Source organism: Aotus nancymaae, unplaced genomic scaffold, assembly GCF_030222135.1.
Source record: "Aotus nancymaae isolate 86718 unplaced genomic scaffold, 86718_ANA_hifiasm-v0.15.2.pri h1tg000040l, whole genome shotgun sequence".
In the NCBI taxonomy this organism is placed as follows: Eukaryota; Metazoa; Chordata; class Mammalia; order Primates; family Aotidae; genus Aotus; species Aotus nancymaae.
The window spans coordinates 45,007,657-45,079,745 of record NW_026988454.1 but is presented as its reverse complement, the minus strand read 5'-3'; the positions used below and the strand labels follow the sequence as shown (position 1 = coordinate 45,079,745).

Here is a 72,089-nt window from a genome sequence, read left to right as displayed (position 1 = left end):
TTATGGTTGGGAAGTAGCCATAAGGAATGAATGGGGAAGATAAAAATGAAAAAGACTTAATTCCTTTCCTCTGTTGCTCATAAGAAATAAACACAAGGTCAGGCACGGTAGTTCACACCTGTAATCCCAGCACTTTAGGAGGCCGAGGTGGGTGGATCACGAGGTCAGGACTTTGAGACAAGCCTGGTCAACATGGTGAAACTCCGTCTCTACTAAAAATACAAAAATTAGCCAGGCATGATGGCACAAACTTGTAGTACCAGCTACTGGGGAGGCTGAGGCAGGAGAATCACTTGAACCTAGGAGGCAGAGGTTGCAATGAGCCGAGATCATGCCACTGCACCGCAGTTTGGGTGACAGCGTGACACTTCGTCTCAAAAAATAAATAAATAAATAAACCCAAAATAACTATGGGCAGTTTAATATCAGTATCATAAGAAAAATGCAATATTTTTCTCCTGGACAGAGCATTAACACAGAAACTGTGAGGACTCATAAGATATCCATACGTTTAAGTGAGGAGAGCAAGATGCCCAACAACACTGAGGCAGAAAGAAGGAATAGCTTAACTGTATTGAAGTAAGGGGTAGATGTGGAAGAATAGCTGGGAAGTCTGTACGTTATTTGTTCTACAATAAGGATAATTTCTCTGCAGTATTCATAATAGATTCTGCCTTTTGGTAAACCTTTTGAATTCTTCTGTACACTTGGTGGGAAAGATCGAAAACTACAATTACTAATCTGTATCTTTTCTTGGTTTATTTCGTCCTTTTAAATGGAATTAAAAGTACCTCATTTCTGAGGTGTTGTTGAGAACTAAATGAATTAATAAATGTAAAGTAATTGTAACTGTTCTTGCAATATATTAAGGAGTGTAAAGCCATTTTTTTATGTTGTTGTTATGCTGAGGGTTAATTGGGGGACAAATCAAATACTCCATATTCTTCCCATGAAGATTTTCTCATCTCTTCAACCCACTCTGATTTTTTTTTTTTTTTTTTTTTTTTTTTTGAGACAGAGTTTCGCTCTGTTGCCAGACACCAGGCTGGAGTGCAGTGGCGCGATCTCAGCTCACTGCAACCTCCACCTCCTGGGTTCAAGCAATTCTCCTGCCTCAGCCTCCCGAGTAGCTGGGACTCCCAGCTAATTTTTGTATTTTTTTAGTAGAGACAGGGTTTCATCATGTTGGCCGGAATGGTCTCGATCTCTTGACGTCGTGATCCGCCCACCTCAGCCTCCCAAAGTGCTGTGATTACAGGCGTGAGCCACCACGCTCGGCCTCTGATTTTTTTTATTGTACTTTAGATTCTGGGGTACATGTGCAGATCATGCAAGATTGTTGCATAGGTACATTCATGGCAAGGTGCTTTGTTGCCACCATCCTCCCATCACCTACACCTGACATTTCTCCCCAAGTTATCCTTCCCCCACCCTCCCTCCCACTATCCCTTCTGTAGCCCCCCCATGGACCCCATGTGTGATGCTCCCCTCTTTGTGTTCAAGTGTTCTCATTGTTCAACACCCCGCTATGAGTGAGAACATACAGTGTTTGATTTTCTGTTCTTGTGTCAGTTTGCTGAGAATGATGGTTTCCATATGCGTCCATATCTCTACAAAGGACAAAATCTCATCATTTTTTATGGCTGCATAGTATTCAATGGTGTATGTGTGCCACATTTTCCTTGTCCAGTCTATCATTGATGGGCATTTGGGTTGGTTCCAGGTCTTTGCTATTGGAAACAATGCCATAATGAACATGCATGTGAATGTGTCTTTATAATAGCACGATTTATAGTCCTTTGGGTATATACCCAGTAATGGAATTGCTGGGTCAAATGGAATTTCTATTTCTAGATCCTTGAGGAATTGCCACACTGTCTTCCACAATGGTTGAACTAATTTACACTCCCACCAACAGTATAAAAGTGATCCTAATTCTCCACATCCTCTCCAGCATCTGTTGTCTCCAGACTTTTTAATGATCGCCATTCTAACTGGCGTGAGATGGTATCTCAATGTAGTTTTGATTTGCATTTCTCTAATGACAAGTGATGATGAGCATTTTTCATGTTTGTTGGCTTCATGTATGTCTTCTTTTGAGAAGTGTCTGTTCATATCCTTTGTCCAATTTTAGATGAGTTTGTTTGTTTTTTTTTCTTGTAAATCTGTTTCAGTTCTTTGTAGATTCTAGATATTAGCCCTTTGTCAGATGAGTAGATTACAAAAACTTTTTCCCATTCTGTTGGTTTCTGGTTCACTCTAATGATTGTTTCTTTTGCTGTACAGAAGCTCTGAAGTTTAATTAGATCCCGTTTGTCTATTTGGGCTTTTGTTCCCATTGCTTTTGGTGTTTTAGTCATGAATTCCTTGCCTATGTCCTGGATGGTTTTGCCTAGGTTTTCTTCTGGGGTTTTTATGGTGTTACGTCTTATGTTTAAGTCTTTAATCCATCTGGAGTTAATTTTAGTGTAAGGTGTCAGGAAGGGGTCCAATTTCTGCTTTCTGGACATTGCTAGCCAATTTTCCCAACACGATTTATTAAACAGGGGATCCTTTCCCCATTGCTTGTTTTTGTCAGGTTTGTCAAAAATCAGATGGTTGTAGATGCATGGTGTTGCTCCAGAGAACTCTGTTCTGTTTCAATGGTCTATGTCTCTGTTTTGATACCAGTACCATGCTGTTTTGATTACTGTTGCCTAGTATAGCTTGAAGTCTGGCAACATGATGCTTCCAGATTTGTTCTTTTTGCTTAGGATTGTATTGGCTATGTGGGCTCTTTTTTGGTTCCCTATGAAGTTTAAAGCGTTTTTTACCAGTTCTGTGAAGAAGGTCATTGGTAGTTTGAATGGCATATCATTAAATCTATCAATTACTTTGGGCAGTATGGCCATTTCCACAATATTGATTCTTCCTAACCATGAGCATGGAATGTTTTTACATCTGTTTGTGTCCTCTCTTATTTTCTTGAACAGTGATTTGTAATTCTCCTTGAAGAGGTCCATTACCTCTTTTGTTAGTTGTATTCCTATATATTTTATTCTTCTTGTAGCAATTGTGAATGGGAATTCATTCTTGACTTGGCTCTCTTTAAGTCTGTTATTGGCGTACAGAAATGCTTGTGATTTCTGCACATTGATTTTGTATCCTGAGACTTTGCTGAAGTTGCTTATCAGCTTAAGGAGAGTTTGGGCTGAGATGATGGGGTCTTCTAAATATACAATCATGTCGTCTGCAAATAGAGACAATTTGACTTCCTTCTTTCCTAATTGAATACCTTTTATTTCTTTTTCTTGCCTGATTGCTCTGGCTAAAACTTCCAATACTATATTGAATAAGAGTGGTGGAAAGAGAGGGCATCCTTTTCTAGTGCCAGATTTCAAAGGTAATGCTTCCAGTTTTTGCCTATTCACTATGTTATTGTCAGTGGGTTTGTCGTAAATAGCTTTCATTATTTTGTGATAGATTCCATCGATACCTAGTTTATTGAGAGTTTTTAGCATAAAGGGCTGTTGAATTTTGTCAAAGGCCTTCTCTGCGTCTATTGAGATAATCATGTTGTTTTTGTCTTTGGTTCTATTTATATGGTGGATTACATTTATGGACTTGCATATATTGAAACAGTCTTGCATCCATGGGATGAAGCCAACTTGATCATGATGGATAAGCTTTTTGATGTGCTGTTGCAATTGGTTTGCCACTATTTTATTGAAGATTTTTTGCATCTATGTTCATCTTGGAGATTGGCCTGACATTTTCTTTTTTTGTTGAGTCTCTGCCAGGTTTTGGTATCAGGATGATGTTGGTCTCATAAAATGATTTGGAAAGGATTCCCTCTTTTTGGTTTGTTTAGAATAGTTTCAGAATGATTGGTACCAGCTCCTCTTTGTACAACCGGTAGAATTCAGCTGTGAACCTGTCTGAACCTGGACTTTTTTCGGTTGGTAGGCTGTTAATTGCTGCCTCAACTTCAACACTTGTTATTGGTCTATTCAGGGTTTCAATTTCTTCCTGGTTTAGTTTTGGTAGGGTGCAAGTGTCCAGGAATTTATTCGTTTCTTCCAGGTTTACTGGTTTATGTGCATAGAGTTGTTTATAGTAGTCTCTGATGGTAGTTTGTATTTCTGTGGGATCGGTGGTGATATCCCCTTTATTGTTTTTTATTGCATCTATTTGATTCTTTTTCTTTTTTTTTTTATTTATCTGGCTAGCAGTCTGTCTATTTTGTTGATCTTTTCGAAAAACCAGTTCCTGGAATTATTGATTTTTTGAAGGGTTTTTTGTGTCTCTATCTCCTTAATTTCTGCTCTGATCTTAGTTATTTCTCGTCTTCTGCTAGCTCTTGGATTTTTTTGATCTTGCTCCTCCAGCTCTTTCAATTTTGATGATAGGGTATTGATTTTAGATCTTTCCATGTTTCTCTCATCCAAGTACTAACCAGGTCCGACCCTGCTTAGCTTCTGAGATCAGATGAGATTGGGCGCATTCAGGGTGGTATGGTCATAGATTCCTCGTTTCTTTATTGCTAGAAATTTTCCTCTAGACACTGCTTTAAATGTGTCCCAGAGATTCTGGTACATCGTGTCCTTGTTCTCATTGGTTTCAAAGAACATCTTTATTTCTGCCTTCATTTCATTGTTTATCCAGTCAACATTTAAGAGCCAGTTGTTCAGTTTCCATGAAGTTTTGCAGTTTTGAGTTAGTTCTTAATCCTGAGATCTAATTTGATTGCACTGTGGTCTGAGAGACTGTTTGTTATGATTTCCATTTTTTTGCATTTGCTGAGGAGTGATTTACTCCCAATTTTGTGGTCGATTTTAGAGTAAGTGCAATGTGGTGCTGAGAAGAACGTATATTCTGTGGCTGTGGGTTGGAGTGTTCTGTAGATATCTATTAGGTCTGCTTGTTCCAGTTTTGTATTCAAGTCCTTTACATCCTTGCTGATTTTCTGTCTCATTGATCTGTCTAATATTGACAGTGGAGTGTTAAAGTCTCCCACTATTATTGTGCTTGAGTCTAAGTCTCTTTGTAGGTCATTAAGAACTTGCTTTATGTATCGGGGCACTCCTGTATTGAGTGCATATATATTTAGGATAGTTAGTGCTTCTTGTTGTATTGATCCTTTCACCATTATGTAGTGTCCTTCTTTGTCTCTTCTGATCTTTGTCTCTTCTGATCTTTGTTGGTTTAAGGTCGATTTTATCAGAGACTAAAATTGCAAGTTCTGCTTTTATTTGCTCTCTATTTTCTTGGTAAATCTTCCTCCATCCCTTTATTTTGAGTCTATGTATGTCTTTGCATGTGAGATGGGTCTCCTGAATATAGCACACCAATGGGTTTTGACTTTTTACCCAATTTGCCAGTCTGTGTCTTTTGATTGGGGCATTTAGCCCATTTACATTTAAGGTTAATATTGTCATGTGTGAATTTGATCCTGTCATTTTGTTACTGGTTGTTTGTTTTGCCCGCTGGTCGACACAGTTTCCTCATTGCATCTTTGGTCTTTACTATTTGGTTCGTTTTTGCAGTGGCTGCTACTAGATGTTTATTTCTGTATTTAGTGCTTCCTTCAGGAGCTCTTGTAGGGCAGGTCTGGTGGTGACGAAATCTCTCAGTAATTGCTTGTCCGTAAAGGATTTTATTTCTCCTTCACTTACGAAGCTTAGTTTGGCTGGATATGAGATTCTGGGTTGAAAGTTCTTTTCTTTAATGATGTTGAATATTGGTCCCCACTTTCTTCTGGCTTGTAGGGTTTCTGCTGAGAGATCCACTGTGAGTCTGATGGGCTTTCCTTTGTGGGTGATCCAAACCTTCTCTCTGGCTGCCCTTAACATTTTTTCCTTCATTTCAACCCTGGTGAATCTGAAGATTATGTGCCTTGGGGTTGCTCTTCTTGAGGAGTATCTCTGTGGTGTTCTTTGTATTTCCTGTATTCGAATGCTGGCCTATGTTGAGGAAGTTCTCCTGGATAATATTTTGAAGAGTGTTTTTCAGCTTGGATTCATTTTCCCCATCCTTTTCAGGTACACCGATCAAGCATAGATTAGGTCTTTTCACATAATCCTATATTTCTTGGAGGCTTTGTTCATTTCTTTTCACTCTTCTTTCTCTTTTCTTACCTTCTCATTTTATTTCATTGAGTTGATCTTCAATCTCTGATATCCTTTCTTCTGCTTGGTTGATTCTGCTATTGAAACTTGTATATGCTTCACAAAGTTCTTGTGCAGTGTTTTTCAGCGCCATCGAGTCGTTTATGTTCTTCTCTAGGCTAGTTATTCTAGTTAGCATTTCATCTAATCTTTTTTCAACGTTCTTAGTTTCTTTGCATTGAGTTAAAAAGTGTTGTTTTAGCCCAGAGAAGTTTGTTATTACCCATCTTCTGAAGCCTGCCTCTGTCAGCTCGTCAAAATCGTTTTCTGACCAGTTTTGTTGCCATGCTAGTGAGTCGTTGTGATCTCTCTGGGGAGGAGAGGCATTCTGGACTTTAATGTTTTCATCCTTTTTGTGCTGGTTTCTTCCCATCTTCTCTGAGTGGACATCCTTTCTGTTAAAGTTGGGGTTATTTCTCCTGTATGAGTACTTCTTTTTTTTAAACACAGGTGTCAGTGTGCCATTTGAGACAGTCTGTTCATTGTCTGCCTGTGGAGGCACTGCTGGGCTGCCTCAATCACAGCAGAGGTTGCTGTTTATTCTTTGCCTGGTTTCCGTACTGGCGAGGTTGGCCCCGCCTTCCCAATGGTGGGCTCTTTCACTCTGCTGAGCCTGCTGTTCCTGGGTGAAGGATGTGTTAACTGTGAAACTCTCCCAGGAGAAGGACTCCAGTTGCTGGATCTTGTTGGGGAGGGACCTGTCTGATTTTCAACCATGAAAGCAGGAAACCATCCCTGCTTTCAACTCTCCCTTCTGTGGTACAGGTAATTCGTTTTCACAAGCTTTCTCAGTATTAGTCTAAATCTCTGCCCTGGTCTGTGCTAACAAGGCACCTGTCTGGCCAGGGCTGCCAGCCTGCGCTGTCACCCGAGTCTGCGACTCTGGGTGGCTCTCAGGAAGGTGGCACTTTCCTGGTTTGTGTGCTGCCGAAGTCTTGGAGTGAATTACTCTATCTGATTCAGAGAACCAAGGAGGTGATGCCCCACCAATCCTCCATACCTGATACACTTTCCAGGTGAGGCAGTGCCCTGCCTTGCCTTGGCTGGACGCCTTTGGGCTGCTTTTGCTGTCTTTTTTGGGGGTTAATCCCGCTGTTCAACCAGTCCCTTTAAAACAAAACTGGTACCTCGCTCAGAGATGCAGATATTGCTCTGGTTCTGTCTTACTCGGGAAGAAGCTTCCTTTAGGCCATCTTCCCCTGAATCCAACCCACTCTGATCTTTAACTTTGCAGTACACCTAGTCAATGTTACCTGGTTAATACTTAATTATTTGCTAATTATTTTGTGTATTTTCATTTTGTGTCTTTGTTAGATCATAAATTCCTCTTGATAGGGACCACAAGTGTTATACAATTGTCAGTGTAAGTAATATGACTAAGGACACCTAATAGACATTCAAAAAGAAATTAGTTACACTAATCAATATTTCCATATCTTAGAAGTATAGGAGTAAATAGTATGAAATGTAAGGCTGCACATTCATAAATGGAAAATAAAAATTATAAATAACCTCAGGAGACATCTAAGAAGAACTGCTCAAATAAAGAGTATTTTAGTATTTCAGAGTTATTCAACAGTATCAAGGAACATCTATTGGATACCTACAATTATGTGTCTATTTGTCCATAATAAATTTGTTATTTAATTATGAGGTTTTGTAAATGAGTGAGGCTCAGAGTCCACAGTCACATTGTTATTAATAAGGACAAAGCTTGCCAGGCACAGTGATTTATCCCTGTAAACCCAGTGCTTTGGGAGGTTAAGACCAGAAGATTGCTTAATCCTAGGAGTTCATCACCAGCCTGGGCAATATAGCAAGACCCATCTCTACATAAACACAAAAATTAGCTAGGCATGGTGGTGCACACATATAGTCCTAGATATTCAGGAGGCTGAAGCTGGAGGATCACTTAAATCCAGGAGTTGAGGCTACTGTGAGGTATGATCAAGTCACTGCACTCCAGCTGGGATGAAAAAGGGAGATCTTGTCTCAATAGCAATAATAATAAAGGCAAAGTTATGTCTACCAAACTTCTAATATGTGCTCTTTCTTCTGTAATACCTTCCACTGATATAAGTAAATTGGAGAAATAATTTTCATTTGGGGACTAAACAGACATTTTATATAATTAGCACTAATATAGAGACATACGATGAGAATAAGAAAAATCAAAATGTGTATTTCCAGAATTAACTTAGGAAATAGAGAAGTTATCCAATGTCAAAAACTCACTGATTTAAAAGTTTGAAATTCTGCAAATGTATTGTGAATTCCCAAAATACATTAATATTTAAATTTGCCAATTGTGAAACAAATACTTTTTTACAGTTAGTATGGAAAATCTTGGAAAAGTATTTATTATTGAGAGAATCAACTTTCATAATAGCAATAAAGTACTTTTATTTTTATTGCACATTTTTAAGAATCAGCCTATACCCTTTCTAGAACCCCCAGGAGTGGGCCATTTCTTTGCTAACTTGGAGTAGAGCTAATGCATCATTAAATAGAGCTTGTCTCTAACTCAGCTCTGGTTATTAACTTAGTTGATAGTGTTGCATAAGGATCCTCTCCTCTTATTTATTCATTTATTTAATAAATATTTAATGAACACTCATAATGTGCCAGGAACACTTCTTGATGTGCCAGGATCTTGGAATACATCTGTGGGAAAAAAATGAAGATCCCAGACCTTGTGGAAAAAATAAAAAAGAATTGGGGATGTATAGGGGAGAGTAATCAAGAAGGTTACAACTTTAAATCAGCTGTCAGGACAGGCCTCATAGAAAATGAGACATTTGAGCAAAATCTTAGAAGCCAGGAGGAGAGTATCTTGGGGAAAGAGAATTCCAGGCAGAGGAAGCTGTTAGTGCAAAGACCCTAAGACAAAGTGCTCCCAACATGTTTGAAGAATAAGGACTCCAATACATCTGTAAAGAAATAAGAGTATTAAAAGAAGAAATATGTTATCAGTCTTCCCCCAATCCCCACAACCGAGGTGCAGAGGTTTTACCATGGGCAGGGATTGGAAGAAGACAAATTAGGTTGGTGCTTATAGCCACTGAAAGGACTTTGCCTTTAACTGGAGTGGAGAGATAGAGATGGAGAGCCTTTGCAAAGTTTTGAGCATAGGAGTGACATGTGCTGATGTATATTTGCAATTGAAAATAAGTAGCACATATTGGTGATGTGGATAACTCTTTGTAAGGTTCTGAACAAAACAAAACTGAATCTTCCCTTTTCTAGAAGTTGCATCCCTAGAAAATTAGTACTGTATAGAATAAAAAAAGAATAAGTACACAAATAGTAAAAAGCCATCCAATTACTTGTTCAAGGACAATTTAAAAGAATTAGTCTACCCAAGGGAAAATATCATTTGACAACACTTAAAATATAAATGATCACTTTTTGTATTCTTAGATATCGAGTGTTGCATATTCATTAAACCTTTTATACTTAATGACAAATTTCACAATGATTATCTTAATTTTAATATAGAGAAATAAATCTCATTTCACCTAGGCTTAAAATAATGACTTAATGTCTCATAATTAACTTTTTTGGTTATAAAATAAAAAATATCAATAGTCATTAAAATGTGTTCATGAGTTTATTCAGTCATTATAAATCAGCAAGGTTAGTAAAATGCTTTAATTAAAGTTGCTTTAATATCCAGAGTAGTTGGACTTTTTGGTTGTCCCAAGGTTTTGGTATAGTCGAAAGTCCTCCTATAGAGAGTACATTAGCAGTCTCAGTTGCTAAAACAATGGAAATTTATTTTCTCATTGTTCTGGAGGCCAGAAGTCCAAGATCAAAGTGTTGGCAGATCTAGTTTCTTCTAAGACCTTTCTTCTTGGCTTGCCAATGGATTCCTTCTCCCTGCATCCTCACATACTTACCCCTCAGTCTGTAGGTCTGTGTATTGTCTGCATTCAAATCTCCCCTTCTTATAAGGACACCAGTAATATTAGATCACACCTACCTGCATGACCTCATTTTACATCAATTATATCTTTAAAGGCCCTATCTCCAAAAGCTGTCACATTCTGAGGTACTGAGGGATTTGTTTCAACAAATAAAGCTTGAGGGGACACAATTCAGTCCATAACATATAGCATCAAGATCCAAGTGATCTAACTATCTGATAGAAACAAAACTCAGGGACAGAGCACACAATGACCTTGACCTCACTAAACACCAGGCAAAAAGGAGAATCAAAACATATTTCTGTTCAGTTATGTTCGTTTGTTTGTTTATTGCAGATTTTTATATTTTAAAAACATTAAAATAGTCATCATGAAAAAAGCAGAACTTTATTACATTCTAATTCTTATTAGAATAGAGTCTTGTTAACTGGTGACTATAGGTCTTAGCCAGCCTTTAGAAGATCCTGAGTAAGAGCTAAGGGAGCAGCCCAGCGAAGTGGGTGGATATTGGTGGCAGGGCTATGCCTCTCGTATGGGAATTAGAGTGAAAATCACAAATCTATATGACTGCAGCCCAGTTATAGGCTAAAGAGAATCAAGCTGGAAGCCTGCCACTTTGAACTGGGGATGCCAAGCACTCACTCTGGGAACATCAAATACAAGAGACTTGGAATACCAGGTTTGGTTTGGATTCTTTTACGGTCATCATAGGGTAAATCATAAAGTGGTAGAAAGACATAGGTTTCAAAGTGGAAATGTTCTGAATCAAATTTTATATATATAAAATCAAAATTATATATATATAGTATATATATAAAATCAAAATTATATATATATAGTATATATATAAAATCAAAATTATATATATAGTATATATATAAAATCAAAATTATATATATAGTATATATATAAAATCAAAATTTTTATATGTTTTATATATAAAATCAAAATTTTATATATGTTTTATATATATAAAATATGAATGTGTGTGTAATGTTTTGATTGTGAACCTGTTAGAATGTAATCAAACCTCTCTGGGTCTCAATTTCAATAAATATCTCTAAACACCAGAATACTAGCTCTTTTACTTTACTCTTCATTTTTCACAGCTGATTGGGACTAGAAGAGATAGTTACAGGCAATTATAAATTATTCCCGTGAAAAGTAAACCAGAACTAAATTGGTCCAGAGGCAATTCAGAATATATCTTCAGCTACGAATGCCCAGAAAAATCTATGTAATAAAATGTACAGTTTCCTGGCTTTGCATTAATCTTATGAAAATACCAAAGAATAAAGGTATCTCCTTTTATTTCTATCCAAAGGTGAAATCACCCCTGAGCTCTAAATATTAGATTATTCTCTGTCTTACTTAGACATTTGCTATTACCATAGAAGCATGATGTTGACATTTCTTGTTGCTAGGAGCGTCATAGTGTTAGATACATATACAATAGCATTCTATTAGCTCAAACGTGGGGCTTTTTAAACAGCAGCATGCTTTTTTTTATAGCCAGGTACAGTAATAGAAAGTTTAGATTTACCATGCAAATTATACTTGAAAATCTGAATTTACTACTCCAGAGAAATAAAAGCACCAATATGTAATAATTTATGTTTAAGGAATATTTTTGCAGCATCTCAGAGTGGAAAAAATTAAAACCTTGAAACAAAGCGAATGCTCACCAGTAGCAGAATGACTAAATCTACTGTGCTGCATACAAACCACAGAATACCATGGAATTATTAAAAGGAATAAATTTTAGTGATGCCAGCTGACATGAAAGAATTTCTACCATGTGTTGTCAAGTGAGAAAAGCAAACTGCATAAAATTATTTATATACACCAATGTTCATAGCAGCAGTATTTACAATAGTCAAAAGGTAGAAATAACTTGTGTCCACTGATGAACAAATAAACAAAATGTGGTATATGCATACAAATGTGGTATATGCATACAAATTTTAGTTAGCTTTAAAAAATACAGGAATTATGATACATGTTTACAATATGAATGAACCTTGAAGACATTATGCTAAGTGAAATAAGCCAGTCACAAAAAGACAAATAGTGTTTGATCCCAAGTATAGAAGTAATAGAGTCGTCAAATTTATAACCACAGAAAATAAAATGGTGGTTGCCAGGGGCTGAGGGGAGGAGAAAGAGCACAGATGTTATTTAATGGGTATAGAGTTTCGGATTTGCAAGATGAAAGGCATTCTAGAGATTGATTGTACAATAATGTGAATGTACTTAACACTATTAAACTGTACACTTAAAAATTGTTAAAATGGTAAATTTATGTTATGTAAATTTTACTGCAATTAAAAATAAATTTTAAAATTGGAGAAATGTTACATGGAAAAATAATGCCAATAAACTCTCTATATGTATATAAATATATATATAAAACCTACTGTGAATGGAGAAAATTTGGAAGGATGACACCAGGTTGTCAAATGAGTTACCCTGTATGAATGCAAACTAGAGGGAATAGTAGGTTGTTCAAATAAATCAAGAAAATAAATGACATAACCCCTACATAAAGGCAATGGGAGTTCTTCACAGGGTGATACTAGGAGATCTTTATTAGCCATAGTGCTTTGTAGTATGTCTTGAAATGTATCTTTAGCTATCAATGCCTACAAAGTCATATGCAATAAAACCTATGACCCCAAGCACTGAAAATTAACTTCCCAGATAACTAAACTCATAGTTCGATGTAGGGATCTTTTTTGTTGCATCAATTTAGAAAGTTTTGCCAAATTTACACGTCTGAGAACTAATCTAAGCCAATTTGATTATCCACAATGACTATTTTGGTAGCTTCAAAGAGTTAGAGCTAGGTGAAGTTGAGTTAACCACAACCCTACCACCAGAAAGAAGTTTATATTTTAAAAACATTAAAATAATCATCATGATAAAGGAGAAATTCTGCCATACATACAAAGATGTATTAGTAAGAAGGCACAAAAAAGTTATTTACCCTGCTGTATAAACCTGATGAAGTACATTGCGTAGATGTTATAGTATTCTAACAGTGGGATTTAGCTAAGTTTCAAGAAAGTCAGGTGACAAAAATCTACTGTAAGTAGCAGTATTGCCTTTACAATCTAGAGGAAGAATCTCTTCCTGGAGCCCAGCACCTTAGAGGGCCCTGAATATTGTAACACATACAAAAAAATTAATTTATTAAGGAACAAATGGTCACCTCTATCATTTGGAATCCAGCTCTCCGTGTGGGCATAGTAAAACTCTAAACATCATTCCGACAACTAAGGGTTCCAGGAAAATGCTTCTCCTAAGCCCTTGAAACACAGGGTTTACAGGTTGTACTACTTTGTGCCCATGCCAGCTGCTTCAGAGTGAGAAAAGAGTTTATTTTTTGAAACATTTAATATGATCTGATTATAGTTTCAAAATATTAAGCTTAAAATGTTAAATTTATATGAATAATTTTGTTTGCAAATTTGAAATGTATTATAATTTTGTGACATTTCTAAATATTTCAAAACAAAATGTACAAAAACCTTAACTTTCCTATTTTTAACATGTATTTGAAATACATTTTATAAAATATATTTAAATTTGGTTGTTAAATACAGTTGTACTTTGAATACAATTACATTTTCAAATACCTTGATGACAACAATCTAACTGAAATATAAGCAAGAAAAAATAATTTTATGGAATAAAGATATAATGATCTACAAATTATATATCTCTATTTTATTAATCATCTAAAACATTCCTCCATTAACAGAACACCAAACAATAATTAATTATGATCAAAATTAATTTAAAAATATTTTGCCAACCTAGTGTCTTATGAAAACTATATATATATGTCACCCAGTCTGGAGGGCAGTGGTGCAATCACGGCTCACTGCAGCCTCAAACTCCTGGGCTCAAGCGATCCTGCCTTAGCCTTTTGCGTAGCTGGAACTACAGGCATGCACCACCATGCCCAGCTGAAAACTATGACTTGGCATATATCTTTTTATTTTATTATTATTAAGACACATTTGTCAAGCTAGGAGACTAGAGCTTTTTTTCTTTTTTTGAGACACAGTCTCGCTCTATCACCCAGGCTAGAGTGCAGTGGTGTGATCTTGGCTCATTGCAACCTCCGCCCCACCAGGTTCAAGCGATTCTTCTGCCTCAGCCTCCCAAGTAGCTGGTACTACTGGCACGCACCAACACGTCTAGCTAATTTTTGTATTTTTAGTAGAGATAGGGTTTCACCATATTGGTCAGGCTGGTCTTGAACTCCTGACCTCATGATCCCCTTGCCTCAGCCTCCCAAAGTGCTGGGATTACAGGCATGAGTCACTGCGCCTGGCTGAACATATTTTATTTAACAGCTTGTTAACTTGATTTGTGATCTTTAAAACTTCTGAAATATGGCACGTAATCCTCTATTTTTACTTTTGCTTCAGGCCACCTAAATCCCCTGAATACTGGACCTATGAGGATCCTAACATTAGGGCAACTTGAGAAAAGAATAGGCTACCAGTTCAAGATAACACTCCCCAGCTTAGTCAAAAATGGGGAAAGACAATGCACTATTTTTAGTCAATACACATATCCTGAGCTTCACTAATTTCACCAAGAAAGAAATCATTTTCACATCCATTATCCTATTTAACAGAACTTTTAGTATTGTTAAAAAAAATAAACATTAAGATAAAAGCTTCATAGGAAAAGCAGTAGATTAGTCTTTCATATGCTAACTAACCACACTTGGAGAATGCATTCCTAATTAGGGTATTTCAACTGTTAACTTGACTGCCCCTAGGGTGCAGATTACAATTAACTATCACACTATATTGCTGTTTAAATTGTAGTATTTTAAAGTAAATTATAGCGAATATAACAATTACCATATATAAGGGCTTTATAAATCAAGAGTTCTGCCATTAATTAGCAAATCTTTAATATGTCCTAGCAACTCCTAGATTCAGACAATGCCAGACTTTTCTCTGAAAGATCAGAATTCATTCAATTCTATCCTAGGATGCCTTTTCAAGAAAGCGGCAGCTTGAGCCTTTGTTTCATCTCTACTGTACTAAACCACACTGTGAGCACAGACTAGAAAAGACATTTCTCTTTATGGCTGGTACCTGGATGTTGCTCATAGTAGATGACTAAACTCTAAAGAGGTTAGAAGTGTTCCAGTCATTGCCAGCTCTTCATACACACCTCTTAGATCATGACGCACAGCTGTGACAGTGACAACCTCCTCAGTGAAGCCAATTTCTCCAGTTTAATATTCAAGGTATGAGTATATTTCTGTATTCAAGCCATATAATTCAGTTCATTTCATCTTTGAGGAGCTCAAAGAGCTCAATTATCAAATGATTTGAATAAAATGATCACTTAAATCATATTTTCCAGAAAGATGAACTCCTAACACCTTCTATCTATCTTGGACACCACCTCCTCTTGGAACAAGACCAGTCCCAGTGGAGTAGAAACTTAAAACCTAATGTGGTTTTATTCTAGTAGAAATAATGGAAGACTTACATTGCAGGCCATTTCTCTAATTCAGTACATTTTTCTAATGCTTCCAGTTCTTGATGTTTTTTTAACCTTGAATTTTCTTTCTTATCAACATCTCTCTGCAGCATGTGACTGAGCCTTCATGAGGACCTTGAGTTGTGGGGTACAACAATTCCTTCTAATTATCAGCTATCTGTTGGGGTGTCTGTGAAAGAGAGCCTCCAAACTGCTTCCAGACAGGCCAAAATCTGCATTAGGGTTTTCAGATCCCTTATCTACATAGTTGCTATACAATATTTGCTCCTTTTAAAGAGCCTCTGCTTCTTGTCCAACATCAATAACTGGAAGAGGCTGGAGTTAGGGTGACAAAACATCCTGGTTTGCTTGGGACTGAGAGATTTTCTAGGCCATAGAACTTTTAGTATTAAAACTGGAAATGTATTGTGCAAACCTGAACTAGTTTGTCACCCTAGTTGTAGGACTGATTGGATTCTAGCAAATCTGGAATAGACTGGAGTTTTAATGTAAAGCAGTTCCAGCCTAAGTCTGGTACAAGCAGTACCAACATATTTCCCATGTATAAATCTCCTCTGGCCAATGTCTTTTGCTGTAGACGAACGAAGCTTCATAAAATTTTTTAAAAATTAACTTTCACAGTCTTCTAGCTCTTCACTTACTCAAAAGCCCATTCAAGGGTCCTTAAGCATTTTGCCAACGTCATTTGTTTTGAAGATATAAATGACCTCAAACCTGGGCCTCTATAGCATTCTGTTAACATCTGGCATTTCCAGGATTCTAATATTTGCTCAGTTACTAACAGCTCCTCATTCACATGCTTCTCAGTTGAGCTATCCTTAAGCTCTTCTCCTCATTTTCTTCTCTTGTAAACAAAAAGGTTTCTACTGACTGAGAATAAATAGTAAGGGGTTTCCTTATTATTAGGTAGGGTACATTTTATCCAAAGGATTTCAAAAGCTAAAATTATTCATTCAAAAAATACTTATTGAGCAGGTCCTATGTTATTATTAGCACTGCGTCAAGTGCTCAGGTTACAAGCGTGAACAATTCAAGCACAATCTGCTAGTCTAGTGAGGGTTGCTGAGAAGTAAATGAGCAGCAACAGTGTGGTAAAAACTATGAAGGTCAGGTTCCAAAAGCTATACTGGGAGGAACAACTAATCCAGATTTGGGGGTCATGCAAGACTAAACGGATGGCTAATAGGAACACTTACCTGTTCATGTATTCATTTATTAATTCAACAAATATTTATTGATATTTTAACATATATCACTGTGAATGTCATTGTAAATAAGTGAATGTACATATGGCATAGTATTATGTTGAAGCAGTTTCATAGCCTAGAATAAAAAATACCTGTGAATAAGTAATTATAATATGATGCAGTAAGTGCTATAATAAATGTTACCAAAGAAGATTTCACAAAAGAACTTATGTTTGTACGGGATTGCACTTTACCAGGAAGGTTGAGGAAGCATTTAGAGGAAGAAGAAGGGGTCTACAAGTAGAGACAACAGCCTATGGAAATACATAGAGGTATAAAAGAATATGACCAGTGAGGTAACTACAAGCAATTAGGTGTGGCAAAGGGAAAGGTGCTGTAAACAATGTTAGACAATAACTGAAATGGTAGATGGCATCAGATAACAGAAGGCCTTTTATGCCCCTTAAGGGGTTTGAATTTATTCTGGAAATTATGGGAAGTCACTGCATGGTTTTAAGTCAGGAAGTGACCTTTTCAAATTTGTGTTTTAGAAAGAGATCCATAAAGATTGTGAAAGTGGACTGGAGGAAGAGGCAATTACTTTGATCTTCAAAACCACCCTGTGAAGTTAGTATAGCAGGTATTTTCATTCACATCTTATATATAAGGAACAAGGACTGGGATATGTTAGGTGATTTGCCTAAGGCCTCCTAAGTCATTCCAGAATTGAAGAAAATCAACACTTTGTCCAGATAGCAATATAGGTAGAAACTTCTATGCAGTTCACCTTTGGATTTAATCATCCTATTCTTGAAAAAAATCTTTAAAAGCTAATTCTGGTTGCACCGTTGATTCTAATTAGTTTTGCAAAATTGATCAGCTAGAATTTATGGTATCGTCTGATGATTTGAAGCATCAAATTGCTCCATAATATGCTTTTTTATTTACTAGGTAAAGGTCTGGGTCATTCATATTTTCTAATGTTATTCTAAATCTAAGTCTTACATTCTAGGCTGCAAATAAACCATGAAAATAATCCAGCTTTTTAAATTGGAGTTAATAGAAGGCAACTCCTTTAAGAAAGTGAATTTTTATCCTCTTGTGTTATAAACATGTCAAAATTGTTGACACTGGCTCAAATCTCTTTCTTCTGATACTTGAGGGATACTATAGGTGGCAGATAATTGTGAGATAAAACTTGATTCGGTTTTCTTCCCCTCTCAGTTTTATAAATAAGTGTAAACAAGCCAACAAGTTATAATTTTCTTTTCTCCAAAGAAAACTTTATTCAATACTTAGTTTTTCAGAAAAGTATTAATTATAATAAACATTAACAATTAAGAAAAACAAAACGTAGTAATTTAAGTTATTCCTGGAACAACTGGCTTTTATTAAGAGAGGAAGTGTGGCCAGGTGCGGTGGCTTACACCTGTAATCTCATCACTTTGGGAGGCCAAGGTGGCAGATTACTTGAGCTCAGGAGTTCAAGACTAGCCTGGCCAACATGGTGAAACCCCATCTCTACTAGGAATACAAAAATTAGCTGGGTGTCATGGTGCAGACCTGTAATCCCAGCTACTTGGGGGGCTAAGACAGGAGAATCCCTTGAATCCGACAGGCAAAGTTTGCAGTGAGCCAAGATCACACCACTGCGCTCCAGCCTGGATGACAGAGTAAGACTTTGTCTAAGAAAAAAAAAAAAAAAGAAAAGAAGTGAAGTATAACAATAAATCTGTACATGTTAGTAGCAAGGGAAGGTCAGTTTACTAATTTTTCCTCTACAATAGCAGTTTTCAAAATGCGGTCCCAGGGCCAGTAGCATCTGCATCATCTGGGACTTGTTAAAAATAAACTAAACATTCTTAGCCTGTACCTCAGACTCGCTGAGTGTCATGGAAGCAGAAGCAGCAATTTGTTTTTTAAGAAGCCATCCAAGTGATTCTGGGCTAAAGTTTGAGGCACATTGGTGTAAATTTAAAAAGCATGTTTCAGACTATGAAAGACCTGGTTTAAATTCCAACCTTAGCTAGATGATTTTGGATACATCATCTAATTTTCTGGTGCCACGGTTTCCTTATCTGGTTAATAATATCCCTATCACTGGTCTTATAAGTATTACAAATACTACCTGATAGGTGATATTGCTCATTTGCTTACTGGAAGGCTGTCCTCCCCAAGTGATTCAGATGCATGCTTAAGTTTAAGAACGACTTGTTTTCAAACTCTGGTCTATAAGATGCCATACATTGGAAACAGAATCAGCTATAGAATTTGCAAGGTCCATTGCAAAATGAAAACGCAGAGTTCACTGCTCGAAAATTAAGAATTTCAAGAGAGTGAGAGCAGAGCATTAAATCAAGTGTGGCACCCGACTAAGCTCAGCCCTATGAGTGCTCAGCTTTTGAATGTCCAAAGACAAGTTTCTGCTTCTATCTAAACACACTATATATTTTTTAGATTAAAATAATATAATGCCATGAAACTAGGCCACATTTCCCCCTTAGACATTACCAATCTTACCTCCTGAGCTGTTTCCCTCCATAGATAGACATGATCATTAGCTTCCTGGTTTTTGCTCACTTTGTTGTCATCCTTTTAGCTATTCAAATCTGTTTTTACTTCAAGACCCAACTTAAGGTCCCTATCCTCCATGAAATCTTTCCTTACCACCTTAACCTACTAATCTGTCTTTTTAAACTTATCTAGTACTTATTTTATACCAAACATTTAGCTTTTTAATATATCAGTGAGTGCTGATCACTGTGTTCATATTGTTTCTTGAGTTTGAATATAGGCATCTTGAGCTTTGAGATAGTGTCATCATTTTACAATGGAAAGGGCACATGCTTTTGAGCTCAATAAAGCTTGGGTGTAAATACTGTCTCCCACTTACTAGCTGTGACTGGGGAAATTAATCAACTTTTGAGTCTCAGAATCTTCATTAGGAAAATGGGGTAATAAGACCTAGTTCATTGGGCTGTTGTGAATGATTCAATAATATATGTAAAGCTCTTGGCATATATAAGGGTTTATAAAATTTTAGTTCCTCTATCACACGTATGCTTCCTTATATCTGATTTTGCTTCAGCCAACATCCCAGTGCTGAGCACAAAGGCAGCTTTCAATAAATATTTGCTCTTTGGAAGATATATATATTTAATGTACTATTTTATATTTACCCAAGAAGTAAACCAATTCTATGTTGAATTTTTGTATAATGTTTTATCTCTTACTTGTTTGTAAGTTTTTGTCTTCATATGCCGACTTTTGTAAAAATAAAGTTTAATTTTGTAGACTTCATATTTTCAAAGCATATTCACAGCCATATTATTAAAGACACTCTTAATGGGTAAAAAGATAGATCTTACTCCCAATCAAGAAATGGGAAAAACTGGCACTGGTGGCTAAGGAATTGCTCTAAATGACAGTACCGGCTTATTTTAATACACAGTAAAATGTCCAAGAGGCTTTGTTTCATTATTTTTTTCCACTATACCAATCTCTCAGGCCAAAAAGAATAGATCTGTAAAGTATATACAGGAACAACTATTTTAATTAAAATAGTATAAACGAGCCTGTTTCTTTTTATTCTGGGTACAGAGTAGGCACTTGATGACTGGATTAAAAACAGCACATGATGTATTATCAATTGCAGTTCCTGGTTTACAGTTCTAAGTAGTAGAGAGTGAGTTATTTAAACTGCTCTTTTTGATAAATGCATTTTAAAGAGGGCTTTTTCTTCCAATGAAAACGTAAGAACAAGGTTCATTATTTTTAAGACAGTTTCAATTTGAGGCCTAGCACATCATGCTTAAGAGCTGGCTTTTTCCTTACGCGAATGATCCTTTCTCTAAACTGGTGCAAACCACACTTCGGCTGCCAAACTTATGACTCAAAGGCCCTGGAGGGCTTTTTGTAGCCTCCCAGCCACAGTCCAGAAACCATAAGCTGTTCCACGTGAAACAACCAAACACGGTCGCCCAAGCCGAAGGCCCGCTACCCTCAAGCCTTCTGTATAAAAGGCAAATGAGAAGGCAGCACCCCTTTCTGCTACCACCCACTTCTGCTCCCACCCCCTTTGCTCCCGCCCCCTTCGTGTCTGTAGCAGCCAATCACTTTTCTCTGTTGTGTGGTCGGCCTCTGGGATTGGCCAGAGACTGGACCGGCGCGGAACCACTGCGAGCACAGGCGGAGCGAGGAGACTTGTCCGTCACGTGCGGCCGCCCGGCCTCTCGGCCTCACCGCGCGCCTGGCGGGGTTGGGGGGCGGGGACCGAGATCTGCTGCGCCTGCGTTGTGGGCGTTCTCGGGGAGCTGCTGCCTTCGCCGCCGCCGCCGTTACCACAGTGTTCGGGTGTAGAATTTGGAATCCCTGCGCCGCGTTAACAATGAAGCAGAGTTCGAACGTGCCGGCTTTCCTCAGCAAGCTGTGGACGCTTGTGGAGGAAACCCACACTAACGAGTTCATCACCTGGAGTCAGGTACAGTCAGGCCACGGCGGCCTCTGAACCCCCTGAATAACCGCCGTCTCACTCGCTCTCCTGCGACGTGGTCTTTCGCGGCCTTGCGGCTCGCCGCTGTCTGCGAGGCCCGCGGCGCGGGGCCTTAGTGTTCAGCCTCGCAGGGGACCCCCTGTATTGTTCTCTCGGGGAGCCGTGGGGGCCCGGCCGACAGCGCCTCTCGCCTCAGGCCGCGGTGGGGGAGGGGCGGCCCGCGCGAGGCGTAGCGGCCCAGGCAGCCCCTTAACGGTCCAGTCCGCGTTCGGAACCGGCCCGGTGTCGCGAGGGTAATTGGCGAGCCGAGGGCGCGAGAGCCACTTTACTGCACACTCATCCTCCGTCCTCCCTCCTGGCTCTGGGTTTACAAATCGCGGAGGGGACAGGGAGCCCAGGGCCAGGATCATCGACGTGGGGCTTTATAGGAGGCGATCCTTACCTCAGCGACTGACCACCTCTCGTTCCTCCACCACCGCTTTGCATCTGGGATCTCAATAAGGAGAGCAGTCAGGGAAATAGACAAATTCAAACGCAGGTTACTGGTTATCAGTTGGTTTAAAAAATATATAGAAATTAACAAATTCTTTGGAGATTCTGTGCTGTTTGTATAATCGGATAATTAGGATCGTTTTAATAAAGTACTAATAGGTGGTCAGTAACTTAGTAATGACTAAACTTCACTGAATAGTTACCAGCAGAGGGGCATACCCATGTATTGATTATTGGTTTGATCCCAACTCTGCTTTTAAACAAGGATGACCTTAGTCCAGCCCCTTATCTTGTCTGGCCTAAGTTAATCGTTCATAAGATGAATGGGTTGCCTAGGTGGCCCAAGACCTCTTCCAGTTACAAATACAAGATTCTAGGCAGAGTGATTGTTTACGTCCACAGTGCCTGTGCGGTAGAATACACACTTAGGCTGTTGGAATCTTTTTTATGAAGGAAATGGTTAACTCTTACTGCAGATATCACCTATTAAGGCATATTTTCATATGTAGAGTTCCTCAGAAGAATAAGTGAAAACTACCTGCATAGTGCCTGGCACCTGTTACGTGCTGAGTAAATGTTATCTCCCCTCCTCCTCCTGCCTTTCTTTCCTGTTCTCTTCCTATTATAGGAACCCTCAATTTTATTTACTTTTGTCTTAACAGGGAGTTAACACATTATTAAGACCCTGAAGGTTTGACTATTTAATACCATAGTTTGTCTTGTGTTATTATTTGTTCTTTTTTCCAGCTTCCTTCTAGGATTTAATTTTTGTGTGTTCCTTATGAGCAACTGAGTTATCCTTTTACCCCCACTCCCTGCTTGGAGTTGAGTGGGGGGCATTGTGTGTGTTTGTATTAAGCATTTAATGCATTCTGTACAATTGTACAAAGCTAGGTGAAGATGAAAAAGCCAGCCACTAGCATGTACTTAAAATAAACAGGTGTCTCATGCTTTTCATCAGTTAGAAGCATTAAAAGTTGACAAGAAGGATCAGCACAGATTGTTATTCAGAAATGTATTCGTGTTAGAGATTGGACTGAGATTCTGTCCCCGTGAAAGCTGACTTTATCATAACTTTTTGTCTTTTACGGGCCAGAAATAGGGTCTATACATATTGGCTGTTGGTTTTATCATATCAGTGGTAGGCTTGTTACATTTTGATTAATCACAGTATTTTAATAACGTTCTTATTTTCTGAGCAGTGTCAAATGTGGAGAGTTTTGTACTGATCCATAAATCCATCATTCTGTGAGTTCTAAACCAAATAAACCACTTAACTATTTTTTCTTAATCCCATTATTAACTTTAAGCTTATGTGTTAACTAATTTTCTAATATGCCAGTGGTACAATCAAAATGTACACTCAGATTACTGTTTGTGCTAGAGACACAGTAGGTGTTTAATAATTGTTTGATGAATAAATGAAATCCCTTGAAAATGTAATGGGAGTGGTAGGAATGATGAAGATGAAATTATGTTTGAAATGAATCTTAGAGATCATCTAGGTTAGCCTCAGCATTGTATAGATGAGGATTTGAGGCTTGGACTGGTGACATTATTTATCTATAATTGTATAGCTAGCCAAGATTGGAGATGAGACCCTAACACAAGCTTGTCCAACCTGAGGCCCACATTCCACCCAGGATAGCTTTGTATGTGACCCAATACAAATGAATAAACTTTCTTAAAGAAACATGAGATATTTTTGCAATTTTGTTTTTAAGCTCATCAGCTATCATTAGTGTTAGTGTATTTTATTTGTGGCCCAAGACAATTCTTCTTCCAATGTGACCCAGGAAAACCAAAAGATTGGACACCCCTAACCCTAATAGATTTCTGAGCCCCCAGATCAGTCTTCCACCGATAGGACTAGACAGAATACAAGTTGACACCATATTTAGTTTTATACTAAAAATGTTGCTTGCCATAAGTCAGTGAACAATTCTGAATAAATGTTGTCTAGGGCTAAGCCTCATAGCTTAGGCAGCTGTCTCACTCGTGCTTTCCATAGATTTTTCTAAAAGCATTGCTAACCTGAAAAGTAAAACTTTAACAATAATGTTAGGTGGAAAAACCAAAATAAGTTACTTTCATCTTTTTTTTTTTTTGATGAATAAAATGATATTCCTAGAAAATGTAATGGGAGTGGTAGGAATGATGATATAATAGTCCTCAACAGGTTTTGAATTTCTTGGAGACTATATCACATTTTCTTTTTTTGAGTTGTTCTATCACTCTGTCACCCAGGCTGGAGTACAGTGGCATGATCTCAGCTCATTGCAACCTCTGACTCCTGGGCTTAAATGGTTCTTATGCCTCAGCATCCCCAGTAGTTGGGATTACAGACACATGCCACCATGCCTGGCTAATATTTGTATTTTTAGTAGAAACGGGGTTTCACCATGTTGACCAGGCTGGTCTCAAACTCCTGACCTCCAGTGATCTGCTCATCTTGGCCTCCCAAAGTGCTGACATTACAGGCGTGAGCCATTGGTGCCCAGGTACTCTCATCTTTAAGTTACTATTTATGGTGGTTTCTGGTTTCCTTCAAACTTACTGTGTTACACTTGTGTTGAGGTAATTTAGCATTTATACTATGAAAATCATTGAGAACTTTTAAAAGAAGCAGTTGTTTTGGGAACCACACAGCCTTTTGTGCAATTTTTTTTTCAATGGTGGAAAATAATTTGTCTACCTTGAGTGTAAGGCAAGGGAAAAAAACTCTTAACCAACTGCATTTTGGAAAACTTTGTATAATGTCTCTGGAGACTTAACATAACTTTAATTTTCCTTGAAATTTGCAATGTGACAAAATTGAAAGGTGAAATAATACCTCTCACCATTAAATACAAGAATATAATATTCTGAACAATTGAAATTATACTTAAATGTGTTATTGACTCTAAAATAATACAAATGTCTTAGGTCCAGACTGTCTTTAGGAAAGCATGCTGTGGCTGGGCGTGGTGGTTCATGCCTATAATCCCAGCACTTTGGGAGGTCTAGATGGTCAGATTGCTTGAGCTCAGGAATTCAACACCAGCCTGGGCAACATGGCAAAACTCTGTCTCTACAAAAAAAAAAAAAAAAAAAAATACAGAAATTAGCCAGGTATGGTGGCGTGCATCTTCAGTCCCAGCTAATTGGAGGCTGAGGTGGGAGGATGGCTTGAGCCACGGAGGCAGAGGTTGCAGTGAGCTGAGATCATACCATTGCACACTAGCCTGAGCAACAGAGTGAGACCCTGTCTCAAAAAGAAAAAGATATGGTTTACATATTTCTATTTTTTCCTTACTCTTCTGAAAAACAAAAATGAAAAGTTTTATTTTTTTTTAACATTTCCTTTAAATATAAAATTTTATAGAACTATTATTGGCTTTGGTAGTCTGTTGCCAGAATCAAGAACAGAGATTGTACTGTCAGACAACCTAAAACTGTTTTAAATGTGACAGTGTTCTAAAGAGAGGGCATGTATTATCTTGGAAGCAACTGGTGAAACTTGATATTCAGAGATGAGGCCATAGAGGTTAAATAAAGTTGTATAGTAAAAAACAGCCTTTACAGTTAATGAAATGTGATAATCAGTGTACGCTGAAGTGAGGCAGTATAAAAAAAGGAAAGAACTGGAAGGTCATTCTTTTGTTAGTGTTGATACCTTTGTTTCTGTTCTTTAGTGAGAAAACGAAGTGATTTCCACCAAAGACTTTATACTCAGCTTTTCCCCATTTTTGTGCCCTTTGGCATTCTCTACTTCTCTATCCCCCTCATGTCAGCAGAGATGAATTAGGAAATAGGTAGGAGGGAGAGAGGGCAAAAACAGAATTTTTCCAGTGTTTTCTAGCTGCTTTGGATGAATTTGAGCAGTAGGCCCTTGGACTTCACAAAGTACTAGTATTGTTTTGAACATCCCAGCAACCATTGCATTATTTCAGTATTTCGAAGTGAAAATAAGAAAGACTGCAAGTATGAGAGGCTAGGGGTAAAATCCAACTTAGATGGGCCTGCAGAAAAGTTGAAAGATTGATTTTCAGATATTTTTATTTGTATACATAAGAGAAAGAATGAGCTAAAGACTCCAAAGGAGTGGCTGGTGCATATTTAAAAATTATAGATTGGTTTTTAAAGTAAGTCACAAATTTTTGTTCTAAAAAGTGTTTTAAAGTAATGGGGGTGAAGTCTTAGATTATTAGGAATACTTTGAGTGTTCTAAACCAAGAGTGCCAAAAGGTTAATTTGGAGAGTTATGACTGTTTCTACTCTTTGGAATCTTGCTAACATTTGTGGGTAAGGTTTAAGGAGAAGTTGCCAGTCTTTTCCACCTTACTCAGAGGTAGTTTTCTATTCCTTGTCAGATACTTAGAGGGAGATTCTGTATTATATTGCTTGGACCTCAGAGGTTTAAAAGTCAGGAAGGTGAATTTTTGCAGTCAAATAAGTTATTTACTAATTTTAGAGTAGCAACTGAGGGAATACAATAAGCAGAGATAGAGTTAGGTGAGTGAATGAGGAGTGTATGTGAGAGAGAGTGAGCACAGGTATAAGCAAGAGATTATTGTCATCTCCCTATTTTATATAATCAAATTGTTGAAATTCTAAAATTAAAATCCGGTTTATTTGGCCAGAGGCTCATTTAGTCAGTCACAGATACTTGTTGTGAATCTGCTATGACCTGATAGTATGCTAGGTACTAGGAATTCATTTAGTAGTGAAACAAATGCCTACCTTTATGGAGCTTACATTTGAGTGGTGAATATCAATAAATAAAAACTTAGCAAATACACGCCGGCTGTGGCGGTGCGTGCCTGTAGTCCTAGGTACTGGGGAGGCTGAGTTGGAAGGATCACTTGAGCCCAGAAGTTTGAGGCCAGTCTGGGCAACATAGTGAGACCCCTGTCTCTAAAAAAAAAAAAAAAAAAAAAAAAAAAAAAAACATTAAAAGCAAAGCAAAACACAAATAATATAATTTCAGTTAGTGATAAATGCCTTTAAATAAACTGTGTTGGTTAAGGTCCAATCATAAGTCAGAAGCCACAGGTACTTTCAAGAGGGTAAGTTTAATAGAGTTACCGACTGTATCAGGGAAATTAAAGAAAATCCAAAGAATACAGGAAAAGTTTTAAGAAGTAGCTATTACTAAACAACAACAACAAAGTAGCCATTACTGATAAGGCTGAGATAGAGTGCCCAAGCAAGAACGCTTTTTGCCAAGACTAAGATCCTTACCTTGCTGGAGAGAATATGGCCATGTCTCAGTGACTAGCAGAGAAGTTCACTGATGTTGCACTGGTGGAACTTACTGGAAATGTATCCTTCAAAACTTGCTGGGAAATATGCCCTCTAGGTCAGGGATTGGCAAACTACAGTCCATTTGCCAGCTGTTTTGTAAATAAAGTTTAATGAGAATACAGCTATGCCCAGTCTATTTGCATATCGTCTATATCTGCTTTCTCACTATAAAAATAGAGTTATGATATTATAATCTGCAAGCCTAATTTACTATTTGTCCCATTAAGAAAAAGTTTATAAACCCCTGTTCTGGAGTACCCTAAAAAATTGTTTATGGAGAGATGTCTTGTTAGAGATACTCTGCTTTGAAACCTCCCAAGGGAGAGGGAGCACCAGGGAAAGCTTATGGCCTTTGAGTGTTGCTGACCACCATTAATATCAAGAGCTAGACACTGGAGAACCTGCCTCCACTGAAGAAGCCTGCCAAGGACACATGAGCCAGGAACAAGAACGCCTTTTTCTTGTGATATCTCTCTAATATTCCTTGCTGACAAAACTTAACATCATGTCACCTAGAAAAAGAAAGATGTTTATTTAAGGGACCCAGCTCTATGCTTGTAGAGCAGACAATGAAGAATGAATTTGGAGCAAGAAATTGGTAACTGGCCCATAAACAGACTAGGATTTATGGATATTTTAGCTAAGGTGATGAGGAAAGCCACTCCAAGGAGATGATGTTTGAGGAGAGATCTTAATGATTAGAAAAGATGGGCCAGACAAAGGTAATGACAAAAGGAAAGGCCTTGAATGTGGCTGTTCAAGGAAACAAGAAGGCCCATGTGGTTAGAGTATCTTTAGGGAATAGGAGAGTGAGGGTGAGGAGGTAGGCAGGAGCAGATGGTAGGGCCCTAAATCTGTAGTGAGGAGAGTGGATATGAGTGGACCAGTTAGAAGACTATCACAGTTTTCCCATATGGTATTGAAAATATTGGTGGCTAAGACTAAGGTAGCAGCAATAGAAGTATTGAGAAGTAGTCAGCTTTGATACGTATTCTGAAGGCAAAGCTGCAGGATTTGCTGATAAATTGGCTATGGTTGGAGGAGCAACAGAATTAAGAATGATTCATAAATTTGGTGTGAACTACAGGATAAATTCATTTGCTGAGATATGGGGGAAGATATGTTGGAGATTCTTTTGCCATATTAACTTTGAGATTAAAAATCGATCAATAGTTGTATTTGAAATGATTTAAAAATTGTTTAGTTTTTCTTAAGTTTGGTTGACTATGCTTAGTCATATGGCCACACCTAATTTGAAAAGGGCTAGGGAAGTGCAGGGCTAGAAAACAACAGGAATATTTCTGAATAGCTTGACTGACTTCCACACTCCAAAATGTCCAAGTGGAAATGTTCAATAGGTGGTTGAGTATAAGACTTGCCAGGCGCAGTGGCTCATGCCTGTAATCCCAGCACTTTGGGAGGCCGAGGCAGGTGGATCACGAGGTCAAGAGATCGAGACCATCCTGGTCAACATGGTGAAACCCCGTCTTAATAAAAATACAATAAAAAAATTAGCTGGGCGTGGTGGCACATGCCTGTAATCCCAGCTACTCAGGATGCTGAGGCAGGAGAATTGCCTGAACCCAGGAGGCGGAGGTTGCGGTGAGCCGAGATCACGCCATTGCACTCCAGCCTGGGTAACAAGAGTGAAACTCAGTCTCAAAAAAAAAAAAAAGACTTTGTCATTCAGGATAGAGTTTGGACCTTGTAACTGGTAAAGCCATGAGACTAAATGAAATCGTCTTCTGTGAAGATAGAAGGAACCAAAAGATGTAGTATTCCAACATTTAGAGAGTATGAAGACAAAACCCAGCAAAGGAGCCCAAGAAGGAACAATGAAAAAGGAGTTAATGGCTCAGGAAAGAGATCAGCTGTGTCACATGCTGTTAGGAATATTCTTATATACATCTCTGGGTATATATAGGCAAGAGTTTCTTTAAGGTCTATATACTTGCATGAATTGCTGGGATATAGGGTATGAAATGTTTAACCTCAAAATAGTGTGAATTATTTTCTAAGGAGATCAAACCAGCTTATTCTCCAATTAGCCATGTATGAGATTTTCTGTTAATCTGCTTCTTCAAAACTGTGTATTATTATCATTCTTCTTAATTTTTATCCATCTAGATGATGTAAAGTATTGTCTCAGTGAGGTTTTAGTTTATATTTTCTTGATTATTAGTGAGTTCTAAAACCTTTTCACATTTGTTGGCCATTTGTGTTTCCTGTTCTGTGAAATGTTTGTTTTGCCATTTTTCTATTAGTCTTTTATTACTTGTGAGAATTCCTATATATTTTGCATATTCATTTTTTGAGTTTATGTTTTGGCTCTGTCTTCCAGTTTGTAACTTTTTACCTTCTTTTGATGAGTAGATCTTAATTTTAGTATAATTAAATATACCAGTCTTTCTTGTGTTTCATGCTTTTTGTTTCTTCAGATTGCTTTCTTCTACCTCCATGAAGGAGACAGAGATGCTTTTCCATCTGCAAATTTTTAAGATTTGTGTTTCATATCTAAGTCTTACATTTATGTGGAGTTGATTTTATATGTGGTTTGAGGGATCCAATTTCACTATTTTTCATATAATATCTAGTTGTCTAGCACCTTTACTGAGTAGTTCTTCATTTTCCAATGATTTATATTGCCACTTCTGTCTTACGTCACAAGTTCATATAGATACTGTCTTAATCAATTGGGCTGCCATAGCAAAATGCCATAGGCCAGGTGGCTTCAACAACAGGAATTTATTTTTTACAGTTTGGGAGGCGAGGAAGTCCAAGATGAAAACAATAGCCATTTCTGTTCCTGTATTGGGGCTTTCTCTGCTTTGCAGACAGCTGCTTTCTCCCAGTGTCTTCACAATGGTGTAAGGAGAGATAGAGTGTGTGTTCTGGTCTCTCTCTTCTTTTGTATTCTTATAAGAACACTAAACCTAACTTGAGGGTCCTATCCTATATTACCTCCCAAAGATCCTACCTCCAAATACCATCATATCATGAGCGAGGGTTTCTACATAAATTTTGGGGGACAAAAACATTCAGTGGTTTTGTTTCTGGAATCTTTAGCCATTCAATTGGACAATTTATCCTATGCCTGTATTCTGCTGTCTTAGTTACTATAGCTTCAGAAAAAGTCTTAGGTAATCTGTTCAGGAGTGCCTTAACTATTTTTGGTCTCTGCTCTTCCACATGTTTTAAAATCAAGTTCCATTAAAAAAAAAAAAAATCTGTTGGATTTTTGTTAAAATTGCATTAAAACTATATGTCAGATTAGGGAAAATAGATATCTGTCTGTTACTGTATATTCTCACGAATAAGGCATACTTCTAAATTTATTTTGTTGATTTTTAAATGTTTGCTATTAGGCGTTGTGTGTCTTTGTTCATTTTCTTCCTAGATATATTATAGATGTTGTAAATGATGTTCTTGACTTAAAAATAGATTTCTAGCTGTTGCTGTTAATTAGAAATACAAGTAATTTTTGTATATTGATAATAAACCAGTGAGAAAATTGTTTTATTGATTTCAGTTTTCTGAGTACATCCATAGTATCTGTGATTGACATTCATTTTCTTCCTTTCAGACCTTTATGCTTCAGTTTTTCTTTTGGCCATAACTAAGAGTAAATAGAAGCAATGATCATGGGGTTCCTGCTTTGTTCTTCATTTTTAGAGGGAATGTTTTTAATGTTTCCCCCTTAATAGCAGTTACAATTGAGAGTTTTTAACTTAGCTTTTTTCTTTTTTTTTTTTATATCAAATGTAGATGGGTAACTTAGTCAGGAAGGGACTTGCTAGAATGGAAGACACAAGGAAAGATTGACTTTGGCAGAAACAGGAAATGGGTTTGAAATAGACAAATGGGTTGAGAACATACTGAGTTAAAGAACATAGTGTAAAAAATGTTAACAATTGTAAATTGAAGTGTGCAATTTGAGATGATCAGGGGCAGAGGTGTGGATGTGTTTATCCTCATATAAAATAAAGTCAGTAATAAGATACACTACTGTGGATGAGATTGTCGAAGGAAAGAATATGAATGGTGCCATGATCAAGGATAAAAACCTGGAAAACATAGCTACCTCTTATTTGATAAGTGGAAGAAAATTGAAAGGAAATATGAGACATAAGAGACTCAATAGTGTTTAGCATAAAAGCCCAGAGAGTAGAACATTTAAGGAGGGGATTGTTAGTTGTACCAAATGAAATGCCACAGAGAAGTGTAGGAAGATCAAGACTGAAAAGAGGGCATTGAATTTGACATTTGACATTTTAGAATTCTGGTTTCAGTAGAGTGAGGGAACCAAAACCAGTGTTTAGTGAGAGTAAGTGGATGGTCCTGCGTTGGAGAAGTGGGGTTTAAAATGCCTGTTTGTTAAATTTTTCAGTTAAGGAAAAGACAGATGGGTAGATTGAAAAATAAGTAAGGTGTAAGAGGGTAAGTTCTTTTAAGATAGGAAAAGATGTATGCATTTTAATTTTGATAATTATCTAGTTGCCAATATTGGATATTTTTCAAGTGTTTTAAATTTAATAAGGGAAAATTATTATTTGTTTTGCTGTACATTTCTTCAATTATGAGTCTGAACCTCTTCTAAATTTCACAATGTGTTTTTCATAAAAAATGTGTTTCTGTTAGGAAGAGAGTAGAGATAGAGTAGGAAGCTAGCAGTCTCCATGGATAAATTTATATTTTATCTATTTTATGTCTTCTAGGTTTATTATGTCATGTCTTCAAAAGCTTGGTTTGTATAGAATGAGATGGCATTGAGCTATTTCTCATCCCAAATGGAAAATTTCTTGATCCTTTTCTGTTCTGATTATCCCCTCCATTTGAATGCCATCTTGACTTATTACCTGGTAAATTCTCAAATAGATATGCTGCTTCATCTTATCCTCTCTAGTCTATTCATCTATTTAATTACACCTTCTTTTGTACTAAAATGTTAACAGTATAATTTTATAATCTATATTGGGTAGGGTTAAAATACACATTTCCATTGTTCTCAATATTTTCTTGCCTGTTGTTATGTAGTTATTTTTACAAATGAACATAAGTATCTAATATTTGGTTATGATAGCATCAGTTCATCTTTACTCCACAAATCATGGTTTTAATTAAGAGAGAATTTAATGTATTGGTTAATTTAGAGAGAATTGACACCTTTACAATACTGCATTTGTCTTCCTTTTATATTTCTATATTTTTAATATTTTAAAAGTTTCTGTATATTTTTAAATTTTATTTTTAGATACTTAACATTTTTCTATTCTCATTGGGATTTTTTATTTCATTTTAGTTTGTAATTTTTTAAATTGTGGTAAATATATATAACATAAAATTAACCAATTTAAGTGTACAGTTTAGTGGCATTATGTTAGATTCACATTGTTAGGCAACGATCACCACCATCCATCTCCAGAACAATTTTTATCTTTCCACACTGAAACTTTATACCTATTTCACAATAACTTCCAACTCTTCCTCCCACCAGCCCCTGACAACCACCATTCTACTGTTTGTCTCTATGAAATTGGCTATTACAGAAACTTGATATACAAACTTCATACTTTATATAGTATTTGTTCTTTAGTGACTGGCTTGTTTCACAGCATAAGGTTCTTTTCATGTTGTAGCTTGTCAGAATTTCCTTTTTTAGGTGAAATAATACTTCATTGCATGTCTCTACCGTATTTTATCCATACATATTTCACCATGTGTTGATGGATACTTAGGTTACTTCTGCCTTTTGCCTATTGTGAAAAATGCTATTGTGAACATGAGGTACAAATATCTGTTCAAGTTGCTGCTTTTATGTTGTGGTTGTTGTTGTTTAGTATATAGTTAGGAATGTTATGTGGTAATTATTTGTTTAATTTTTTAAGGAACTATCATATTGTTTTCCACAGCAGCCACACTATTTTACATTCCCACCAATAATGCACCAAGATTCCAATTTCTTCACATCCTTGCCAAGACTTACTTTATGGATTTTTGGATAATCGCCATTCTAATGAGTGTGAAGTGGTATCTCATAGTTTTGATTTTTTATTTCCCTAATGATTTTTATTACTGACCATCTTTTTATGTGCTTATTGGCAGTTTGTATATCTTCTTTGGAGAAATATCTACTCAGGTCCTTTGCTCATTTTTTAATTGGGTTGTTTGGTTTTTTTTTTTTGGTCTTTCATTGTTTTTACATTTTAAGAGTTCTGTGTTCTTGATATTAACTCCTTATCAGATATACGATTTGCACTTTCTTCTTCCCGTTCTGATGGTTGCCTTTTCAGTCTGTTGGTAGTCTTTTCATAAAAGTTTTTAGATTTGATGTAGTTCCATTTGTCTATTTTTGCTTTTGTTACCTATACTTTTAGTATTACATTTAAGAAATCATTGCCAAATCTAATGTCATGAAACTTTTGCTCTAATATTGTTAAGTTTTCTTTAGCGCTTATGTTTAGGTCTTTTTTTTTTCCTAGGGAACTGGTAATATTTTATTTCTTGATCTAGGTGATAATTTTACAAATGAGTTCACTTTCTGACAATTCATTAAACTGTACATTTACGATTTGTGCGCTTATCTCTATGGTCATACTTCAGTCTTTCAAGGTTTAAGAAAATCCAAATGCTAACAACAACAAAACTCTTTCCCTTATTTGCCGGCCACCCCTCATTTCTCCTCCTCTGTTGAATAGCCCTATTTAGCAGCTTCAATACTTAGTAAACGTTGGTAGTCTTTAGTGCTGTTCCACTTCTCCTCCCACTCCAAGTACATGGTCCCATTGCATTTCCTTGTCCTGTGGTTGGGCAGGGTTGTGTGACTAGTTCTGGCCGGTGAGTTGGAAGAGGAAGTGATGTGTGTCACTTCTGGAATACAGCATCCAATTGCCAGCATGAGATCTGTAGGATGTCTTTTGACCTCTGCTGCAGTGACATACAATTTTTCAAGTTAGTGCTCTCCATCAGTCTCCATCCCAGAGAGAGGATAACACAGAACCAACTCACTGTGGACATGAACAACAGGCATGGCAAGATATAAACATGTGTTGTTTTAAGTCACTGAGATTTGAGGATTGTTTGTTACTGTACTGATTTGTAGTGGGACCTCCTGGTGTGTTTGTGTGCGTGTGTGGTTTGCATGTTTATATCTCTGAAGCGTATACCAAAATAAGATATACTCTTATACAGATATATTAACTATACTCATATTTCCCTCCATGAAACAACTATTACATGAAATATGGAGGGCAATATAAGTACAGTTAATAGATCTGTATCAGAAGGTTTTCAGCTTCAAGTATAGAAACCCAAGCTGAAAGTTGCTTTCACAATAAGACTATTGTCTTTTTTAAAAATTTTTTTATTGCATTTTAGGTTTTGGGGTACATGTGAAGAACATGCAAGATTATTGTATAGGTACATACATGGCAGTGTTATTTGCTGCCTTCCTCCCCATCACCTATCTCTGGCATTTCTCCCCATGCTATCTCTCCCCAACTCCCCACCCCCCACTGTCCTTCCCCTATTTCCCCCCGACAGACCCCAGTGTGTGATGCTCCCCTCCCTCTGTCCATGTGTTCTCATTGTTCAACACCCACCTATGAGTGAGAACATGCTGTATTTGATTTTCTGTTCTTGTGTCAGTTTGCTGAGAATGATGGTTTCCAGGTTCATCCATGTCCCTACAAAGGACATGAACTCATTGTTTTTGATGGCTGCATAATATTCCATGGTGTATATGTGCCACATTTTCCCTGTCCAGTCTATCATCGATGGGCATTTGGGTTGGTTCCAGGTCTTTGCTATTGGAAACAGTGCTGCAGTGAACATTCGTGTGCATGTGTCCTTATAGTAGAACAATTTATAACCCTTCGGATATATACCCAGTAATGGGATTGCTGGGTCAAATGGAATTTCTATTTCTAGGTCCTTGAGGAATTGCCACACTGTCTTCCACAGTGGTTGAACTAATTTACACTCCCACCAACAGTGTAAAAGTGTTCCTGTTTCTCCACATCCTCTCCAGCGTCAGTTGTCTCCAGATTTTTTAATGATTGCCATTCTAACTGGCGTGAGATGGTATCTCAATGTAGTTTTGATTTGCATTTCTCTAATGACCAGTGATGATGAGCATTTCTTCATATGTTTGTTGGCCTCATGTATGTCTTCTTTAGAAAAGTGTCTGTTCATATCCTTCGCCCACTTTTGAATGAGCAAGTTTATTTTTTTCTTGTAAATCTGTTTTAGTTCTTTGTAGATTCTGGATATCAGCCCTTTGTCAGATGGGTAGACTGCAAAAATTTTTTACCATTCTGTTGGTTGTCGATTCACTCTAATGACTGTTTCTTTCGCCGTGCAGAAGCTGTGGAGTTTGATTAGGTCCTATTTGTCTATTTTGGCTTTTGTTGCCAATGTTTTTGGTGTTTTGGTCATGAAGTGCTTGCCTATGCCTATGTCCTGAATGGTTTTGCCTAGATTTTCTTCTGTGGTTTTTATGGTGTTAGGTCTTATGTTTAAGTCTTTAATCTATCTGGAGTTAATTTTAGTGTAAGGTGTCAGGAAGGGGTCCAGTTTCTGCTTTCTGCACATGGCTAGCCTGTTTTCCCAACACCATTTATTAAAGAGGGAATCCTTTTGTTCATTTTAAGTTAGTTTTTATATACGGTATCACATAAGGGTCTAACTTTATTCTTTTGTATGTCGATACCCAGTTTTCTCAGCACCATTTGTTGAAAGGACTGTCCTTTTCCTGTTGAATGATCCTGACACACTTGTCAAAAATCCTTTGGTAGGGTTTATTTCTGGGCCATTTTATTTCATTGATCTATATGTCTGTCTTTATGCCAGTATCATGCTATTTTGATTATTTTTGTAGTGTTTTCAGTTGTTTGTTTTTTTGTAGAGAAAAACGCTAGTGACTTTTAATATTTAGTAACCAGATAGTTTACTGAATTCTTAAAGGGTTTTTTAATTGATTTTATACAGATACAATTATGTCTACTGCAAATAATTATAAACTGCTACTTCTTCTCAAAATCTTATTTTTTTTTGTTCTTAATTGTACTAGTTTTAAAACAATGTTAAGTAATTATGCTGGCTACATATTGTATTTCTTTTTCTCATTTCTGCTTTAATGGAAATTCTTCTAATATTTCACCATAGAGTATGACGTGGCTCTTGGTTTGAGATATATTCCTAAACTTTTGAGGTTGACATCAAAACGCTTAGTTGCAATTTGCTACTTAATTGCAATTTGTTTCTTGTTCCTTTTATCAAGAATAGAATGTTGATCTGAAGGCATCAAGGAAGGATTACTCAAGACAGTTTTGGGTATATAAATAAATATATCACCATGTGTCATAGGAACTTAACTAATTCACCTTTTCTTTTCTTCCCGCCACAGAATGGCCAGAGTTTTCTAGTCTTGGATGAGCAACGATTTGCAAAAGAAATTCTTCCCAAATATTTCAAGCATAATAACATGGCAAGTTTTGTGAGGCAACTGAATATGTGTGAGTATGGACAGCAGTTTATTTGGAGTACTATTTTCTTTTGAGTACTGTTACCAGCTACTGATTAAGCCATTTTTTTCTAATTAGAATGGTAAAGAAAAACATATCCCATACAAGCACTGCCAAATTTTGACACATTTATTTTAGCCATTTAAATTTTTAAACTTTTTCAGATGGTTTCCGTAAAGTAGTACATATTGACTCTGGAATTGTAAAGCAGGAAAGAGATGGTCCTGTAGAATTTCAGCATCCTTACTTCAAACAAGGACAGGATGACTTGTTGGAGAATATTAAAAGGAAGGTGAGCTATTGTGAACATGAGCTAATTACAGTATTGACCTGGAGTGTACTTAGCCAAGATTTGTATTTCACCTGTTGAAAGTAAGAATGTAAGAAATACACAACTGTTCCTTTTTGGGATGAATTAGACTAAGAAAGTTTTAATTAATTGTTTCCCTTTATATTTTCCTAAGTTATTTTTTTTAAAAAAAGTAAGTTCCTGCTAGAATATCAGCTCCCTGGAGGGCTTCTTCTATAGTTTGCTATTGTATATCCAGTGCCCACAATAAGTCTCTTCTAATAATATAAATTATGCCCACATTGTAGGCGTTCAGTAATACATTTTTTAATGCATAATATATTTTGTTAAAATAAGATATTTTACTAAATCTAAAAGGGATGGACCGTGAAAGAAAATGGCCTAGCATGAAGCTATTACTGCATAAATTTAATTAAATGTGGAATATAGTAAAGAGGCTTGGGGGAAATTGCAGGGAGCTTGGCAGAAGGGGAGTAAAAAAGACCTGAAGATATTCCTGCTTCACATTAATTTTTTTTTGTTGTTTAAAGTAGATTATTCCTTGCTTCCTCTCCTGTTGAGCTCTGAAGTTTATTCTTTCCCTTGAATTTTATCCCAGGCTTTTGGAACCGGCTCTTACTTCCTGAACAGGCTACTAAAACCTCGTCTTATAGGGAAGCTTTGAATTACAATCTTGGGTGTTTACTGTTTTTTTGATTTTTCTAAATTTACTTTTTAAAAAGGTTTCATCTTCAAAACCAGAAGAAAACAAAATTCGTCAGGAAGATTTAACAAAAATTATAAGTAGTGCTCAGAAGGTTCAAATAAAACAGGAAACTATTGAGTCCAGGCTTTCTGAATTAAAAAGGTAAAGTTTTATTTCCAAATAAAATTTTAATATGGGAATTGGGTATGTGTCTATGTGTGTTGAGTTTGGAGGTTGTCTGATGTTTTATTGTAAGTACTCAGATCACTTTGTTGAAGCCAAGATCAAAGATCATTTTTCTGCAAGTATTCATTCCCCTTACTTTGATTTGTGGCCATAGACTTTATCCTAATATTGGTTTAATTATGATAGTCAGAAGATATAAACCTAAGCATATCAAAACAGTTTGATGTATAAGTTTTAATGATAGACAGTAGATCTTTAAGATGATGTAGGAAATAGGATTCTACTTAGGTTAGCTCATATGGTGTTCACAGACAGTGAGGGCATGTGACGTAAAAACGCTATATGTTACCCATCCTATGTTTAATGGCTATCTCTTAAGACTTCTCTGTGTGGACTAACTCTTATGAAAAAGTAGGACACAAAAAAAAATGATACAAGAGAGTTGCCCTGCTTGATACTTATTTCATATAGATTTGGAAAAGTGTTATTCAGACCTTTTAGCTACAGAAAGATGCTTCATTTTATTTTACTACATTTGTTGGTACCATATTCTAACTTGCCATACTAATAATTTGTATATGAGTAGATGGTGTATCTTAGTAAGTAGCTGGAGTTTTTCTGTATCCTAATAGATGCCAAGGGCTTGCCTAAGTTAGTTTACATAGTCTCTCTTCCAAATTGAATGTCAAACATTACTTTAGTTAATCATAACTCAAGTATCTTCATTAAAAGAGGAACCTTGAACTTTGATTTCTTTTTTGAATAAGATTTAGGGTTTCACTTTTGTGTATTTAACCAATTGCTTACTGTATGTCTCATGCATATACTAACTTTCCTTTGACCCAGTTCCTTGGACCTCAGTTTTAGCTCTTAAAGAAAGTGATCCCCAGATCATATATATTTTTTTTAAGATAAAGTCTTGCTCCGTTGGCCAGGCTGGAGTGCAGTGGCACGATCTTGGCTCACTGTAAACTCCACCTCTCAGGTTCAAGTAGTTCTTGTGCCTCAGCCTCCTGAGTAGCTAGGATTACAGCCCCCCACCACACCTGGCTAATTTTTGTATTTTAGTAGAGACGGGGTTTCACCATGTTGGCCAGACTGGTCTCAAACTCTTGATCTCAGGTGATCCACCTGCCTCAGCCTCCCAAAGTGCTGAGATTATAGGTGTGAGTCACTGCGCCCGGCTGAAGAAGGTGATCCCCAAATCATCTTCTATGTCTTGTCTTCTTCTTAACTTTTTTTTTTTTGATACACAGTTTTACTCTGTCACCCAGTCTGGAGTGCAGTGGCTTGATCTCACCTCACTGCAACCTCCATCTCCCAGGTTCAAGTGATTCTTGTGCCTCAACCTCCCTAGTAGCTGGGATTATAGGCATGTGCCACCACGATTAGCTAATTTTTGTATTTTTAGTAGAGATGGCATTTCACCATGTTGGCCAGGCTATTCTTAAACTCCTGACCTCAAGTGATCCACCCACATCAGCCTCCCAAAGTGTTGGGATTATAGGTGTGAGCCACAGCATCTAGCCTTACTTATCGTTATTCAGTAAGAAGATAACAGCATTTTAAAATTTAAGTCAGAAAAAATATGGTAGTTACTCAGTAAATATTAAAGAAAATCTCCTTTTGTATAGCTTTATGTGTAAATCTCCAGTTCCTTTTATATTAGTTTGGATTAAAGAAGATGACTTGTGGAGATTAAAGATGGAAAATTAAAGCATTTAATAGGTAGGGTATCCATCATGTCTTTTCAGCATTATCTGCACTGCTAACATTTAACACAGTGCAGTTTCAATTAAAAAAAGCTGAATGAAGAAGCTGTTAGTATTTGGCAAATTACTGGTTTATTATTGGATATGCTTTTTCAGAATAACATTTTAGTGGTTTACTTATGCTTTTGTTTGAGATAGATCTTAATTAAAATAGTTTTAGAATCTGACAGACTTTAGTTTGACTTCAGTACTTACCAAATTATTTGTATGATCTTGAGCAATTCCCCTCAAGTCTCTGTACCTCAGTGTCCTCATCTATAAAATAGAGATAATGACTTATTTCTTGGTGGTTTTTAGAGAAGTTTTAAATAAGTAATACACATGAAATGGTTAGCATAGTGCCTGGAGTATAGTAAGTGCTGGGTGTATGTCACTACCCTTTGTTTCCTAAGATGGTTAGGAAGGCCTGAATTCACTTGGTAGCCACAGTTGAAATTCGCTTATTTTTTTAAACAAGAAGTAATGAGTCAGATTGTCAAAAGTAGTAAATTGCTGTCTACTATGTGGATGTAGGCATATGTCTTAAGTTTTTGTGTATATATTGCCATGAGTAGCAGAAAATACAATTAAGGAGAAATGATTCTGGGGCTGGGCATGGTGGACCCATGCCTGTAATCCCAGCACTTTGGGAGGCTGTGGTGGGTGGATCACCTGAGAGGTCAGGCATTTGAGACCAGCCTGGCCAATATGGCAAAACCCTGTCTCTACTAAAAATACATAGAAAAAATTAGCTTGTTGTGGTGGCACATGCTTGTAATCCCAGTTACTCAGGAGGCTGAGGCACAAGAATTGCTTGAACCCAAGAGGCGAAGGTTTTAATGGCCTGAGATTGTACCACTGTACTCCAGCCTGGGTGACAGAGCAAGGTTTCATCTTTAAAAAAAAAAAAAAAAAGGAATGATTCAGGAGTTGTGTCAAGGTAGTTGTCATTCCTGTGTAATTGAACCAAAGTTTTCTTGGTCTTAGAAAAAATATATAGTAAAAACAAGTGTAGTTAAGTTCTCTGGTATCATTAATTAAAGATATTGAGACCTGGTTTTCTGACTGATTTTTGTTTTGTTTTGTTGCTTAAAAAATTATAACATAGTGAGAATGAGTCCCTTTGGAAAGAGGTGTCAGAATTACGAGCAAAACATGCACAACAGCAACAAGTTATTCGAAAGGTAAGAAGTTCTTTTCCCCAGGACCATAATTTGCATTTGTTTAATGAGTACTGTTTGTGACCCAAAAAGGTGTGTATTGGGTGTCAGTGATTGATCTTAGTTTCTTATGTATTGGGTGCACAGATAGAAGTAAAAAATGAAATCAAATTAAGCCAAGTGTTATATATTTTTAATAAAGAATATTTCTCATTAGCTAAAGATGGTCACTCCATATGTTTCAGTAGCTTTTAGTAAATGACCTTTTGCCTAATATAACAACTTTGAAATACTTTATTTTATGAGCTTAATTAATACACTACCAATTTCTTAACTTAAAATTAGTATAGTCTTACTATTTTTTTTGTTGGTTTGTTTTTATTATAAAAGGCATAAAGTCTCAGAAGATGAATGACAAATATTTTCAAATCATTTGACCAAATTATGAGTTCAAAAAATTAGTTTTCAATGTGTGCTGTTATTAGTCTGTGCAGAAGAGCAGTTAACTTAGTGTTGTAAAATGGATTTTAAATTTTAGTATATGAGCTGAAAATTTAATACAGGAGTTGGAATCTCTCTGTTTTATTGTGTCCTTGTGATTTAATCTTTGCATATCAGCTTTCATTTGCTAATAAGAGATGAAACATAGTAATTAAAGCAGCTATTTTTTGCTCATGAGTAAACTAGACTCTGAGTTTAAGCAACAGGTTTTTTGATGGAGAGCTTCTGACTGCTCCTGCTTAGAAGGTCCTTGAACTAAAAATAGGGTCGTGACTGACAGGATCTGGGTCTAATGGAGAAGGCTTGAAGCAGAGATGATTAGCAGTTGCAGCCTGAGGCCAGTAGTCAACATAGATCTACTGTTTTTTTTTAAAAAAATATCAGTGTGCAAGTGAAGGTTGAATGTATTAGAATTCAATTCTAAGTGTTTAGTCCAATTACATATATATATATATATATTTTTTTTTTCTTTTTAATCGCATTTTAGGTTTTGGGGTACATGTGAAGAACATGCAAGATTGTTGCATAGGTGTATATGTGGCCGTGTGATTTGCTGCCTTCCTCCCCTTCACCTATATGTGGCATTTCTCCCCAGGCTATCTCTCCCCAACTCCCCACCCCCCGCTGTCCCTCCCCTATTTTCCCCCAACCGACCCCAGTGAATAGTGCTCCCCTCCCTGTGTCCATGTGTTCTCATTGTTCAAGACCCTCCTATGAGTGAGAACATGCAGTGTTTGATTTTGTGTTCTTGTGTCAGTTTGCTGAGAATGATGGTTTCCAAGTTCATCCATGTCCCTACAAGGGACGTGAACTCATCGTTTTTGATGGCTGCATAATATTCCATGGTGTTTATGTGCCACATTTTCCCTGTCCAGTCTATCATCGACGGGCATTTGGGTTGGTTCCAGGTCTTTGCTATTGTAAACTGTGCTGCAATGAACATTCGTGTGCATGTGTCCTTATAGTAGAACAATTTATAATCCTTTGGATATATACCCAGTAATGGGATTGCAGGGTCAAATGGAATTTCTATTTCTAGGTCCTTGAGGAATCGCCACACTGTCTTCCATGATGGTTGAACTAATTTACACTCCCACCAACAGTGTAAAAGTGTTCCTATTTCTCCACATCCTCTCCAGCATCTGTTGTCTCCAGATTTTTTAATGATCGCCATTCTAACTGACATGAGATGGTATCTCAATGTAGTTTTGATTTGCATTTCTCTAATGACCAGTGATGATGAGCATTTTTTCATATGTTTGTTGGCCTCATGTATGTCTTCTTTTGTAAAGTATCTGCTCATATCCTTCGCCCACTTTTGAATGGGCTTGTTTGTTTTTTTCTTGTAAATCTGTTATAGTTCATTGTAAATTCTGGATATCAGCCCTTTGTCAGATGAGTAAGCTGCAAAAATTTTTTCCCATTCTGTTGGTTGCCTATTCACTCTAATGACTGTTTCTTTCGCTGTGGAGAAGCTGTGGAGTTTGATTAGGTTCCATATGTCTATTTTGGCTTTTGTTGCCAGTGCTTTTGGTGTTTTGGTCATGAAGTCCTTGCCTACGCCTATGTCCTGAATGGTTTTTGCCTAGATTTTCTTCTATTGTTTTTATGGTGTTAGGTCTTATGTTTAAGTCTTTAATCCATCTGGAGTTAATTTTAGTGTAAGGTGTCAGGAAGGGGGTCCAGTTTCTGCTTTCTGCATATGGCTAGCCAGTTTTCCCAGCACCACTTATTAAACAGAGAATCCTTTCCCCATTGCTTGTTTTTGTCAGGTTTGTCAGAGATCGATGGTTGTAGATATGTTGTGTTGCCTCCGAGGCCTCTGTTGTGTTCCATTGGTCTATATCTCTGTTTTGGTACCAGTACCATGCTGTTTTGATTACTGTAGCCTTGTAGTATAGTTTGATGTCCAGTAGTGTGATGCCTCCCGCTTTGTTCTTTTTGCTTAGAATTGACTTGGCTATGCGGGCTCTCTTTTGGTTCCATATGAAGTTTAAGATGGTTTTTTCCAGTTCTGTGAAGAAGGTCATTGGTAGCTTGATGGGGATAGTGTTGAATCTGTAAATTACTTTGGGCAGTATGGCCATTTTCACGATATTAATTCTTCCTAACCATGAACATGGAATGTTTTTCCGTCTGTTTGTGTCCTCTCTTATTTCGTTGAGCAGTGGTTTGTAGTTCTCCTTGAAGAGGTCCTTGACGTTCCTTGTTAGTTGTATTCCTAAGGATTTTATTCTCTTTGTAGCAATTGTGAATGGCAGTTTGTTCTTGATTTGGCTCTCTTTAAGTCTGTTATTGGTGTATAGGAATGCTTGTGATTTTTTCACATTGATTTTGTATCCTGAGACTTTTCTGAAGTTGCATATCAGTTTCAGGAGATTTTGGGCTGAGACGATGGGGTCTTCTAGATATACAATCATGTCATCTGCAAATAGAGACAATTTGACTTCCTCCTTTCCTATTTGAATACCCTTTATTTCTTTTTCTTGCCTGTAGAAATTCCAGTACTATATTGAATAGGAGTGGTGAGAGAGGGCATCCTTGTCTAGTGCCTGATTTCAAAGGGAATGCTTCCAGTTTTTGCCCATTCAGTATGATATTGGCTGTTGGTTTGTTGTAAATAGCTTTTATTATTTTGAGATACATTCTGTCAATACCTAGTTTATTGAGGGTTTTTAGCATAAAGGGCTGTTGAATTTTGTCGAAGGCCTTCTCTGCATCAATTGAGATAATCATGTGGTTTTTGTCATTGGTTCTGTTTATGTGGTGAATTATGTTTATAGACTTGCGTATGTTGAACCAGCCTTGCATCCCCAGGATGAATCCTACTTGATCATGGTGGATAAGCTTTTTGATGTGCTGTTGCAATCGGCTTGCCAGTATTTTATTGAAGATTTTTGCATCTATGTTCATCATGGATGTTGGCCTGTAGTTTTCTTTTCTTGTTGAGTCTCTGCTGGGTTTTGGTATCAGGATGATGTTGGTCTCATAAAATGATTTGGGAAGTATTCCCTCTTTTTGGATTATTTGGAATAGTTTCAGAAGGAATGGTACCAGTTCCTCTTTGTATGTCTGGTAGAATTCGGCTGTGAACCCATCTGGACCTGGGCTTTTTTTGGGTGGTAGGCTCTTAATTGCTGTCTCGACTTCAGAGCTTGTTATTGGTCTATTCAGGGTTTTGCCTTCTTCCTAGTTTAGGCTTGGGAGGAGGCAAGTGTCCACGAATTTATCTATTTCTTCTAGGTTTTCTAGTTTATGTGCATAGAGTTGTTTGTAATAATCTCTGATGATGGTTTGAATTTCTGTGGAATCTGTGGTGATATCCCCTTTATCGTTTTTTATTGCATCTATTTGGTTATTCTCTCTTTTCTTTTTTATTAATCTGGCTAATGGTCTGTCTATTGTTGATCTTTTCAAAAAACCAGCTCCTGGATTTATTGATTTTTTTCAAGGGTTTTTTGTGTCTCTATCTCCTTCAGTTCTGCTCTGATCTTAGTTATTTCTTGTCTTCTGCTAGATTTTGAGTTTTTTTGATCTTGTTCCTCTATCTCTTTCAATTTTGATGATAGAGTGTCAATTTTAGATCTCTCCTTTCTTCTCATGTGGGCACTTATTGCTATATATTTTCTTCTAGAGACTGCTTTAAATGTGTCCCAGAGATTGTGGTATGTGGTGTCTTCGTTCTCGTTGGTTTCAAAGAACATCTTTATTTCTGCCTTCATTTCCGTGTTTATCCAGTCAACATTCAAGAGAAAGTTGTTCAGTTTCCATGAAGCTGTGCGGTTCTGGGTTGGTTTCTGAATTCTGAGTACTAACTTGATTGCACTGTGGTCTGAGAGACTGTTTGTTATGGTTTCAGTTATTTTACATTTGCTGAGGAGTGGTTTACTTCCAATTATGTGGTCAATTTTAGAGTAGGTGTGATGTGGTGCTGAGAAGAAAGTATATTCTGTGAATTTGGGTGGAGAGTTCTGTAAATGTCTATTAGGTTTGCTTGGTCCAGGTCTGAGTTCAAGTCCTGGATATCCTTGTTAATTTTCTGTCTCGTTGATGTGTCTAATATTGACAATGGGGTGTTAAAGTCTCCCACTATTATTGTGTGGGAGTCTAAGTCTCTTTGTAAGTCATTAAGAACTTGCCATATGTATCTGGGTGCTCCTGTATTAGGTGCACATATATTTAGGATCGTTAACTCTTCTTGTTGCATTGATCCTTTTACCATTATGTAATGTCCTTCTTTGTCTCTTTTGATCTTTGTTGCTTTAAAGTCTGTTTTATCAGAGATGAGAATTGCCACTCCTGCTTTTTTTTGCTCTCCATTTGCTTTGTAAATCTTCCTCCATCCCTTTATTTTGAGCCTTTGTGTATCCTTGCATGTGAGATGGGTTTCCTGGATACAGCACACCAATGGGTTTTGGCTTTTTATACAGTTTGCCAGTCTGTGTCTTTTGATTGGGGCATTTAGTCTGTTTACATTTAGGGTTAATATTGTTATGTGTGAATTTGATCCTGTCATTTTGATGCTAGCTGGCTGTTTTGCCCGTTAGTTGATGCAGATTCTTCATTGTGTTGATGCTCTTTACCATTTGGTACATTTTTGGAATGGCTGGTACTGGTTGTTCTTTTCTACGTATAGTGCCTTTTTCAGGAGCTCTTGTAAAGCAGGTCTGGTGGTGATGAAATCTCTGAGTACTTGTTTGTTCACAAAGGATTTTATTTTTCCTTCACTTATGAAGCTTAGCTTGGCTGGATATGAAATTCTGGGTTGAAAGTTCTTTTTTTTAAGGATGTTGAATATTGGTCCCCTCTCTCTTCTGGCTTGTAGGGTTTCTGCTGAGAGATCTCCTGTGAGTCTGATGGGCTTCCCTTTGTGGGTAACCCGACCTTTCTCTCTGGCTGCCCTTAGCATTTTCTCCTTCATTTCAACCCTGGTGAATCTGACGATTATGTGCCTTGGGGTTGCTTTTCTCAAGGAATATCTTTGTGGTGTTCTCTGTATTTCCTGGACTTGAATATTGGCCTGCCTTGCTAGGTTGGGGAAGTTTTTCTGGATAATATCCTGAAGAGTATTTTCCAGCTTGGATTCACTCTGTTCGTCACATTCAGGTACACCTATCAAACATAGCTTAGGTCTTTTCATATAGTCCCATATTTCTTGTTGACTTTGTTCATTCCTTTTTACCCTGTTTTCTCTATTTTTGCCTTCTCGTTTTATTTCATTGAGTTGATCTTCAACTTCTGATGTACTTTCTTCTGCTTGGTCAATTCGGCTGTTGAAACTTGGGCATGCTTCGCGAAGTTCTCGTGTTGTGTTTTTCAGCTCCATCAATTCACTTGTATTCCTCTCTAAGTTGTCCATTCTCGTTAGCATTTAGTCAAATCTTTTTTCAAGGTTCTTAGTTTCTTTGCATTGGGTTAGAACATGTTCTTTTAGCTCACGGAATTTTCTCATTACCCACCTTCTGAAGCCTGGTTCTGTCATTTCATCACACTCATTCTCCATCCAGTCTTGCTCCCTTGATGGTGAGGAGTTGTGATCCCTTGTAGGAGGAGAGGTGTTCTGGTTTCAGGTGTTTTCATCTTTTTTGTGCTGGTTTCTTCCCATCTTTGTGGATATATCCACCTGTCATCTTTGTAGTTGCTGACTTTCAGATTGGGTCTCTGAGTGGACGTCCTATTTGTTGGTGATGAAGTTATTTCTGTTTTTTAGTTTTCCTTTTTACACTCTGGCCCCTCAGCTGTAGGACTGCTGAGGTCTACTCTAGGCCCTGCTTGCCTGGGGATCACTTGCAGCAGCTGCAGAACAGTAAAGGTTGCTACCAGTTTCTTCTTCTGCTTTGTCCCAGAAGGATACCTGCCAAATGTCAGTCTGAGCTCTCCTTTATGAGGTGACTCTTTGGCTATATGGGGGTCAGGGTGCTGCTTGAGGAGACAGTCTGTCCTTTATAGTAACTCAAGTGCTGAGCTGTGAGCTCTGTTGTTCATTCAGAGCTGCTGGGCAGGTACGTTTAAGTCTGCAGCAGCAGAATTCATAAACCCCTTTTTTTTCCCAGGTGTTCTGTCCCAGGGAGTTAGGGCTTTATTTATGAGTTTCCGCTGTGCTGCTGCCTTTTGTTTTTTCTTCGGGGCTGCGCTGCCTGGCAAGGAGGCAGCCTAGTCACTGCCTGCCTGCAGAGGCTTCACTAAGCTGCTGTGGGCTCCACCCAGCTGCCATGTGAACTTCCCTGCAGTCCTGTTTATATGGGTGTAGTTAGAACTGCCTCAGCATTGGTGGCCCGCCTCTGTAATGACAGACTCTGTCTGTAATGGCAGGTTGCCTCAGCAATGGCGGACTGCCTCCATAGTGGTGGAGTGCCTCAGTAATGGCGGACACCCCTCCCTCACAGAGCTGGACCGTCCCGGGTTCAGCTGCGCTTGCTGTGAAACTCTCAACCCAGAGTGTTTCCAATTGCAGTTTTTTTTTGTTTTTGTTTTTGTTTTTGTAGGGGTGGGACCAGCCGGGCCTGATCACCTGGCTCCCTGCCTCAGAGCCTTTTGTTTTTTAGTTGAACGGTCATCTCTCTCCCAGGTGTTCTGGTCACCTGTTGAAAAGGCACCGGGATCTGTGTGATTTCCCGTGCGGTGACCCACTGCACCGGCTGAAACAGTGGCTCTGAGATTTGTTGCACTTTTTTGCCCTGGAATCTGGCCTGGCTCCCTCTTTCAGTCCCCCCACTTTTTTTTTTTTTTAATCAGATTAATGAGCGACTCTGCCTTCCCGGAGCTTCCCGGGACCCAGTCCCGTTTACTCTGCACTGGGAATTGCTGTGCCGTGGCGCCGGCCAAAATAGCCGCACTGGCAACCTGTGGGGCTCCTCCACCTGGGAATCTCCTGGTCTGTGGGCAATAGAAGTCCGTCTGGAAATGCGGCGTCCACTTACCCTCTGCGCTTTCACTGGGAGCTGCAATCCTGAGGTGCTCCTAACCGACTATCTTGGATCTCCTCTCCCAATTACATATATTTTTTTAAACTTTCATAGGCAACTCTAATGTGTACCCTGGTTAAGAATAGTTGATTTAAAATAATAGATGTACCTTAACCTGTATTTTATCGAAACAGTCTGTTAATATTTTTCAGAAACAGTGTTTTGGTGATATATTAGCTTACAACACTCCATCATCTGCAGATTTTTTTTCCCTAAAAACAAGGATAGTTGGTAAAATAGTCTATGACATTTCAGTTTTTCATGAATGCTAACATTCTCTCTGCTAAAATTTGAGTTTGAATCTCTGTGTTTTGTTGAGTGTTGTTTACATAATGCGTGATGACAACTAATAATTTTTATTCTGCTCCTGGAGTTTACTATCAGCCATGGATTGAGAATAATATGTGTGATGGTCCAGTTATAGGACTTACCAGGTACAGAAGTTACGTGTTGTAAGGGTTAGATGTGTTATCTTCTTCAGAGAAAAATTCCTGTATAATGTGATGCAGAAGTGTCATAAGAGAACTGAGATGAAGAATAAATTTAATTTAGACCGTGATTGATGTTCTTATAAATTCAACCTAAAGTTTTTAGAATTTTCTCATAACATTTATTGATTTTAAAAACTTAAGTTGAATTGTATCATAGATATCTTTAAGCTTACATATTGTCTTTTCATTAGCTGTCAGCATTTTCTCTTGAATAAGCAATTTAGTGACTACTCTCCTTTTTGTAGATGCTAATACTATCAAACTCTTCAATTAAAATGTCTATATTTTTGTCCATTGAAAAGTTGATATTGATTGTAAGGCAGACCATTTAGTAGCCTTTTTTTGTGAGGAAATGCTCAATATCAAAACTATACAGTAGATATTTTTGATTGGTAATACTCTATTTAATCATGTAATTTCACAAAGCTTATAAGCACATCTTCTGCACAGAGTCTAAATAGTCCTCCAGTCAGTTTTGGCTTTTATTTATAGCTTCTCAGTGATACACTACTTTTACAATTTACCATATGATCCTCACCTTTTATAGCACCTTTAGGAAGTTGATAATATAATTCTAAGGCATATCATAAGCCAGTGGTTGTCATACTCAGATCAGTATCCAGTCACACTAAAGGGCTTTCTAAACATACACATTACTGGATCCTGCGATTTGAATTTCAGATTCAGTAATTCTGTAGTGGGATTGAGAATTTAACATATCTAAAGTTCCTAAGCTAGTGTTTCTGGTTTATGGGGCACACTTTAAGAAACAGTACTTAAGAGAAAAACACACTTTAAGAAACATATAAAATATGAAGACTTGTTTGTGTGTCTTGACAGTTTTCTCTCTAAATTTAATCAAATATTAAAGATTAGCTTCCCTTGTCAGTAGGGAAGTTTTGACAGATAGGTCTCAACACTAATCTTTATAGAATCAGGCAATACACTTTTTTCTTTTTCTTTTTTTTCTTGCTCACAAGCAGAGTTTGTTTGTTTGTTTAGAAATGGAGCATCACGATGTTGTCCAGGCTGGTCTCAAACTCCTGGGCTGAAGCAGTCCTTCTACTTAGGCTTCCTAAAGTGTTGGTATTACAGGCATGAGCCACCATGCCTGACCCATCAGCTTTTTCTAACTCGACAATTTTATGATCTACTCTAAAGGAATTGACAGTTTCTTTTGCCTCTGTTACCTGGTGGAAGAAAAATCTTGCCTATGAAACAGCAGTTTTCTCTTTTGCACCATAAGACAATCTTCTTCAGAGTATTTGAAGTAAAAAAGTTGGGATCTACATCCAGGCAAGTTTGGTACTTATCACCAAAACAAGTAACTGCCTGGAAGCTGGTAAGTTTCTTTAGATGGCATTTGTAAGGTGCATCTAGATTTCGAGTGTTTAGAAATTATGAGACTTAGAATAGAGTATAAATTATTATCTGAATTTGTTTTATAAGACGTGGTAATAGAAAAAAAAAATTAACAGTATGGTGAAAGAATTTTTATTTATTTTTTTCAGATTGTCCAGTTTATTGTTACATTGGTTCAAAATAACCAACTTGTGAGTTTAAAACGTAAAAGGTAAGTTTTTATGTTGAAGGATTATGGCCTGTACATAGACAGTCTTTTTAATGTTTAACCACGAGTAGCCTACATTTGCTGAGTATATGGTTATTGTTCCAAAAGAACGAGTCACCTTTGTTAAATTATACTCTTAAAATCTCTAGAGTGGTATTATTTTTTAGTTTTATCATTCTGCTGATGTTTGTGAGATAAGAATAACCTAAATGGTCACTTTATAAACACATACAGTTACATAAAGAATATTCACTTTTCATTCACATTATGAAAGTAGCATTAGAAGGCCTGAGTGAGGAAAATTTTTAAAAAGAGGCCATTCATTAAAAAAAAAATCAAAATTTGTTCTACTTGACCTCTCTTAGTTTGATCCACTCATAGTCTTTTTAAATCTGTATCTCAGCCATGTTGTGATACCTATAAATGTCCGTAGTTACTATCATCACAGCTAAAATGTTAGAAGAATAATGGACAAAAGGAAAAGTTGAAAGGAAAAAATGATAATGTAACACTAAGATTTGGGGAAAACTTGATTATGATCAGAGCTTTATGGCCTTAAGTACTTCCACTAATTAGTTCTCATGATATTACTATTCTTTTTTCTATATAAGTACAATTCATAGAGTTGTGTAGTTCAGTAAACAGTGAAGCATAACTGGAGAGAATATTTTATTTTAACAAAAATAGTGTAGAAAAATGGAGAACTGAAAGTTCTAGATATTCTCATCCAGCAATTTCTGTTCCTAAGATGTAATCATTTTTAAGTTTGTTTATTGTTACTGAAGTTTTTTATTCATTATGAAAGTGAGTGTGCATGTGTGTGTGTTTGGGAAAGCTAATAGAGGGACTTTAAATTCCTTGTATGTTTGCTTCATTGAAATGCCTTCTGGTTTTCAGGCCTCTACTTCTAAACACTAATGGAGCCCAGAAGAAGAATCTGTTTCAGCACATAGTCAAAGAACCAACTGATAATCACCATCATAAAGTAACTTTTTAGTTAGAGTCTATTTTATATTTAGTGTCTCAAATGAAATTTTATTATGAGAGTGTTTCATACATTCAGAGAAGTGTGGTGAATAGCAATTCAGGTGTTCATCCCACAGCTTTGTTAAATTGTGACATTTTTATTATTTGCTTTAGATTATTGTAAGAAATAAATCATACACAAATCTAGTTGTTCTAGTTGCCTGTTTCCAAGTTTTTTTCTTCCCCTCTCTCTTGTCTCTCCTCGTTACTCTCCCTCCTATCCTAGAGGTAATCACTGTCTTGAATTAGTATCTGTCATTCTCATGGCCATTATGTATGTGTGAATCCAGGATCAGTACTTGGTATTATTTTGCATATATCTAAACTTAATATAAATAATATCATTTTATGCATATTATTTTACAGTGTAGCTTTTATTTTTAACTTGGTGTTGCTTTTGAGATTTATTAAACATAGAGATTTAGTTTATTTATTTCATTTTCTGTGTGTGTGTGTGATGGGGTTTCACTCTGTCACTCAGCCTGGAGTGCAGTGGTGCGATCTTGGCTCACTGCAACCTCCTCCTCCTAGGCCCATGTGATTCTCCTGCCTCAGCCTCCTGAGTAGCCAGGACTACAGGTGTGCACCACCACACCCAGCAAATTTTTGTATTTTTTGTAGAGATGGGGTTTCATCATGTCACCTAAGCTGGTCTCAAACTCATGGACTTAAGCCATATGCCTGCCTTAGCCTCCCAAAGTTTTGGGATTACAAGCATGAGCCACTATACCTGGCTTATTCATTTTGATTATAATAATTGAATATTTTGATAATGTAATTATGATAATTTAATGTGTTTTTACATTCTTCCATTGGTTATTTTATTTTCAACTTTTTTTTATGAATGTGTACCATCTAGACTCCTTTTTACCTTCATTTTTGTCACAGGCTTTCTGAAAATTTGTCAAATTTCTATCCACTGGCAAATTAGTGCAGTCCAAAGTCCAGATCTTTTTTATTATCTTACTATTATTACTTTCAGACTTCAGAAATCAAAATAGTCCTTCAGATTTATTATTAAAGTAACAAGATTTGTGTTCTTGGACTATCAAACTTAACCTCACATCCGATTTCCCACCACTGTTACTAAATAATTGAGTATACCTATTCTGTTTTTAGGATTGAAGGCTCATGTAAGTGGATGAGGATTTTTAAATTTTTAACTGGGTTTATATATTTTAAAATACTTCACATCTTTTGCCTCTGTATTATCTAATATTGAAATTTATATATTTTTTTGCATTTTAATAATGACTTTAGTTTGCTTTAGAGGCTTGAACTCATTTTAATTATACAACTATGGCCTAAATACATCTGTAGCTTAAGTTTAAGAAATCATTGTTAAAAAGCCAAGCTAACATGTAACTGAAATAGTTGAAGTGCGTTTTTTTCTCTTAGTGAAACTATTTAGTGAATAAGAATAAAACACCTTTCAAAACAGAGTAGCTTGAGCTGAAACAGTATCCCTATCAGCACAGTGGCTGTCTGGTTGTGCTTGAACTATCTAGTGTAAAGTCCTAAGACTTTTTTACTTTTTAGGCATAAAAAATACTTTAAAATTTGAAGATCTTTGCATAGAAACAGTTTTAGGGATGTTGTCTTTATGGTCCCTTACCGTAAAAGAAGTAAAGTGTAGAATGCAGTTAATATACCTTATACCTCTGTGAATTGGTGCTACTAGTACCAATTAGTATGTAAGTTCCATGAGAGCAGAGAACATACCTGTTTTTCTCACCCCAAGATTCAGTAAATAGTAGTTGCCCAGTTATTTTGTAAATGATATCTTGTTTGGTAGTCAATGATTTTGATTTTTAGATATATTTTTCTCTCTGAATTTTTAGGTTCCACACAGTAGGACTGAAGGTTTAAAGCCAAGGGAGAGGATTTCAGATGACATCATTATTTATGATGTTACTGATGATAATGCAGATGAAGAAAATATCCCAGTTATTCCAGAAACTAATGAGGATGTTATATCTGATCCCTCCAAGTAAGGAGTTTGTGAGATAAAATGTATGAAAATATTGATTACTTTTCTTATTACAGAGCTAAATGCAAAATGACTTTGTTCTTTGAAAAAACTAATAATCTTTTTCACATTTAGATTATTAAACTGAATAATTAAGCTAAATTATTCAACCAGATAAAGCCTCACCTCCTCTTCCTTTCAAAGGAGGTATATTGAAAATTAATTGATTTTTAATTTTTAGTTTGGAGTTAAGCACTTTTCATTGAATCTTTGTGGTATTCTATACTATGAAATACCAATATTATGATTAAGCTGCTCACTCAAGAAATTTAAGCCTTTCAGTATGTGGTGTGGGGAGAGAGTTTCCGTTTAGAATGAATGGATAGTATGACCTTTCTAAAGTTGAAAATGTAATAGGTTTTCTTTTATTGCTGATCTAGCTGTAGCCAGTACCCTGATATCGTCATCGTTGAAGATGACAATGAAGATGAGTATGCACCTGTCATTCAGAGTGGGGAGCAAAGTGAACCAGCTAGAGAATCCCTAAGTTCAGGCAGTGATGGAAGCAGCCCTCTCATGTCTAGTGCTGTCCAGTTAAATGGCTCATCCAGTCTGACCTCAGAAGATCCAGTGACCATGATGGATTCCATTTTGAATGATAACATCAATCTTTTGGGAAAGTGAGTGCTTATCTAGATGTTGTCTAAAATTATTTGCTTTCTTTGTTCACTTCACGTGTTCTGTTTTTCTTTGAGTGATCTTCCTTACATATGATGAACCCATGTAGTCTACCTTTCTCTGTTTTGGTCAGGATTGAGCTCTGTAATCATCCCAAGAGTAGTCTTGGTATTTTCCTGGTAGTTTCTCAGATTCCTTTAATGATATACTTGCTTCGAGTGTACATACAGTGTTTGTGATTATATATATTTGTGTATCTGAACTGCAGAATAATGTAATTTATAGTAAGGGACTTATAACAAAGAAAACTCAGTAATAATCAGTAATGAGATAAAACATTTTATAATAATGTAGAGGAAAAAGGCAAATCAGACTGTTACTGCAGAATGTTTTTCTGTAAATACTAAAGTTTTCTGTAAAGGCTGTGAATTTTCAGTTAACCAAATTTTCAGGAATTCCTACTCTTGAATAAGATCTCTTAAGATTAAGAACTGGGAAGGTTGCAGCTGCTGCTAGAAATATCTTGTGTAGCCAGGTTGTAATGGTGATTTTTAAACATAAAAACAAGGACATCTGATATTTGATTTTTAAAAATTTTTTTTCCTTAGGGTTGAGCTGTTGGATTATCTTGACAGTATTGATTGCAGTTTAGAGGACTTCCAAGCCATGCTATCAGGAAGACAATTTAGCATAGACCCAGATCTCCTGGTTGATGTAGGTACTTTGGGTAATCTTTGCTGTACTGGTAGTTTGTGTATTTGTGTATATTATTTAAAAATCAATACGTCATTTTGTTTTGTATTCTACAGGTTGTTTTGCATTTTCTTTTTTTAAGTTAATGATTTTGTTTTCAGAAAGAATGAGAAAATAGGTTTGGGATGTTGAAGGAGAGTGATCACCACCTGCCTGGGAGTAGCAATTGAGCTAATCTCCCTGTAAGAATATATCAGATCTTTTCAGCAGTACTGTTAAATTCAGGTCTTGTCTGGACTTGTTGCTGTTCTGTGTTTTGCTCTAGAATAAATTGTCAGTAAATAGAAATTTGTGGAAATTAGTAATAGAGGTACATAGCCAGGAAATTAGCATGGAGAGACCTTTTAATACTCTGGGAATTAACATTTTTTGCTCAAATATATTTTAATGTATTTGCATTATTTTTTTACATTTTTATATTTTGAGTCACAAGGTTCCCCTCTTCTAATCCCCACCACTATCCCTATGAACTTGTCTTCAATATTGACTGGACCGAGAATTCTTATCTATCGTTTCTGCCACTAACTACCTTTCTTATTCTATTCCCTCTTGTCCCTGCTATTCCTCCCTTCTTTAGCTGAAGCTTCCTACATAGTCTGGTCCCGCTCACATGTGTCTTGTCCTGTCTCCTATTTCCATTATCTGTTGTGAACAGTTTTCTCTCTTTATCCTGGAAAATTTTGTTGCTTTTTTTTCTGTGTTTCTTGCCTTACATTGCAGCTTTTCTTACCCTTTTAAAAGCTCTCAAAGAGGCTAAAAAATAATTAGTTCTTTTTGCTCTTCAATCTTAATTCAAGTTCATTAATTTACTGCATTACTCCTCTACTTCTCAACAGTTTTCGTCAGTGTCCCAAGGACTTACTGTTGCTAAGTCATCAGTACCTCACAGAGTGGATTTTACTTTCTTTGACGATTTCTTTTCCATTTAGACCTATGTTTCTATCTTATGAATATGTGTTACTATGAATTTTGAATCCCTGTTGATGACCTACTTCAACTTCACAGTAACCTGATAGTGTTTTTTGATCCTGTCAGCCCTTGTCTCCTCTCTAGATCCAGAGACCTTTCAAAATATTTTTTCTTTAGATCACTAAGAATGAATTAAAATTTCATAATTCTGGCCATATTCAAATCCTTACAAGTCTTCAGCTAGGTCATTTTAATTCAATTTTAAAACATTTACCACATTTATTTGCCCTGAAGTCCTTATCCAGTCAACCCTCTACTCATAGAGGATAATTAACTATACTCTGGTTGTCTCATAAGCTCTGACTCTGTTCCCAATCTTGTATTCTTTCGTCTTACAAGAAGTAATTCTTTAAACCAATTTGTACCCCTTTCCTTTGCCTCTGTATTTGTCTTCTCTATTCTTGATCTTTCCCATCTGCCTTCAGTAGGTAGAGATCTGTCCCATTTAAAAAGCAAGCATTTTGACATCTTGCTTTGTTCATTTACCATTCTGCTTTTCTAACTCCTTTACCACAAAACTTCAGAAATGAGCAGCTATATTTACCTCCTTTTTACTCTATTTTGTCTGAAGCTTTGTATTGTTTTGCTTATTAACTCTAACCCTATGCTACCTGTGTTGTCTTGGTTTTTCCCATTGCAAGTAGGCTGTATGTGATTTTTCTTTTCTTTTTGCTAAATTAGTCCATTGGGCTAGTGGAAAGTTTGTTTTGAATTGGACAAATTTGGTTTCAGTTATTGGCTTATGTTACTTCCTAGCTATGTTACTAACCTTGGTAACTAAGCAAGTTACTCTCTCTTGCTTAGTTTCTCCATCTGTTAAATGTTGCCAGTGTCTAACATGAAGGGCTGTTGGCAAGAATTAGAAATAATTAACACTATTATTATTAACATTATTGAGCATTTCCTTCTCTCCCTGTCTCCCTAATCTTTGTTTTATCTAAAAGCTTTTCTTTTTTCTATTGTCTTCTACTTAAGGGCATCCCCTAATGCACCTAATCTTTTAGCCCTTTTATTTTTTTAAATCTCTCTTCTTTTTCCATTCTTCCCCTGAAGAGATGTGGCTTGTAAGATTGCTTTCAAATATATATCTCCAGCTCTTAACATTTTTCTAAAGTAAACTTGACTTGAATTCTAATTCCATGACTTTGGGATCATCAGTTAACACTTAACTCAGATTATTTGATTTAACAGCAAGCTCCTTTATTCTCTGTATTAGCTACCTTTTACATCTTTCTCATTTTCTGTAGTCGTATTAGACTTCTATTTACTTACGAGGATATTTATCACAGAATCATCTTGGAGACTCTTTCTCATCATTTGCTAAGTCCTATTTTCTAAAATAGCATTCACAAGGCAGCCCTACATTCTGTTTTCACTGTTGCTTATCTCAATCGAGACTTTATTTTATCCTTGAATTATGCTGTATTGTCATAAATAAAAAGTCCACCTATGCTGCCTTATTCTCTGAGACTACAAAGATGGTAAGAATGTGAATAAGTGTGCTGAAATTTACAGCTTCTCTCTGAAGAGTTCAGTACTGGTAACCCAGAGTGGAGTTACAGTAGGAGAGGCCTGGCCTTAGAATTCAACCAGCTGGGTCAGCTTATGTATGATCTACCTTTTCTACCATTTGTCTCCTGGGAATACATGTAGGCTATCCCTGAGTTAGTGGGTAGGGGTTGTTGGGCAAAGAGAAAAATAGAAGAGCTTACAGTGCTGGTCCTCCTCAGGTGCCAGTTTCTGTAGGGACAAAATTTGGGTTAGGCCTCAGGCAATGACAAGCTAAACTGCCAGAGATTATCAGGAGTAACTATTCAAGGTTCTGAGCTTTCTTCCTTTTCTGAGGTTAGCGATTGGTAAGAAAGGAGAAGAAAATGAAAAGGCAAAGCCAGGGATTTTTGTAGGACTACCATGAATGTGGAACTTTAAAGAGAGGAATCAGTGTCTAGAGAGAATGAAGGAAGAATCTGCCTGTGACTTTTTTTGCATCTCATTTATCCTGAGAACCATTGGTTATGTTCATTCTCATAAAATGCTAACTTAGTGACTGTATTTCATCACTCAGTTCATTCTCAAGGCTGTTATTGCTGATAGGATGTGGCCACTACTTTTTGAACCTATGCATATAACTTACTTATTCAACTCAGAACTTCTGTGTTATTTCTATTTCTGGAACGTATCCTACCTTCTTTGTTGATGCCGCCAGTGTTATACTCATGTGTTCTTCCCTCCGTCTTCTTTTTTCCAAGTTCTAACCTAATATTCTCCAGGTACTGATATATATCACGTAGTTTTATCAGCCCATTTTGTTTTATTATGTATGTTTCTGTGTGCACTTTCCTTCCTTCCCATTCTCTTAACTTCTTAGTGCTTTTGAGCGCCATCTTCTGTTAAAATACTGGATTGTATCTGAACATATGTTGCTATTTGATGTTGGTCTTACCTTGTCCTTAGATTGTAAGCTCCTACAGAGCAGGAATGATGTCTTTATGATGTCAGTTATTTCTTAAAGATACTCAGTAAATTTCTATAGAATGAAGACTTTAAAGCTTATGACTTATAAGTTACATCTATGAACTGACTGGACTGAGGAGTACAGCAAGCAGTGGTCGTAGCACTTACAACTTTCCTTTCGAGGTGCGGTGAAAAGAACCAACAAGTAGATATGCCATTTTTCAGAGGGCTTCACTTGAGGCATAGTTTAGGAGCTATTGTCATAGAGCATATTCTGTAAATTTTTTACCTAACCAGGTATTCAGTGAAGGCTCAGTGTCAGGGCACAAGTCTCAACCCTGGGCACCACTTAAATGTCTAAATGTCTTTAGACATTTAGAGAGAAAAAATAAAGGAAATGAAATGGAATGATAAATAATGAAGAAGGGAGGTGGTGAAAACCATCATTTGTCTCAAGTTATTTACCCCAATGTTTTTTAGAGAAATTCTTACAATATGAAATTTCATCTAATGCATGGACTAGCTTATTCTGCTTTTATTTTTCTTTCTGCTTTTCTCTTTCAAACTGGTTTAACTGTATAGAAGCTTCCTAGCTCAGGGACTACATCTCTTCACCCAACATGGCTGTATAAAAATTTTGAACACACAATTATTTTTAATTATTTTTTAAACTTATCATCTTTCTCGTTTGGTCTTTCAGCTTTTCACTAGTTCTGTGCAGATGAATCCCACAGATTACATCAATAATACAAAAGTAAGTTTTAATTCATGTTGCTCAGGACCCATAGCTATAATAATATTTTTTAAAAAGTCCTAATAAGTAGAGAGCAATATCACTCCCAGCTACAAAAAGCATTTTATATTCTTACCCAATATGTGTGATCGAGATAATAAAATTCTAGTTGGAAAATTAGCTTTTGGTTATGTGGTGAACCATTACCCACTTCTGGCACTTGTAGGATTAACTACAAGTATGAAATTAACTTCTTTTGGTGCTGGGAGATCACGTGACTAAACTTGGTATGTTGAAATAAATAACTAAAATATGATTTCTTCATGTTTTATGGGCAGTATTTTACATTCTTATTCTTTTATAAATTCTCAAATTTTTTATTAAAAATGTATGGTACCCATATTTTTTGTGAGTTCTATCATTAGCATACAGTAAAAACTCAGGAATTCTTAATAATTGGAGAATAGGCAAGTTGAAACATTGATGTATGGATATTTGACTTTTTTTTAAAGTAATACAGTTTTTTTTTAACGTATAGGAACTACACTTGAGCTTAACAAGTGTTGACAAAAGATTCTGTGAAACTGGTTTTTAATAAGTAGTAAGGACAATTTGAAGTTGCTAGAGCAGATGTTTATATATCATTATTATTTTGTATAACTTATTGTCATGAATAGGTATACACTCCCTTTATCATTTATTTATACCAAATTGTTTAGTAAGCCTTGTTAAAGATAAATCAGGCCCACAATCCAGATTAGCAAAGCCAGAATTTTATTTTGATTCTTTTTCTTGATAGTCCAAAAATGAGCACATCTCAAATAAATATGGGTTATTAGGGTGAGGGGGAGGAATTTATATGACTATAGTCAATGTGTAAGCACAACCAGACTTTCTGTATTTTCAGAGTTACATTGTGGATAACTTAGAGCTTAAAGAATTTATGAATTTGTGAACTAGGAAGTTGATTATACATTCAGTGTTCAGATAATTTACATTGGAGGTTGGCATACTTTCTCCATATAGGGGCAGCTAGTAAATACTTTTGATTTTTCAGGCCATATGTTCTCTGTCATAACTATGTAGTTCTGCAGTTGTAGTGTGAAAGCAGATACAGACAATATGTAAAAGAATGTGTGGCTGTGTTGCAAAAAAAAACTTTATTTACAGACAGGCAGCATGCTGTATTTGGCATGTGGACCATAGTTTGCCTGGATTTATATTATACGATTTTGTAACATGCTCTGTGTTTCAGTAAATATATTATTGATTGTTATTAACTCATGGACTGTAAGTTGAATGGACCCATATCATTTGTTCATTTAGTGAATGTAGTTTATTGTTTATTTGTTGCTAGACATTGAGTCATTCTTTATTTGTGGGTCATTATTTTATTCCAGAAACCAAGAACTTGATTATAGTTTTCAAAAACTATAGGCAGTTAAGCAACAAATTGCTTTTGCTCTACAATGCTGTGGAAAAATTAAATTTGAGAGTGACTTTTTGTTATAGTTTTGAATCCAGATTTTAATGTTTTCAAATAATTGGCACATCAGCTGTTCTTCTTTGCTCATGACAGGTATTATGTAACATGGATTATGCTACTTTCCTAATAAATCAGGATGCCTTATACTCCTCAGTACAGCCACTATGAATAAATAAGAATTTGCATAGGAAATGAAATCCCATTCAGTATAATATTGGCTATGGGTTTGTCATAAATAGCTCTTACTATTTTGAGATGTGTTCCATCATTACTGTAGTTTATTGAGTATCTTTAGCGTTATGGGGTGTTGTTGAGTTTCGTAGAAGGCCTTTTCTGCATCTATTGAGATAATCATGTGATTTTTGTCATTGGTTCTGTTTATGTGATGGATTACATTTACTGATTTATGTATGTTGAACTAGCCTTGCATCCCAGGAATGAAGCCGATTTGATTGTGGTGGATAAGCTTTTTGATGTGCTGCTGGATTCGGTTTGCCAGTATTTTATTGAGGATTTTCTCATCGATGTTCATCAGGGATATTGGCCTGAAATTTTCTTTATTTGTTGTGTCTCTGTCAGGTTTTGGTATCAGGATAATGCTGGCCTCATAAAATGAGTTAGGGAGGAGTCCTTCTTTTTCTGTTATTTGGAATAGTTTCAGAAGGAATGGTACCACTCCTCTTTATACCTCTGGTAGAATTCGGCTATGAATCAGTCGGTCCTGGGCTTTTTTTGATTGGTAGGCTATTAATTACTGCATCAATTTCAGAACTTGTTATTGGTTTATTCAGAGATTCAACTTCTTTCTGGTTTAGTCTTGGGAGGGTATATTTATCCAGGAATTTATCTATTTCTTCTAGAATTCCTAGTTTATTTGGTAGAGGTGTTTATAATATTCTCTGATGGTAGTTTGTATTTCTGTGGGATCAGTGGTGACATCCCCTTTATAATTTTTTATTGTATCTATCTGAAATGCATTTGTCATCAGGTTCTCATGTTTTAGAAGAACACATCTTTGGAAAATACTTATTTTAGGAAGCATAAAAATAAGGATGGTATTATTTCATTAATGTTTATATATTTATTGTGAATGCTAAGTGATGAAATATTTTTATGTACACTTCTGGAAAGGTTTTGTAGTTTTTATTATATCTTGGAGCCATTATCTTCTCTAAATCCTAAAACTTATACAACTTCATTTTATGGTGAATATCAAGGAATTACTGGAATTAGTTTACAGTTGGTTACACCATGTATATTTAGCCAGCATGTAGATATCCGGGACTTGCACATGTCTGGGACTTATAGGAAAAATTAACCTCTGCACCTCAGATTTTGAACATCATTGAAAAGAGCACTGAAGAAATTAACAACAGTAAAGATATAATTTCCCTACCAAAATCAGATGTGAGGAGAGAAGAAAGTGGTTCAAAGAAGCAATTTACTTGACAGAAAGAAACTGAAAGAGCTACAAAAAGAAGAAACACCACCTCACCTTTGACTTTGAGGCTTCTAAATATAGTGATAAATAGTTTTAAGGATGCCATTGTGTCATCCTGAACTACTCTAAATATGTTCACTTATGCTAAATATTCTGTTTATGAGTGAAATGTACAATACAATTTTTAAATCAAAACTACTTAAAATGAATTTAATAGCTTAATTATCTCTCAGTTGACATTGGAAACCAGTCATCTTTGATTCGTTACCGTCTTTTACTCTTGACAAATTCTATCTGCTCTGCTGTTGAAATCCCCCCTCATTTCATACTTAATATGGAACATCCTAATTCAGTTTCTTCGTTTTATCCCCTCAGTGATAGCAGTAGTTCCTTAACCAGTCTTGTTATCTCTACTCAAATCTCTCTCTGTAGTGCATTTTTCCTGATGTTCCCCCATCCCATATCATTCAGATAATATACCAGTATTCACATATTGTATAAATTTTTCATTTTTTGATTTTTTTCAGAAACTTAAAATATGAAACAAGTACTTTTATATATATTTTTTCCTTTTAGTCTGAGAATAAAGGTCTAGAAACTACCAAGAATAATGTAGTTCAGCCAGTTTCGGAAGAGGGAAGAAAATCTAAATCCAAACCAGGTAGGTATAGATATTATTATTTAATCTCTAGGTTTTTTTAAATCCTATGTAGAAACAAGTCAAGGGTAGTATTAATAATTGAATATGCTAGCTTTAGTTCTGTGAATAGTGTGTCAAGGTTCTAGTATATAGAGAAAGTTGAATTGATGAGGTAACAATTCTTAAAGTTTAAGTGTTTTTTTTTTCCTATTTAGGAAACTGATAGACCCCTCATTTCTTAATTGTTGAATAAAGACTATTGATTTACACATTTTCAAATTTATTGACATAGTGCATTGTGTCATTTCTTGTTTGGCTATATGAGAGTAGTGATTGCCTGTGTGTACATCTCTTGTTTTCATTTATCAGCTTGAATTCAGTATAAGCTGGTGATAAACGAATGTTTTTCTGATCTTTGTAGATAAGCAGCTTATCCAGTATACTGCATTTCCACTTCTTGCATTCCTCGATGGGAACCCTGCTTCTTCTGTTGAACAGGCAAGTACAACAGCATCATCAGAAGTTATGTCCTCTGTAGATAAACCCATAGAAGTTGATGAGCTTCTGGATAGCAGCCTAGACCCAGAACCAACCCAAAGTAAGCTTGTTCGCCTGGAGCCATTGACTGAAGCTGAAGCTAGTGAAGCTACACTGTTTTATTTATGTGAACTTGCTCCTGCACCTCTGGATAGTGATATGCCACTTTTAGATAGCTAAATCCTCAAGAAGTGGACTTTACATGTATATATTCATCAAAATGATGAACTATTTATTTTAAAGTATCATTTGGTACTTTTTTTGTAAATTGCTTTGTTTTGTTTAATCAGATACTGTGGAATAAAAGCACCTTTTGCTTTACTCACTAACCATCCACTGTTGCAAAGCTTTCAGATGTTACTCAGCTGCATAGGTAACAGATTTAATGCACATTATTGGCATATCTTTTAAGTTGGATTCAAATGGCCATTTTTCTCCAATTGTGGCAAATTGGATTTCTTTTTTTTTTTTTACAAATATGACCATTAACCTCAGTTAAATTTTTGTTTTCTTGTTTGATGCTGTCTGTTTGCATTGAGTGTAAGTCATTTGAACTAATGGTATAACTCCTAAAGCTTTCTCTGCTCCAGTTATTTTTATTAAATATTTTTCACTTGGCTTATTTTTAAAACTGGGAACATAAAGTGCCTGTATCTTGTAAAACTTCATTTGTTTCTTTTGGTTCAGAGAAGTTCATTTATGTTCAAAGAAGTTTATTTATGTTCAACGGTAAAGACAAAGTGTACATGAATGCTCACTGTCTGATAGGGTTCCAGCTCCATATATGTAGAAAGATGTGGGGTATGGGATGGAGTCAGTGCCATCCACTTAGTTGGACTAGTTTTAAGTAAAGGTTTTCTGGTTTGTGTTTTTTTGAACCATACTGTTTAGTAAAATAAATACAATGAATGTTGAGTACTAGTGTCTGTTACGTGTCTTCTTTAGAGGTGACACTCACATGAAACAATTTTTTCTTCTCATAGGAAGCAGTGGCTTTAAACTTTCTGTGGTTCATTATCTCAATGAATCATATCAAGATCTTTGTGCCTCATCTCGAAAATAGATTGTATATTACAAAAAGGGAGAAATCTCTAAATTTAAGTATTTTAAAGTTCTTTGTTTAAAAATTACACTGACTTGCTTTCTGTGTTTTTAATAAAGAAGTGAGAGAAATATGCCTCTCATTGTCCCAAATAGGGTTAGAATATTATCACTGGAGTCACCACAGGCCTGTAATTGTTGTCCTGAGATAAGAGAAACAGTCAAATCACCTCTTTCCTTTGAAACAGTTGCTCAAGAGAATTATAGAGACTTAATGCAAGCCCAGGGTACTTGATCATGTGAAGAATTCCACCTTTGGGCAAAGGGCTAAAAGCAGTACAATTAACATTGTATAGGGCTATTTAATGAGGAGTTTCAAGGCAGGTTTTCCTATTGGCCATATTCTTTCTGTGTCTTAGAATTTCTTTTATTATGATGTAAAGATTCAAAGTAAAGCCTAGCACAGAAGAATAGGAAACCTCCCTTAGAAGAGTTTTAGTTAGATCGTAAAATACTTGGCTCTGACAGTGGGATCTTGATGAATTAATTCAACACCCTAGATAGAACAGTGCTCTGCATGAGCTGAAGAGGTTGCATTTCTAAAGGTGAGAAGAAGAGTTTAGAAATTTAGGGTTTAGAAACTGAGAGGAGAAAACCCTAAAAGACTTTTCCTTTTTCCTTTCTCATTATGGAATATAATCAAGTTTTTTTTTCTTGGGGACATTTTGGAGCTCTAGAAGCACTTTAAAAATAATTTTGAAAAACTTGATTACCACCCTGGTACTTTAAAAGTTGACATTTAAGGTTTTTCATCTTGAAATACTCAGAAGGAATTTAGGATATAGTTAATATTGCTGTTTTAAAGCACAATTGTTATATATTTCTTTAAAATTTACCTAAAGGAACTTGAATGCCATAGTGCTTTGACTATATCATCCACTCTACTTCCTCAAAAGAATTTTATCCTGCTTTTTATGTGTGAAAGTTAGACATTGATGATCTTTCATCACACGTCTTTACATCTAAATTTGAGATTGTTTTTTGTTTCCTGTAACTGTAAGATTCTAGGCATTTAAAAACTTTCTCACCAATTTTGTGCTATATAACTACACAGTTGTTCAAAATAGTGTAAATATATATGGTAGAGACTTAACTGATTGCCAGACTATTTCCTTTTCCTATCATATGGCTAGTTTATTTCTGCCATTGCAGATGGAGTAGCCATGTTAACTAAGTTCTAATCAGTCAAACAGAAGTGATGTGTAGCACTTGCAGGTCTGGTCTTGTAACTTCCCCCATGCAATCCTCCCATGACATTTACCCTCCACTGGCTTGATGAAGAATTGTATGTAGCTTTCAAATATACAGTCAAGAAGGAAAAAAATGACTTCTTGAATTACTGCTTAGAGAAGAGCCACCCATCAATCCTGGATACCCATTTTACACTTCAGGTGAGGGGAAACAAACTTATTTTTCTGCCTGAGTTTTTGTAGCTTGTAATGTTTACTACAATTATAGTCTAATTTTGATCATCTGTTAACAAAAAGTTTTACTAGAAATATGTCTTTTAGTGGGATAAACAGGTCTTGAGTTTTCATAATAAAAGTTACTCAGTACCAATTTTATTCCTATTCTTGTTTTCATTGATGTTAAAATCCTGAGAGTCTTTGTTTATAGTACAAAATGACAATTAGATGAAAAAGCAATTTTGTATAGTACTGTTACTTAATTTTTTAACTCCTTTAGAATTATGTACCAGAATTCTATAAATTGATGACTGAATTAGACCATCTTTCAATTTTGTTGAAAGCAAAATATTAGAAACCAGCTGAAACATAAAAAAAAGTTTTTTAACTCAGTGTCATCTCTTTCTCACACTATTTTATTTTTCTCACCAGTATTTTTAAATGTCCCTTTACTGATTTCTCTAGAGACTTTTTTACAAAGTGCATTGGTAAGATTCAGAATGGATAAGAGGTATATCTTTGTCAAGTATGAAAAGAATAATTATTTTTTGAGGGAGACTAAGTTTTGCTCTGTCACCCAGACAGGAGTGCAGTGGTACAATATCTGCTCACTGTAACCTCCACCTCCCAGGTTCAAGCAGTTCTCCTGCCTCAGCCTCCAGAGTAGCTGGGATTACAGGTGTACACCACTAGGCCCAGCTAATTTTTGTAGTTTTAGTAGGGACGGGGTTTCACCATGTTGGGCAGGCTGGTCTCCAACTCCTGACCTCAGGTGATCAGCCTGCCTTGGCCTCCCAAAGTGCTGGGATTACAGGCATGAGCCATTGCCCCCAGCCAGAATAATTTTTGAAAAGGAGGATGCCTTGTCCTGAGGCACCTTTTCAGCCAGATCAATTTTAGGAAAAGAGCAAACATAGGAATTAAAGATGTGGTTTCTTTAAAAAACAATCTAGCTTGTGTGTACCAGAGGAAGTCTCTCTGTAATCTCCAGGAAACTAGTACCACAGTGTGAAGACAGTTGAGGGGGTACCCTCATCCCACTTTCTTAGGGAGATACAAGTAAGACCATAAAAGCTTGTGAATTGCAGACAGCTAAACATTCTTTTGGGTTGTGTCATTATGTGTTTGATTACAGATGGCATCCTCAGGAATCTAAAGTTTGAGATGTGAGAAAAAAATTGAGAAAAAAGTCTGCAGACTGGAAAAATACCCAAATGACATTCACTGTGACTTAACATATATAGAATGTCACGTTCAAGACTTAGAGCCTAAACATTCATTTCAAGCACACATGAAGTATTTTTTGAGAATCAGTATGGCATAGTAGGTCATAAAGTAAGTCAACAAACCAAAGAATTGGTATCAAACAGACTAATTACAATGTGAATAAGCTAGAAACCAGTAGAACCATTTTGAGATTCTTTAACATTTTTGGAAATTGGAAAGAACTGCTAAGCTTTTGGGTCAAACAAAAAATATTGGAAATACTGATGTTAATGATTAAAAAGAAAAGTACATGCCAAGATTTATGAGATGCAGTTTAAGTGATATCTAGAGGGGAAATTTAAGAAAAGTATAAAAACAAAATGAGCTAGACAAAAGCCAAGTAAAATAAGCCAGAACTTGTTTATTGAAAAAGCACTAAAACAAAATCATTTAATAAGATTGAGCAAGAAAACACAAATAGAGAATGGAAAAATGAAAATTTTATAAATGCAGTTGAAATTTGAAAATGTGAGGATATTATGAACAATTCATTTGAAAACTGGCAAAATAGACAAAGTACTACAAGCATTTTACTCAAACTATTTGAAGATAGACATGTAATCCCATAGCTACTAAATAAATTATATCAGTAATTAAAAATTTTCCCCCAAATAAAAGCATTTTACAGTAAGGTCCACTCACTTATTCCATATGAAATCAGTATAACCATGGTACCAATTCTTAATCTAATAGATAACAGTTCATTCAAAATAATGGCAACAATGTATTTGATTATATACATACATATATTTGTGTGTGTGTGTGTGTGTGTGTGCATAGTCTACATACATAAGGGTGCTTTTATTTAAGTGGAATGACAGCAATGATACAAGGGATAGGAAAGAGAAATTAGGATTATTTTGTTACTATAAGGTACACTGCTCATGAAGCAGTATATTAATATTTGAAAGTGGGGTTGCATTATTTGTAAATGTATACTGCAAACACAAGGGCCAACCACAAAAAAGTATAACTGGTACACTAGAAGAGCGAGAATAATAAAATGCCAAGTCAACACCATCAAAGGCACAAGAAGAATGGAAGGCAAAAATAGGAATAAAGAACAAGGTCAGCAAATCAAAAACGGTAACCTTATAGTAGATGCTTTTCCAAATATATAAATACTTTGAAGGTCAAGGGTATAAATGTACCAATTAAAACAAAGATTATTCTATGGGAATACTGGGCCAGTTTAAAAAAGAAACCATTGTCAAAGCAGATCAAAGAACAAAACCCAATTATATGTTGGTTACAAGCAACCCACTTTAAATGTAAAGAGACATATAAATTAAAGGAAGAAAAATATGCCATGCATGCCAAGTAGCTATATTATAGAATAGCAGACTATAGAGCAAGAATCATCAGGGATAATGATGTAGTACAAAATGATAAAGGGGTCCATTCTCCAAGAAGACGTAACTGTCCTTAACAGGTATGCACCCATGAGCAGAGGATCAGAATCTATTAGGCAAAAACTGATAGAACTGCAGGGAGAATGATATAGTTTGGATGTTGACCCCTCTAACCTTCATGTTGAATTGTAATCTCTAGTGTTGGAGGTGGAACTTGTTAGGAGGTGACAGCATCATTGGGGCAGATTTCTCATGGTTTAGACTCATCCACTTGATGCTGCCCTTGTGAGGTTTGGCTGTTTACAAGTATATAGCTTCTTCCCTCACTCTCTCTTGCTCCAACTCTCACTATGTGAGATATCAGGTCCCTTTGCCTTCTACCATGATTGTAAGCTTTCTGAGGCCTCACCAGAAGTTGAGCAGATGCCTGGGACTGCTTCTTGTATAGCCTACAGAACCATAAGCCAATTATGTGGCAGGCCACAGAAAACTGGGACTGAAGAGTGGAGCATTGCTGTATAGATACTTGAAAAACCAGAGTCTTATTTCCTCCAATCAACCACCCTAGGGCTCCAGCAATGGCTGAAATGACAGTAGAATTCAGAATATGGATAGGAACAAAAATAGAGATTCAGAGGAAAGTCAAAACCCAATCCAAGGAATCTGAGGATTACAATAAAATGATACAGTAACTGATAGATGAAATGGCCATTATAGGAAAGAACCAAATTGATCTGATAGAGCTGAAAAAGACACTACAAAAAAATTTCATAATGCAATCATGAGTATTACCAGCAGAATAGACCAAGCTGAGAAAAGAATCTGAGAGCTCAAAGACTGGTTCACTGAACTAACTCAAACAAAAATAAAGAATAAAGAATAAAGAAAACCTCCAAGAAATAAGGGATTTTGCAAAGGAGACCAAATGTGTGATTCATTGGTGTTCCTGAAAGAAAGGGGGAGAAAGCAAGCAACTTGGAAAACATATTTCAAGATATTGTTCATGGAAATTTTCCCAACCTCATTAGAGTGGCCAAGATTCAAATTGAGGAAATGCCCTGGCAGATACTACACAAGAAGACCCTACCTGAGACACGTCGGCATAAGAGTCTCCAAAGTTGAAATGGAAAAAAAAGTAAAAACAGCCATAGAGAAGGTGCTGCCCAGCCTTGGGACACTGCTCCCCACATCTCTGCCCATCTGCCTACATCAGCTCTAAATGGCCCAAGTAAGGCTTGGGCTGCCACTTGTGTAGGGCACAAGCCATAAGCCTTGGTGGCTTACACATGTTAAGCATGCAGGTGTGCAGAGTTCAAGAGTGAAGGAGGTTTGGCACCCTCCACTTAGATTTCAGAGGATGTATGAGAAAGCCTGGGTAATCAGGCAGAAGCCTGCTGCAGGGATGGAGGTCTCACAGAGAACCTCTACAAAGCCACTATGGAGGGGATATATGGGGTTGGAGGCTCCCCAGAGTCCTCACTGGGGTACTGCTCAGTGGAGCTGTGGAAAGGGGGCCACTGTCCTCCAGACCCCAAAACGGTTGATCCTCCAGCAGCTTGCACCTTGTGCCTGGAGAAGGTGCAAGCACTAAACTCCAGCCCTTTATCCTGCAAAGTCACAGAGGCAGAGCTGCCCAAGGCTTTTAGAGCCCACCCTTTATACCAATTTGCCCTTGTGAGGCACACAGTAAGACATGGAGTCAAAGAAGGTTATTTAGGATATTTAAAACTTAAAGATTGCCCTGTTGTATTTCAGAATTGCATGGGGCCTCTTTATTTTGGCTTCTCTTTTTTGGAATGGTAATATTTATCCAATACCTGCATCCCCATTGTATCTCAGGAGCAGATAACTTGTTTGAATTTTAAAGGCTTATAGGTAGAAGAGACTTTCCTTGTCTGAGAAGAGCTTTGTAATTTGAGTAATGCTGGAATGAGTTGAGATTTTTGGGAGAATATTGGCAGAGGATGATTGTAGTTTGCAATGTGAGAACATGAGATTTGAGGGGCTGGGGGAAGAATGATATAGTTTGCATGTGGTCTCCTCTAAAACTCATGTTGAATTATAATCCCCAATGTGGGAGGTGGGACATGGTGGGAGATAACTAGATCATTGGGGCAGATTTTTCATGAATGTTTTAGTGCCATCCACTTGGTGCTGTCCTTGTAATAGTGAGTTCTCACAATATCTGGAGGCTTAAGTGTAGCATCTTCCCCCTCATTCTCTCTTGCTCTTACTGTGTGAGATGCCAGGTCCCCCATTGCCTTCTGCCATCATTGTATGTTACTTGAGGCCTCAGCAGAAGCTGAGCAGATGCCTTGCACCGTGCTTCCTGTACAGCTTGTAGAATTGTTAACCAATTAAGCCTTTTTACTTTATAAACTACCCAGTCTCAGGTATTTCTTTATGGCGAATTAGAGAGTGGATTAACAGAAAAAATTAAATCCACTATTACAGTTGGAGACATCAGCAGTCCTGTATCACAAATAAAGAGATCCATCAGGCAGAAAATCAGGAAGTCAACAGAGAATGAAACCAAAAGCTGGTCTTTGAAAGACTGATAAAATCAGTGAACCTCTGTCAAGCCAGACTAAGAGAGACAAAGATTAATATCAGAGATCAAAGAGGGGACCTCACTGCAGATCCCATGGACATTCCAAGGGTAATAAAGGAATTTGATAACCTACATGACCAAGTCCTTGAAAGACAATCTGCCAAAATTCACACAAGAAATAGATATTCTGAATACACCTATATCTATTTTAAAAATTGAATCTATCACCTTCCCAAACAGGAAGTGCTAGACCACTGGTCAATTCTACCAAACTTTTATGGGCGAAAACAACACCAATTCCGTAGAAACTCTTTCAGAAAGTAGAAGCAGAAGGAATGCTCCCTAACTCATTCTATGAGGCCTAAAACTCAAACCAGACACAAATATTACAAGAAAACTACAAACCAGTATCTTTCATTAACATAGATGTAAAAATCCTCAATAAAGTATTAGCAAATCCAATTCAACCATGTACAAGAATTATACACTAGGACCAAGAGAGATTCATCCCAGGTATGCAAGTCTGGTTCAAATACTGAAAATGACCTAATTATCACCCAAAAAAGCTAAACAAAAATCATATCACATCAGTAGATCCAGAAAAATATGACAAAATCCAAAATCCATTCATGATAAAAATTCTCTGTAAACTAGGCCAGGCATGGTGGCTCACACCAGTAATCCCAGCACTTTGGGAGGCTGAGGTGGGCAGATCACTTGAGGTCAGGAGTTCAAGACGAGCCTGGCAAACATGGTGAAACCCCCTCTCTATGAAAAACACACAAAAAAATTAGCCAGGCGTGGTGGCAGGCGCCTGTAATCCCCGCCACTCTGGTGGTTGAGGCAGAATTACTTGAACCCAGGAGGCAGAGGTTGCAGTGAGCCAAGATAATGCCATTGCACTTCAGCCTGGGTGACAGAGACTCAAAAAAAAAAAAAAAAAAATCTCCAAAAACTAGGAATGGAGGGAAACTTTCTCAACCTAATAAAGAATATTTACCAAAAACAAACAAACAAACAAACAAACAAAAAACCCACCATTAACATATTTGATGGTGAGAAATTTAGCAGCTTTTTTACTAAGATAAGGAGGAAGGCAAAGATGTTTCTTTTCACCATCTTAATGGAAGTCCTAGTTAGTGCAATAAAACAAGAGGTAATAAAAAGTATACTGCTTGGGAAAGCAGATATATTGTCTCTGCTAGTCAGTAACATCATCATTTATGTAGAAAATCCAAAAGAATTGATTAAAAATCTCATGAACCTACATGAGATTATAGCAAGGTTGCAGGATACAAGGTATTATATGAAAGTAAACTGCTTATATAACAGTAATAAGCAAGTCAAATTTGAAATTAAAACCCAATGCCATTTATAATAGCACCCCAAAATATGAAAGTTAGGTAAAAATTAAGAAAATATACTTAAGACCTATATGAGGAAAACTACAAACCTGATGAAAGAAATCAAAGATCCAAATAAATGGAGAGATTTTATATTCATGGATAGGAAGACTCAGT

The 72,089-nt window shown here is 36.6% G+C and overlaps 1 protein-coding gene across 2 annotated transcripts; it reads left to right on the top strand.

The window, feature by feature from the left end:
- The first annotated feature begins 20,998 nt into the window (after positions 1–20,998).
- Positions 20,999–63,811, top strand: HSF2 (heat shock transcription factor 2). 2 transcript variants are annotated; one of them, XM_012450060.2, is made up of 13 exons: positions 21,079–21,277; positions 36,471–36,579; positions 36,753–36,880; positions 37,621–37,745; positions 40,629–40,704; positions 50,149–50,210; positions 51,105–51,192; positions 53,075–53,223; positions 53,643–53,882; positions 54,489–54,594; positions 58,757–58,810; positions 62,293–62,377; positions 62,778–63,811. In XM_012450060.2, exons 1-13 carry the CDS (start codon positions 21,185–21,187, stop codon positions 63,071–63,073), a joined length of 1,611 nt encoding a protein of 536 aa, XP_012305483.1. In that variant the 5' UTR covers positions 21,079–21,184; the 3' UTR covers positions 63,074–63,811. The 2 variants fall into 2 exon arrangements, with proteins under 2 accessions (XP_012305484.1, XP_012305483.1); XM_012450061.2 differs by lacking the exon at positions 58,757–58,810 and having other exon boundaries at positions 20,999–21,277.
- Positions 63,812–72,089: the final 8,278 nt, after the last annotated feature.

Bases quoted from the DNA above. Each gene is read 5' to 3' on its own strand.
- HSF2 (XM_012450060.2), top strand. From the start codon at position 21,185: ATGAAGCAGAGTTCGAACGTGCCGGCTTTCCTCAGCAAGCTGTGGACG. The intron at 21,278-36,470 runs GTACAGTCAGGC...TTCCCGCCACAG, and splicing joins AGTTCATCACCTGGAGTCAG to AATGGCCAGAGTTTTCTAGT. The intron at 40,705-50,148 runs GTAAGAAGTTCT...TATTTTTTTCAG, and splicing joins AGCAACAAGTTATTCGAAAG to ATTGTCCAGTTTATTGTTAC.